The sequence below is a fragment of the Thermobia domestica genome, chromosome 7 (assembly GCF_964235325.1).
Source record: "Thermobia domestica chromosome 7, izTheDome1.hap1.1, whole genome shotgun sequence".
NCBI lineage: Eukaryota > Metazoa > Arthropoda > Insecta > Zygentoma > Lepismatidae > Thermobia > Thermobia domestica.
This window is the reverse complement of record NC_137460.1, coordinates 280,338,720-280,410,808: the sequence shown is the minus strand read 5'-3', so window position 1 is coordinate 280,410,808 and position 72,089 is coordinate 280,338,720. Positions and strand designations below refer to the sequence as shown.

The 72,089-nt window shown below is 35.4% G+C and overlaps 1 protein-coding gene across 1 annotated transcript; it reads right to left on the bottom strand.

Moving 5' to 3' along the window:
• Nucleotides 1–22,325: 22,325 nt before the first annotated feature.
• LOC145690965 (uncharacterized) lies at nt 22,326–71,339 on the bottom strand. Its single transcript, XM_081766434.1, has 2 exons — nt 70,738–71,339; nt 22,326–22,764 (listed from the first exon to the last, which is right to left on the bottom strand). The coding sequence occupies exons 1-2, from the start codon at nt 71,100–71,102 to the stop codon at nt 22,326–22,328; spliced, it is 804 nt and encodes a 267-aa protein (XP_081622560.1). The 5' UTR covers nt 71,103–71,339.
• Between the last annotated feature and the right edge of the window lie 750 nt (nt 71,340–72,089).

The following is a 72,089-nucleotide window of genomic DNA, read 5'->3' as shown; positions in this document are numbered from 1 at the left end:
TGATCAAGTCCTTGTACATTTACATGAGAAGGAAACAAATTCTTTTTAATTGTTGGAATTGTGCCAATGCACTAGGTCCAGAGAATTTTCAATTGATTATTATTATTATTATTATTATTATTATTATTATTATTATTATTATTATTATTATTATTATTATTGACTTAGGTTTTCTTGAATATTAAGCAATATTTCACAAAAAGCTGGTATTTTAAAACAAATGTGTTCGATATCAAGTTTTGATGAAGTAGTCATCTCTCCTATAAATAATTTCAGAGGGGCCGCGGTGGCTCAGTGATAAAGCGTTCATCTTTGGTGCATTTGATCCTTGGTTCGACCCCAGCTCGCACCAAGTGAATTTTGTGGTGGAGAAACACCATGAACAAGAATTTTCTCGGGGTTCTCCCGTTTTCTCCCACTTTCTTCATTCCACCATTTCATTCATTTCTCATCATCACCGTGTCCTTTATCCTAGCCGGTATAACCGTAGATCGTAAAATTTAAAGATTTGATTTCAAATAATTCCAACCCAAACAGTTGCAGGAAGTATGTCATTTCGAATAAAACAAACTACTGTATATAATTCTGAGTATTATTACTTTTATATATACAATTCTAGTGGACCTTACTTTCAAATCGAAGGATAGGAAGACTAAATTCACTCTCTTATTATTATAGATTCATTTCCATTGAAGCAGTTAAAATAGCTGGGAAAAATATAAAGCCATACCCTATATTCCAGTGTGCCACAACCGGATAACAAGGCACACTGGCGTGCCCAGCAAAATGAACAGTGTAACGCAAACTTTTACTTGTTATTTACAAGAATATTTGTCGAGTTTATTTTATTTATTATTATCAACGATTCTTCCACGGATTAGTTATCTGTATACAGTTATCACATTGAGGGAATGAGTGTAATTATTTACTTTAAAAATATAAGAAAGGTATATTTTCTTGTATATTCTACCGTGAATAACTCATCCGGTCCAAAAAATTTGACTAACAACAAGATTAGCCGATGTAACAAACACACACCACCCTATAGTCGTGAGTGCCACAAGTCCTTTCCTACGTCTTGGTACCCTAAGGGTTGTTGCCTTCAAAGAGAGAGAGAGAGAGAGAGAGAGAGAGAGAGAAACTTAAGTACATTGCACTTACATACTTAAATAAATAAATTATGTAAATAACTGTTTCGTTTTCTGTTTATTAATATTATTATTATTATAAATTTCTTAGAAAGTCGACTGCCAAAAATATGCACACTGCTCTCCCGTGCAGCGCCTCGTGTATGATTTTCTGTACACAAACTATATATTCCAAGTTTATTGTGTTCATTCTATACGTGTGTTTGTAATTAGATGCATATGAAGTAGAAGTCAAAATCTAATGCCCACGCTACGTATATGCAAAATCATAGACAAAGAAATTTATGAAAAAAAACATTTATGGCGCTAAAACAAAGGGCAAAACTGAAGAAGTACTAGCGGATTGTTGCCCGTAGTGCACAAGTGATAACGGTTATCAGTGTTAAATTTAAACAAATAGTTTTTAATTAAGCACGAATTTAACTTATAGTTTAGAGTGGGGAAGGCTCAGGAGTTCGCTAGGATCCTTACAATATCGAACTCCGTGAAATGCACTGCAAACCTGTCCACAAGCCTCCGTAATATTCAACAGATATTGTGTATTAATACTCATTTCAATGCAAACCTATATAGACCTACGCACTTCAATACTCAACGAAGGTGCAGACTATTCATGAGTTAAACTCTCTCACCCAATGTATTCTCCTAACATGTCTCCCAGCAATTACAACATTTTTTGGTATCTCAATCACTTCCTAGTAGGATACCTTTAACTAGAGACCACTGATTAACCTGATATTGGATGTTTCACTTTCTCACCTTTGGAGTTGACTGTCATCAGTGGGACATTTCACACGCAAATATCTAATGTTAACAACGTTTCTTCTATAATTTCGTAATATTATATTATTTCTTTGTATTATTCATTAGCTTGATTAGGCTTGTTTAAACACTTTTCTCTTTGCACCTATATCTTAACGTTCGATAAAAATACACTAGTTCTCACCGGGAATCAAATCCAGAACCAATGCAATTGAACCATTTGGCCACAACAAAGCACATTTAAAAAGAACCTTCGATTTTGTTAGGAAAATTGTGATTAGGTGTAACATTTAAAAATATATTTAAGAATGGGTACGGATGAAACGCACTGAATTTTCTCGAATTTCTTCGAATTTCTTAAACTGACTCGTGTTAGGCTGCAGCTATTACTGAAACATTTATTTGGGAAATGCGAAAAAATAATGTGTCTTAAAAAACTTTGTTGGAAGCAACTTAGTCCAAAATTAAAGTACCGAGTGGTCATATTTCTCTTAGAAATAACTTATGCCATATATTAGAATTCTTAAGGAAATAATTGTATGTGAACTATGAGCAAAAGCGTCTGAGTACTTTCTGAGAAAATCGTCAAAAAAGTCGTTTCCAAGAATAAAATATCCCCTGTGTATCTTTTCTGGACAAACGAGTTGTATCATATTATTACGTTATTAATGATACATTTATTTATGAAATGTGATTGAGAAGATTGTTCGAAAAAACGCATCCCATACAGTAAATTAGACCTTACGTATTTTTTTCAGAGCAATGATTCATACTATATTTCTAGAAAATAAGAAAATCTTTACAGCTGTTTTGAGACAATTTAAATATTTTAAATTTTCATCCTTCAGTAAACTGCCCTTATTTTTAGGTAGATATAGAATTCGAAACGATAAAGTGTTATTGAAACTTCATGTCTATAACTCGCTCAAGATACGTCGAACAGTATGACCTCTATTTGATTGCATGTAAAGACGTGACGAACAGATGGACATACATCAAAATCACTTTTTCGATATGTGGGGGCGTGAAACGTGAATTCATTGAAATCTCGAATTCGATTTTTATCACTATTACTACAATTTCTTTCGTCGCTCGAACGTGAAAACTAATAGGAATACAATGACACGTAAAGTGATAACTTGCAATTCCTAAAATTTAATGAGTTACGTTTAATGTGTTGCCATGCTAGAAAAAAAACTTATACCTGTTTGTTATTTAATTTTAATATCAGTTTTTCCCGCTACTATATAATGTTGAAATATGGTATGATTATCGTTCATTATCATTCTATCTTTTGGAAGTATTCGTGTTCAGCATACATAGATCTTTATAATTTAGTTTCGTTCAACAAAAACATTCCTTACACAGACTTTGATTGCATTTCTTGCACTTTTGGATATTAAAAAGGAAAGATAGAGAGAAAGTCAATACTCTAAAAAGAAAAAACACAAGCACACACACAAACGATAATTTGACATCAGCTTTTTTTCCTTTCAATCTTTTTTCATGACAACAAGCGTCATTCGATATAACGTCATGTCGATATAACAATGGGTAACACTGGAAAGACTGTCAAGGTCGCGTATGCTCTTTTTCCTGTTCCTGACACACAAATCCGAAGTGAGTTGTCTGCTGTTTAAGAACGGGTAGGGGAGGTGTAACATACAAGAACATAAAGTGAAAACAATAACTGTTTCCAATAGTACACGTATTCTAATACTGAATAAATACATCGATTAAAGGATATATCAATTATACACTTAATATAATGTTTTGTAAAAAAATATATGGGATGGGATGGGATTCGTTGTGATGTCAAAATAATAAAATAACAACGAGTCCGCCACTCTATCCACCTAACCACGGAGGCAACGCTGTGTTTGCTCTTTTTTCTTAAGAAATAATCTTAATAACCATGGTTCGTATCGCTTCGAACCTTAAGATAAGAGTTTTTCTGTTTAATTCTATATTTTCGAAAGACATCTTAGTTACAGAAGCTAATTTATATTTGGCAGCCAACCTACACACTAGGTTTTAACCAATGAATGCAACATTTTGCTACATTGTCCAGTTCCTTGATCCAACTCCTTGACTCCCCTACTGAATCCCCTCCGCAATCGTGCTCTTCTACTGAAAAATCCATAGAAATCATCGTTGCAAGTAAAGACAGAACCGAGCATAATTTTGCTTTTGCTCATATTTTTATTATTTTATTATATTTTTTTGAAAATATCTCCTTAGATAGATTGCTTTCTATTATTACCACAAACTAATAACTAAATATTACCCATAAACGTACGGAAAATGAAATAAACGCGGAAAATCGTGAGTGGCAGTATACGCGCAATTTTTTGCACATGTGGATACATATCCGTTCTACAAATAAGATTTCAATTTGGCATTCATATAATTTGAAACCAAGCTAAAGCGATCTGCCATACCTTGATATTATAAATTGACAAACAAGTCTTATTTCATTAAAATTATTGGTTTGCCGATTTTTCTTTCTATACCCCCTTCTTTTTACTTCATGAACTAGAGTTGCTGAAGTTGTACTAGAGAAATACATGAGCCGAACTTTTCGCCCCAAGCCCAATCCATCGCTAACGTAGCTAACTCCAGTCCAACTCGGACCCGCAAAGATTAGGAGGTTTTTGGCTCGAAACCAACCTAGCCATTAAGTTTTAAAAGGTCTTGGCCCGAGCCTGGTCATACAGCTAAGGATCACTAACTGTACAAATTGCATTGTTTGCAATGTCTTTCAGTACACGTGCAGCCGTGCAAACAGACTTCAACGCTTAGCTATATTCCAGATATCATTTAATAAGAAACATTATTAAAGAACTGCAATTAATCGTCTGGAGCCCGTCCTGCCCTGAAGAGAGCAGTATCGAACCCGCCCGAGCCAGACCCGATCCAAAGAAGGAAATGAGCTGCTCCTCCCAAGTGCGACCTGTAGGCCGAAGCGGATTGCGGGTCTCAGACTGAGCCTGGTCCATGCAGATCACTAAGTGTAAATGACTTTCCTCCAAAGCTAAAGCGATTTCTAACTTGATGGAAATGGCAAATGTACAATATTTGATGAAAGTCTTTCGAATTGGTAGTTCGCATGTACCTATAATTCCCTAATACAATGGGAATGGTTTATTATCATCTTGTGAATGGATTTTCCTACATTGACATCTAGTGGCTGAATCGCTTTGTGACCAGCCACTCAGTAATTAACATCATTCAGTTCACAAGAACTGTTTGTCTAAGAGTATAAAATGAAATATGTTTCGCTGTTTTCATTATTATGTTATATTGATTGATGGATGGACATTTAACGCCCCTCTTTAACACCGATCCTATGTGGCACGATATCTACAATTGACTGATTAATTCATTAAGGTTTAATGTGATGTCAGCATCGAAGCTATTAATTCCCGTTACGATAAGGCCAATGCCCAAAACATGCATCTTGTTCAAAGCAAAGACTTCTAGAGAAAATTGATGTTTAGATATAAGCTCGACAAAATAATAGAGTAAAAATAGATATATATATATAGATTAAATTAGAAAATATAAAACGCTTAACAACAAAGTAACTAAAAATAAACTCCAACGAGGGAACCTATCTAAGTGTATCTCTGACTTCGAGTCGAGACTATGGCCGTTGGATACCTTCTTCCAAAAGAACATAACATGAAAAGGAATACATCCTCTATCGCAACCTTTGTGAAGATATAAGCGTGAAAATTTAGAAATTGAGCTCCATACTATACATAACAAAGTCGGATTCCGGGTCAGATTTTTCGGAAACGGTCTGCTAAGGAAACTCCGCGAATACATATCAAATTAGTGTGGGGAGCCCAGCAAATTTTGAATGAAAAATTTGTGTCCCCGGGGCCCTTGCAGGGTCCCAGGTGAAGTCCAACTCAAAATTTGAAAATAGGTCAAGTAGCATACTGTATGAGAGCTAATTTTAATAAAATAAGATAGAACAAATCTCAACTCTCTAAGATAACCCTGTGCAAACGGGCAAGTGGTCAAAATGACAATACAACCTACATCAGAAAATCTATGGCCAAGCTTCTAAATCCGTTAAGTTGCGACAATAACAAAACAGAAAAACAAGTTTAAAAGTGCAAGGTATTGAAGTAAAGGAAATTTCTGCAGAGCCACTCTCTTAAAAGCATCCTCCGATATATTTTATTTCTGCACCATTATTCCAGTTTTCTCCAACCTTATAATAGAAATTCCACGGTGGAATCTGTGAATTTGGGGTCCCGATGTGCGACGCATATACCGTTGGCTTTTGACCTTCTCACCCTCCACGACGGTTGCGGTTAACAATGTAACCTTTCTCTTCTAGGACACGAAATCCAATGGCCATGGTCATTCTATGGTTCATTGGTCATTCGAAGTCACACTTATACCTGGATAAGGTCCGTTGTGCAACTCTGTGAGAGACTGCAGCAATTTGTTTGACTTCAATACCTTGCACTTTTAAACGTATTTTTCTGTTTTGTTATAGTCGCAACTTAACGGATTTAGAAGCTTGGCCACAGATTTTCTGATGTAGGTTGTATTGACATTTTGACCACTTGCCCGTTTGCACAGCGTTATCGTAGAGAGTTGAGATTTGTTCTATCTTATTTTATTTAACAATAGCTCTTATACAGTATGCTACTTGACCCCAGGTTCGATTTGCAAATTTTGAGTTGGACTTCGCCTGGGACCCTGCGAGTGCCCCGGGGACAGAAATTTTTCATTCAAAAGGTGCTGGGCTCCCCACACTAATTTGATATGTATAGGCTACGTTTCCTTACGGGACCGTTCCCGAAAAATTTGACCCGGAATCCGACTTTGTTATGTATAGTATGGAGCTCAATATCTAACTTTTCACGTTTTATCTCCGCAATGGTTGCGATCGAGGATATCCCTTTTCGTGTTATGTTATTTTGGGACAAGGTATCCAACGGCCATAGTCTCGACTCGAAGTCAGAGTTTCACTTGGATAGGTTCTCTCGTAAGAGGTAACACCGCAAAGAATTTTAACTAGTCTGATCTCGCGAATATAAACGAGAATTCGGACACTAAAGAGCACGTTATCCCTCACCAGGTAAGATTTTCAGTCACTTCGAAAAGCTAGTCGCTAATTATTATGAATCTACCATGGAGCTACGCGCTTTAGCCACCTGAAAATATTAAATTGGAGTTTTTCTATTAATAGAGTGAGATTAAATATGGCGATGAATCGCGAAATACAGAGAGTAGATAGTTAACTAAGCGTATCAAATATTGATTGATACTGTTTCTGTATATAACATAATCGAGTCGTTCATATTGAAGTATTATAATTACTAAGGGATGAAACTGAACAAGGACGGAAGTCCAACTATGTATATACAAACATCATGGATATCTAATATTCAGTCACGTGCGCAGGAACTTATTTCGGAAGGAATCCAAAGCTTTTGAGGGTCCAAACTAAACATACGAATAAGTTATTTTAACATTTGTAAAATCTATTCAAAAATTAGACTAAAGGCTAATTAAAACTTTGGATTTATTGAAGGATTAAGGTTCGTGATTTTGCTTTTTTGTTACATCACGCACTATACTTAGTGATACGCACGAGATGATACGGAATTTTCGTTACAAGATTCGTGACGAGAAAGATCTATTTCAATAGAATATACATACGGTTTTCGAGACGAGAGAGAACTTTCGAAAAAAAAAATCGAGACGAGACACCCTCAAATCTTGTCTCGTGGGCATCACTAACTATATTTCAGCATTATTATAATATGTTGTGAGTGACTTAGTTTTTGCAGAGTTCTACTTGCGTTTTTCATTAATATTCAACGCTGTAAACATTAATATTGAACATTGTAACATGAATAGATAAACTATTCAAACCTCTTAATCACATTTGCTTCCAGATAGCCCGTAGTCATAGTACTTGTTCATATGTTTAGACACCGATACTATAATTGCGAGCCTGTTTTCTTTTCAGATGTTTAGATTGCTTTATACATTTTCTCTCAATGGGGCAGAAACACGGACTTAAGCAAAAGGGACGATAAAAGATTGCAGGCTTTTGAAATGTGGATGTGGAGAAGAATATGGATAATTAGAATGTACATTTGATTTCACATAATATGAAGTATGTGTACTTTCTTTAGGGTTTTTGATAACTCTCGGTGCTTTGGATGCAATTCGGGATAAGATATGGAGTAGAAAGAATTACGTTCATTTCCAACATGAATGTTACCGGTTCTCGAAGTGGCTCAGTAGTAGACCGATCAGTTCTGATATGTAGGATTCCTGTTTTGATCCTAGCTCTCGTTAAGTGGGCATTTAGGTAGATAAACATCCTATCCGCGTTACTTCTCAGGGTTGTCCCGAACCCGATTCATCTCACGTTCTTCAGTCTACTATGTCGTCCATCATCACCATCACCTACTCGCATAAACTCAGAGCAGAATTAGATACATCGAACTATAATAATAATAATAATCTCTATCAAACTAATAATGCTGTGCAGCGCAGAGTTGAGCTATTTCTTATTTTTTTATTAAGTTTACAATTACATCGCCTGACATATTAATAATTTCAACAATATACATAATAACTTCCACTTAATAATTATTTACATTTCAAGAAAACACACTACTCACTTCATGAAAAGAAATTCGGAAGTTACTCTGAAACATATTATTTAATTTGAAAAGAAGAAGTAACCATTACCATTGAGTGATCTAAACCATTAGTAATTGGTCTGGAAAACCTGGCAGAAACTGTACGCATTATTGATGTAAAATTTAAGAAGTATAATATTACTGTTTTCAACATTGACATTAGTGTTTTCCCATCCTATTTCGTTCATTGATAAACCTAAATCACTAACAGAACTACTAAAGGATATATCAAAACACTGTTCTTGAGAGAAAATACTGTCTTCGATTGAGGACTCTGAGTTGATCAACCTTCCTCTTACTTGTTGTAAATGAATTCTAATACCGACATCTCTTTCGCTTTTGCTGTGCAAAGCCTTCTTCTTTGGTTTCATCTTTCCTAGAGTTGCTGTTAGTATTCTTGTTCGACCACTCCTCTTTTTCTCACGGTTGGTTTTATTAAGAGGGGTAGGCATCCTTCGGATAAGGACGGATATTCTGAGTGAATACTAACGCAGTAGAAGATATTGCTGCAAAATATAATATGTAGTTTCTTGGATAGCTAATATAAGCGAGCTTTGAGGCAGAAGCTCTGATGAACCATGGTCCATACCCTCAAATATGACAGCCACATTCTGCGTGGTAAGGTTGCCTATAGATTTTGCTGGTGAAACGGTGCGTTTCTGTTCAACGAGGGATTTGGACGGTCATTTACTAAAGATATCAGAAATTAGTCTTCTGTAAAAGAAGCACTGTTGAAAGGGTATATTACAGTCTTTTTAAATCGAGATATGATATTCTATTGTGTCATATTGTGGATACCCGTCCTATATACTCATCAATAGAATGAGGAGAAATAGTTTCTCCTTGGTTATTAATCAGCCAGTCATTGCACACACGATTGTAATAGGTCTTCAGAGGTCCATAAAGTGAAACATCCACCAGTTGCAGTTTGACTGCAATGCGGGTTAAAATGTTCATAACACGCCATTTTGGTAAGCATTCTCTACCACAATGATGTTTACGAGGTTTTCGTGGTGTTCGAGGAGCAATATGATTGGATTTTCTTTCGAATATTTTGAAATTCGGTTAATGTGTTCTAAACAAACACCAAATACCTCAGCAATATTCCATCCAGTGATCCTTGTTAATACCAAGCTATGAGGTGGTATTTTCTTCAGAAAGAAATTCTTGTACCCTACGCTCGAATATAGAAAAACTGGAGGAATGCTATTCCTAACTGCATTGAAGGTACATAGGACTGTCACTTGTTCAGCACGTTCCGCTCAAGTTACCTGTCCGAATTGATTCTGTCCTCGTGAAGCTATCACAAGTGGCGTTGTGTTTATGGTACTAAATCCAGTTTGATCACAGTTGAAAGTACCTCAGCAATATTCCATCCAGTGATCCTTGTTAATACCAAGCTATGAGGTGGTATTTTCGTCAGAAAGAAATTCTTGTACCCTACGTTCGAATATAGAAAAACTGGAGGAATGCTATTCCTAACTGCATTGAAGGTACATAGGACTGTCACTTGTTCAGCACGTTCCGCTCAAGTTACGTGTCCGAATTGATTCTGTCCTCGTGAAGCTATCACAGGTGGCGTTGTGTGTATGGTACTAAATCCAGTTTGATCACAGTTGAAAGTAGACTTCAGAGTGAAGTTTCATTTCTCATATGCTGATTTCAAATTGTTGAAAAAGTCGTGCACGTTCTGCTTATTGAAGCTGGTACTTTTTGATAAACTTTTGATTCAAGGGATCGTAGAGATAACTGAGGGAGATGCTCCATAAAACCATTAAGCCAGCCATATCCCGCACTTAACACAAATCACCAGAGAGGTATATCACTGTCCCACATCTCCAACTGTCCTAAACCTCACACTTATTCCCTATATTTGTGTTGACTCCCTGATACGGAATTTTTTAAAAAAAATGCATTATCTGAAAGTGCCAACGGGGTACATATTTGGACAAAATTTTACTGACGGTCTTACAGCGACTTCAGTCTTGTGATAAAGTTATAAACAAAGAAATTTACTTTGCTTCAAGACATAAATTACCTATAAGACACCCTTTAGAAATAACATAATAATTGAAATTATAATGTAAAGGTATGGCGCACGTTTGTTTTAGATAACCACCTGCTCAAGGGTTATGCCCTCCATGGGGGAAAGAGAAGTGAAGGGTATTTCGAGAAAGGAGTTAAAGATGTTCTAAGGGATTTTCAAAATTTTGTAATTTTATGTCATAAACAACGTGAGTAAATAGGGCATTACGATCTTTACAATCGTAATTATAATGATGGTGGAGAAAGGAAATTGTACAATGAATTATGGACATCATGATGAACATATTTGGATTAACATTTCATCATATTACGTTGTTGAGTGAAATCTATGAGACGAGGTGCGTTTGGACGAGAGAAACTATAATATATTGTAAAATGACGAATATAGGATATTCTTATCCCTCGGGGACTTCTTCAAGCATTATTCAAAGGGATGGGTAGCTCTGTTAGTGACAAAGGAATTATTGTGTAGAATATGATTGTATGATATTGTGCGGAGGGTGATAGAGAAGAAACTTTCTGATGAGGGGAAGATCTTGATGATTCGGTGGTAAGGAATAATGATACATTGTAAAGAGGAGGAAGAAGTAGAATGACTGATGCTGTGAACGATATAAAAATAAATATGAGCGTTGATGGTATCACAGAGGAGTGGACGATGAGGATGGAGCGTTCCGGAAGTATTTGAGGCAAAGCTTTTCTACATGGAAACATATGTATGGAAAAGTCACGCGAGCATAGAGCTCAGGAGATTGATGTATAGAATTATGAGTGTGCGATGTTCGAGAACCTTAAGTTTTTGATAAAAAAAAAGGGGTAGCTGCCGAGACCTAACGGTATGGCCGTAACTAATCACAGGTCGAAGGAAGACTACATAAGTGTTTAAGAGTAGGTTTGTAGAACTACTCCAGATTGTGCCAGGAAGTCGTTTTAATAGATTGAGTCAAATGTATGCCTTTCTATTGATGCCCTGGACATAAGTCTTCCATCTGAGGTGTCTATCTATGGTGAGTCTTACGTATTAACAGTTTTGGAGATTGTAAAACAGTTGTCATTAACAGTGATGAAAGTGAATTACTGTGAAATCTGGAGCGTTTCTTAGGGGCCAGAAATGCTGTAGTTTGGGTTTTAGCAGCATTGGATTTTAGTAGCCATTTATTGCACCACAGACCAAACGTCTGTATTATTGGTTGTAAGGCGTTGTTTACTTAGTGTATAATACTGCAAATTGCAAAAAAAGCTGTATCATCAGCGTATGGAAATAACTGAATATTTTGTGGGAGTTATTTTACGATGATGAGGTGATATATATGCGGTTTGAGGGATGAAAACTCAATTGCGAGTTGAATGATTGGTGGTAGAGATTAGAGTGGATTAACCCTTAGAGAACCAAACCTAAAATGTTAGGTAAAGTACTAAGCGTGGGTTATTTTGACACATTCGTGCTTCTTACAGTAAATTTCATACGCTGTATACACTGTCAGTGGCGGCTTTTGATTCTTTCAAACAATACCTGAATTATAGTACTGTAACATTAGAGATTTATACATAGAAATACGCTTTGTTAGGAATAAATTCTGTCACACACTGTATTTTGATTACACCTGACAGTCCTTACAGAGCGGTTTGCTGGTGCAATGCGCTTTGCAGACAAGCTTGTGACAGATTACATACAAGGGATGGATAAAAAGTAATGACACAATTGTTATAATTTACAAATGACTGTATTAGAAGGGAAAATACGTTCTACATTCCTTCAATGTAATCACTCCCATGTCCACAACCTTCTGCCACACGTATGGAAGGCGCCGTACTCCGTCAGCACGTTGTACTCTGGCTATGTCTCGCAGCGACCGCCCTACGGCATTGAGGATGGCCTGTCTGGTGTTGTATCGTTGTCCGCGAAGTGGTTGCTTCATCTTGGAAAACAGGTCATAGTCGCACGGACTCATATCCGGCGAATATGGTGGAAATTCCAGAATCTCCCAGTTCCAGGCACGTAAAAGGTCCGTCACGGCAGTAGCTGTGTGACAGCGTGCATTGTCGTGCAAAATGATTGATGTCCATGCCAAAAGACCAGGTCTCTTTTTCCGAAGTGTGGGACGCAGATGGTGTTGCAAGAACGTACAGTAATATGGCGCATTCACAGTCTGCCCTGCTGGTACAGCATGGTGCAGGATAACCCCTTGGACATCATACGCCACTATCAACATCACCTTCACTAGTCCCTGACTAGGGCACACAGTCTTTGGCCGAGGGGGACCGGGATGCTTCCATTCGTTGGATTGGCGCTTCAAATATGGTTCCTAGGATCGAACCCAGGTTTCATCAATGGTAACGATCCTGCCCAAGCAATTGTCACCCTCCCTCTGGTGGCGGTCGAGCAATTCTTGTGCCAGTGCATATCGGTACCATTTCTGCACCTCGGTAATGACATGTCGAACCCAATATGCTGCAAATTTGCGAAAACCAAGGATGTCGTTCAAAATGTGAAGCACAGTTTTATGGCACACCCCAACCTCTGCCGATAACTCACGCGCAGTACACCGTCTATCCACGTCCAGCAAGGATGCAAGGAGCTGAATTGTCATGTTGTCCACTGGAGGTCGTCCAGAACATTGTCGGTCTTACACGTTCTGCCTGCCTTCGCGAAACACTTTAACCCATCGAGCTACGGTGAGGTATGTCAACGCTGTATCACCACAGGCTTTCCGCAGTCCCTGAAAACATTCTCGTGCACTACGACCACGTGCCACTTCAATTTTGATCCACGAACGCTGTTCACGTTTAGTGAACATTGTGTTTAGAGCGCTTCCACTCGCGATACCAATTTGACGCCACTGCTCTCGTTGACTGACTGACTCAACAGCGTTCCCACTCACCTAAGTTCCTCAACTGAGATTGTCTTCTCCGGTGCTACCACCTCGTGGTTCTCCGTCACTAGACTGGCGCGTGCCGGCAGGGTTGCCAGTACTTTTTATCCAACCTATGTACTTTTAAGGGGTGAAGAATCACGTGTCTTGCTAAAAATAAAACCAGATATTTTAGGGAACTGAACCAAAATATAACAATTGCTGAGAAGGAAATATGTAGTAACGTGTGGACGTGGGAAAGAGTGGGGAAAAAAGGAGTTTCATAAAATATTATTTACTATTACTCTTACCCGAATCAAAGCTCGGTAGAACGGAGAAGTGATTATTCCAGGTTTCATTAAATTGGCAAAATAATAATAATAATAATAATAATAATAATAATAATAATAATAATAATAATAATAATAAAACGATATATTTTTGTGGGCCGTGCCGCGGGGTATCCAAAACTGGGTGAAAATGACCCAGCTACACTTTCTGCCATTTTTGGGGGTATTTTTTTATATATGAATTCTACTGAAATGATTTCCAAATGTAAAAATGGTTGCTAATGGAAGAATACCAAAAATATTAGCCCACTATCTCTTTTTGATATTCTTTATAAAAGATCATCTGGGCCAAATTGACCCAGTTTTTGTATTCAAAGGGTTGAATTCACTTTAGTAAAAGGAGGATAGGTCGCTGACAGTGTATGAGTTTAGTAAGTTTAGTAGCGAAATATTAGCAGAGGACGTGCTCAGACGGAAGAAGAAGTAGTGGAAACTTTTTGAGTGAGTGTAATGGGCACATGTTAACTCTTCAGAGGATCTAGAATGTAGATGAAAATACTGTGGGCGAGAGACCATGTGATCACTATGTCAGGAGTAGTGTTAGATCAGGAACGGATTGGTTTTAGTAATGGGTGAATGAAGCATGTAGTGGAGGCAGGGATAAAATTGTTAAAAGCTGTTTTTTCTCGGTCTGAGCGGCTATGGATGTTAATATTGGAAGAGATCAGGTAATGTCGGAAATTATTTGAAATATATTGGAATGGGAGGGGAACAGGACGACCTGGTCGAACGTAGATGACTGTCATTGTGACACATAAAGATCTGTAATAAATAGTTATGATTAGATGTTCTGTAATATTAGATGGAGAGTCAATACTATACCATGTGTAAGGATAAAATACTATTATCACGGCGCTGGTGGCGCGTCGAGTCGGAAGCTTCTTACCGTGTCGAATGAGTTGATAGCCGGTAAATTTGCAATTAAATTTGGAAGTGTGATGCGTTTTACTGATAAGCAATGTGTGAAATTTTTCCTCGTATAATAATTGTTCAAATATGAGTTTATGAAGTAAGTAGAAGAGAATGTTGAGAAATAGAAATAAAAGTCATAGTCAAATACCTAGGTATATATGATCACTATGAAGTTAAATATATATATTTCGAGTGAAGATACATGAAATTGCACGTACGAACCATTGTAAGTGGCGTGAAAATCGAAGTGAAGAATGTTGCGAGCTGCGTGCTAACGTATAATATTCATGGTTGTGCAAAAGATGAACGTTTTGAAGAGTGTGGTTGCCAAATGCTAATAGTTTATGAATATAAAGAAATTGATTAGTTTCTCGTGACGTCTCGCCTATTCGATATGGAATATAATGAGGTAACAGTGAACATAATGAGTTTACTTATGTGTAATACACCCCTATTAGGAGAAATCCTTGTTTACGTCTTTCTAGTTAATAAATATTTTATTTTGAGTGCTGGTATTTAAGCAATAAAATAGTCACATAGGTATCGAACTTAATTATAACAAGAAAGATATTGCTTCAATAAAGTGAATGTACAGTTTCGCTTAAAGCGTATCCACTATCTGGTGTTTGTATTTAATATTGTAAATATAATAGAAATTTAAATCCTAGTTCATATCTTATCAAGTAAAAATGGTCCTGGGTCCAGAAAGCAAAGTGTTACCATTCATGAAATTTTCTTTCACGTTACCACTGTAGGGTTAAGAACAATGAATGTCACGAGGGTAAAATGTACTAACAGGGCGTAAACATTAGGGACAAGGGGTATGCTGATAGCGATTTCGTCTAGGATCTAAAGTGAGGTAATAGATATTGTATGAATAAAGGGTGCTGAGTTTGGAAGCGTTTGCTGATATAGGTGAGATTTAGTTTTTCGATATCGTACTGTAATATGGGGAAAGTTATGCACTGGTATAGCTCCAGAGTAGGACTAGGTAATCGAAAAAGGAAAGCTCTTTGGAAAACTTTTGGTTAGAGGATCAAAAGATTTTGATAAATTATGGATCATGCGGCTATCCGCACCGTAAATCTGTGTATTAAATTTTGCAATACGAAATCTTTGTATGTACTTAGGATAGTCTATGCATAAAGTTAAAAAAAATGGCATCAAACCGTAGAAAAGTTAAAGTTCGTGCTCCTGCTTCGGGAAAAATATTTGTGCTATTTCTGTGCTTTTTCATTTCCATTGTGAACCCAGTAGTAAGGTTACGGCTAGAGTCTGCGTTTGACAATATCTCCAGCTGGCAATGCAGTGATATACCGTTTTCACTTATTGCTACAGGACACTGAAATAATATAATTTACAATGTTCAACCCAGATGGCAAGAAAAGAATGAGAGTGACTAGAACAACGTGATCCCACGCTAGAGAAGTGTGCCGTCAGGTGCTCCATATTCTGCGTTTAATGTGGTGATGTACAGAAGAATGCTGATCAAAAGTGCAGTGAACAAAACCACGTTTAAACTATACTATCTAAATGTACAATGCATTATAATCAATTTTACGGACTGTGGTATGAATATTAGTTAGTTGCTGGAATATGGCTGTCTAGTGGTAATTGAAACGTGTCTGAAAGTATTGGTAAGGAACAGTGGAATGCCTTTTCTCAACCAATTCTCTACATAGATAAACGACCGCAAGACCACAGGGGCGGATTGTTTGTAGTATTAAAATAAATAGGGCAACAGAGCACAGAATGATCTCGTACGTGAGTGTGAAATTATTTGAGCCCAAGTAAGTCTATCCAAAACAAACTCCGTCCGGTGTTTCTGCAGACAATATACGAACAGTCCTCAAGTTTAATTGAAACATGCCACGAATCATTTCCAAATGTTGTCACAGGGTGACAAAATTCTTCATTTTGGTGAATATATCTTGGGCTTACATATGGAACTACAGTAAACATGGGATAACATCACACAAATGACATTCCTTTGTTGAACATTCTACTCAAGTACTCGACTTGGGATTGTACGATTTTCATAACGCGCGTAAAAATAGCAGCTTAAATTATGTCATGTCTATTTTTCTGATATAATCTGTCATCTCATATAAAGAGTTCCTTCTCCGAGACCGCGAGTTGCCCGTTCCCTATCTTACCCCAATCCCGGAAGCCAGCAATCCAACTCAAAAAGAAAGATTGTACCTGATTGAAGGAAGGCCCCTTTGGGTGAAATTTGTAAAGTGCAATAGGTGATACAGTGGACACTTTTACTAAATTGAACTATAGACGAGGCACTGGATTCTTTCCCTCATGTTTTTAATGGAACAATAAATACCTTCTACTGTTCAAAAAAGTAAAAACAATGAAATTTCCAATGAGGCACGGCGAACAGAGTCGCTACACATTACCAAATAAAAAAAAAAACTTTGGGAATTGTGGTGTGCATTTCCAAATGAATACATATCTTAAAATAATTTCTAATATACCACTTAATACAAAAAAGCTATTGAGATGCAGCAAACACCTAGATTATATCTTAAAAAAAAAGACACCAGCATCAGCAACACTAAACAACTTTGGTTTCTTATCAGACCTAGATCTAAAACTTCTAGCATAAGTCTTTTATAGTACAATGTTATATCAGGTGCACAAATTGAGGGAAGAACAGAACATTTTAATAAACTCTCAACTGCATAATCGACGTACCTCCCTGTTCAATCCGTTTACTCGTCCACCTTATCTCATTTATCTATCACTCCCCCAGAGTATGAGTTACTCTTATTTTCACTCCGGCCTGAAAGCCTCTGGCCAGGACAATATAAGCTGGACCTTTCTGTATTCGAAAACATACATTATTTCTTTTCCACTTTCGCTCATTTTTAATAGATGTTTCAGGGAAACCTGTTTTCCCTGTTCTTGGAAAACAGCCCGATTCTCTTCCATTTGTAAATGTGGATTAGAAAGTAATGTGTCATGCAAAAGCAATATCTCGCTACTCTAAACATATCAATCCCCTGCGAGAAAATTATCAAATGCATTACTTCCCGTTCAGTACAATCCCAAAGTTGGTAGTGGAGGGTGGACGGCCAATCTGCCGTCAGAGGGAGCCAAAACGTGATTCTTTGTTTCTCATTTACATAAAATTGTAATTAAAAGTTTCATTATTTTTCATCCGCTGTTTCATTTTTAACTGCCCTAACCTAAAAAATATTACAAACCCATATCTATACGTGTTAGCATTAGAATTAATAAACGAAAACCTGAAAGCTCATCGTAAAATATCAACTTTGAAAAAAAAATTGCTGGTGTGCTTAGCATAATACAGAAAACTAACTACTGATGATGAAGCAGTGTAACCAATCCGAAGAGATATTTGCTACACCTGCAGGTCAAGGGAAAGCAACAGAACTCGCCTTGAATGTAATGATTGTGGAAAATACATGTTCAGATTGCAGTCAACAATTATCACTACTTGCAATACATGCAAGCAACCTCAGAAAGAGAGCAGTGAAGTGGATGTTGATTAACTTTGAACCCGCCTTGAGTCTACATATTGTGGAAAAACATATGCAAAAAGCATTCAATCATTACTGCTCTCTGCAATAAATATCAGCATTAGCACAACAAGCTCACTGACATGGATATTGGTTAGGTTCGAATCTGTTATTTTGTGTTTTGTACAGTGTTTTCACTCATATTTAACAGTATTATAGTTTAATTAAACTTATACGTTTGGTCAACAATGATTTGTCTTGATTTACTAAACCTAAATGCTCCAAAACATACTTTTTGCATCATGCACAATGCTGAAAAATGTGAATAATCAATCACGGCCGAATTACCGTCGTCGCGAGCGGAAACCTGAATTGGCAGTACGTGAGATTGATACGTAATATTGAACGAATTTTATCGCACTTTTGATAACTAAGATGTTTCGCATTTGTATATTTTATCACGTGTGTAAATTGAATATACTTTTTATGTACAAACATGATGTTTTAGTAATTAGTTTCACATATCTTACAATGTCTTTCCACTAACAAAATATAAACTTCATGTAAACGCTTTTCACAATTATGCACAGACATCTTTGACCTGTATGAGATAGCATGTTTCCTCAAAATTGAACTTCGATTATACCGTTATTCATAGTCTTGACTGAGCAGTTACTCCCCATCTGTATTAATAATCTGTTGGGAAATAGAAACTTTAATTAAGCCCTTTCTACTCACGTAGAACGCTTTAGTTTTTTCCTTAGTATTTAATAGTATGTTTTCTCTTGTGCATTGTAAAACGTGAGCTCCATATAAATCTTCTTTTCGCCTGTGTGTTGTCATATGTGTGAGAGTTTCATCTGTGTATTAAAATATCCTTCCAGAACTTGAGTATAGACCAAGTAGTATTCCAAACTCTTCGTATATGTGAAGTTTTCCACTTGTGTATATTAAAATTTGTCTTGCAAGCTTGAACGCGAACTATATGAAGCACTCAAATCAGAAGTTGCTAACTCATTATTGCTTGATTTTACAGGATCACGCTTTAAAATTTATAGAAAAGTGTTGAAATACCGATATATTAATACAATGGTGTAAAACTTTCTATGCTGGTTCGTTTTGATAGGTGTGACGTTGTCTTACAGTACCAGATTTTTATAAGGTAAACTGAACGTTTTTGAATAAAATTTAAAACCTGATTAACAACTTTTCTTATAAAACGAGTGAAAAGTTGGTTAGTCAGTATACTCAAAAACTTCTAAGTATACAAGAGAATAAGTAAGGAATGCGAAACATAGCTTCGAACTTCATTTTTATCAACCCACATGCACATTCACCTTATATCATCATCCCGCGCTTGAGAAACGACTGTGGACGGAAAAGAGTAGAAGATATTTGCGTCGAAATTTTGGTACAGACCCTCTTTTCGCAAAACACCACGAATTCCGGTAAAGTCATTAACACTTTGGATAAAAATGCTATTAATCTCGCTTTGAAATCAAAGACGACAACAAATGGAATGTAATCGTTTTCAATATTATTAGTTAGTCATTTTTTGACACATACAACCTTAATACGATTTTAACGCAAAATTTAACCCCTGTAAAAGGGACAAAGACTTGAGTTTATGATCGCGTCTTATCTTCAAATTGCATAAAACTTTCTGCCAAGTGCATGAAAAATTGTCGTAAAAGCGGGAACTGCGCAACCATGTATCGACAAGCAAGATGCAGCAAAATGCAGATGGTCCAGAAAGTCCTAGTGTTCAGAAGTAGTCCAGTAGTCCAGAAAGGATCTACACTTGTAGCTGATGAGGAAGGTGCGCCCACACTATGGATGTCGCTTAAACTTGTTGCCTTTAACTCCCTGACATACAAGAACTCTCATGGACTATATTTGGAATTCTTATCTCTACATGAATGTTCCTTTGCGAAATCGTCATTTGAATCTTCGTCGGCGTCAGGCACCTTTACACTATGCAGCAATCACTGTGGCGGCAAAGCAGAAGAGCTATTCGTGGAGTAGAGGCGGAACCAATTTCCTTTAACATCTGTCCCCAGAATACGGACTTAACAATTTGTCCTTCACAACTTACATTCCATTCCAAAGGGCAGGTACATTTGAAGGGCTTAATGTGGTCTGACTCCTTTAATATTTAATTCTGTTGTAGACCTCTTTAGCAGTGTATTTATCGTGCATATAATATTTCTGCCAAATTTTTTTCTATATGCCATGTCTATTTACATGTCTTGCCAAAGCTGATTCTAAACTAAATCATATTGAACTTCCTTCGCATATCTGTCGTTAGTGAACTGTGTGTTTTAAGATACGATTAGCCAGTAAATGTATTTCTACACTCCGCGCGTGTGAGTCTCTTGTTTTTTGTGGATTAACAATTTCTTGCTCAATGTGAACCTTGAGTAAATAGGAGGCTACGTTCTATGCATCTCTTTGGTTTGTCACTTGTGTATTGAAATGCCTTGCAAGGATTGAGCGTAGACTAAATCATCTACAACATTTTCCATGTGTGAGATTTACGTCCTATTTGGCTTAACACGTATGAACGTTGAATAAATACCATTCCAGGGTTTTGGCACGTGTGAGATTTTGGATCGGGTGTGAATTAAAATGCGTGTAGCCAACTCTGAATTTCATTTAAATACTTAACCACACTTTGGCAAGTGTGAGCTTTATATCTTTTGTGAATTAACGTGTGTAACAAAAGTTGCACGATGTTTAAATCCCTCACCACACTCTTGGTACGTGTGATGCTTTACTACTGTGTGAGGCCAAACTGGAACGTCGATTAAATGACTTACCACACTCGCTGCATGTGTAAGGTTTTTCTCATGTGTGGATTAACATGTGTCTAGCCAAATGTGAACGTACACAAAAGCCCTTAACACACTCTTGGCACGTGTGTGGTCTTTCTCCAGTGTGGATTAATATGTGTGAAGCCAAACTGGAACGTCGATTAAATGATTTACAACACTCGTTGCATGTCTAAGGTTTTTCTCCTGCGTGTATTAACATGTGTCTAGCCATATGTGAACGTACACTAAATCGCTTACCACACTCTCTGCACGTGTGAGGTCTTTCTCCTGTGTGGATTGACAGGTGTGTAGACAAACTGGAGCGTTGATTAAATGATTTACCACACTCGTTACATGTGTAAGGTTTTTCCCCAGTGTGGATTAACGTGTGTGTAGCCAAACGTGAACGTACACTAAATCCCTTACCACACTCTTGGCACGTGTATGGTCTTTCTCCTGTGTGGATTAACATGTGTCTAGCCAAACTGCAACGTCGAGTAAATGATTTACCACACTCGTTGCATGTGTAAGCTTTTTCTCCTGCGTGTATTAAGGTGTGTGTAGCCAAACGTGAACGTACACTAAATCCCTTACCACACTCTTGGCACTTGTATGGTCTTTCTCCTGTGTGGATTAACATGTGTATACCCAAAAGTGAACGTACACTAAATCCCTTACCACACTCTTGGCACGTGTATGGTCTTTCCCCTGTGTGGATTAACATGTGTCTAGTCAAATGTGAACGTACACTAAATCCCTTACCACACTCGTAGCACGTGTGAGGTTTTTCTCCTGTGTGGATTGACAGGTGTGTAGCCAAATTTGCACGTATACTAAATCCCTTACCACACTCGTGGCACGTGTGAGGTTTTACTCCTGTGTGGGAGGACAGGTGTGTAGCCAAATGTGAACGTACAGTAAATCCCTTACCACACTCCTGGCACGTGTGAGGTTTTTCTCCTGTGTGGATTGACAGGTGTGAAGACAAATTGGAACGATGATAAAATGCCTTACCACACTCTTGGCAGGTGTGAGGTTTTTCTCCTGAGTGAATCAACAGGTGTGAAGACAAAGTAGAACGTTGTTTAAATGATTTACCACACTTTTCGCACGTGTGAGGTTTTTCTCCTGTGTGGATTAACGTGTGTTTTGCCAAATCAGAACGTCGTTTAAATCCCTTACCACACTCTTGGCACGCGTGAGGAGTTTGTCCCGAGTGGATCGACAGGTGAGAAGACAAATTGGAACGTTGTTTAAATGCCTTACCACACTCTTCGCACGTGTGAGGTTTTTCTCCTGTGTGGATTAACATGTCTGAACATATCTGAACGTCGAGTAAATGACTTACCACACTCTTGGCATGTGTGTAACCTTACTCCTGTACGATTTAACATGTGCGTAGCCAAACATGAACATACACTAAATTCCATTCCACATACGCGGCAGATGTGGAATTTTTGACCTGTGTGCACTAAGTTATTGCTTGACAAAGTTGAACTTTGACTAAAATGTTTTTCACTCTCTCGGTAGGTATGACGCTTTTCACTCTCCTGTGCTAGAATATGCCTTGACAAAAGTGATGGATGAAACCCCTTGCCAAACTGCATCGAAGTATGAGATTCCTCATCTGAATGAGAAATGGTTTCCTTTATAGTAATACACGTATCGTCTTCTCCGTGGAATGGTAATACGTTATCGCGCCTGTAACAAATTCAACAAATAAGGAAATGTGAATGGAGATAATGATTAAGTAGCAACAAAAAAAATAATCATTCTCTTTATTTCATGATAAAATTACACTCAAATTTTTTTATTACATGAAATATTGTACAAATATGAAATGGAGTACCACTGAGTAGTTTCCATATCTTTCTATTCTTAAAATAAGAGGCTGTAGTTTGTTACAATATATCAAATTGAGCCATCGTTTATACCGTGGCTGTCATAACTCCTTGACCGTGGCTGCTTTGAAACAAATACACAGTACGAGAATTAAATCTGTCTTATCTGTAGTTTCATGTGGAGAAAAAACAAACTTGCGAATCAAAGGTTTAAGAACAACTGAACTTATTAAAATAAATCCTACCGAAAATCATTCACTTATATCATCATAAGAGGAATACGAAAGAAATTTTGAAACGAAGAAAAAAAATAATATACAACTTTCCAAGGTGAGGCAGAGAAACTTAAAGTAACCAGACTAAAGACGAATCATTTACAGCGTAGTGATTGTAGTTCAGTGGTCTAGGCGATTGGCCAGTAATCTGGAACATTTCGATCGAATACACGTCGAGCATTTTTTTTTTCTTTTTTTTTTGTAGTTTAGGAATGTTGATGCTGGTTGACCAGCGATAACACACGCATTATCACATTCAAATATTTGAATACTTCTATAATAATTCTTTAATAATAAATTTCTATGATAGACACGCCCCTGTAGTTAAGAAACGTGTTTCGCAACACCCATCACCATGCTAAACCGATGACTTACGTTCGTTAATGGTGCGGAGATAAAGCTTATAGAGCATACAGGAGATATGTTAAAAATAGTGATCCTTCCAGTGATAGCACCATAAATCCTAATACGAAATTCGAAAACAATAGGAGGTTAAGAAACCGTTGCACTCAAGAAGTAAGGAAGGCAAAACGGCGCTTTGCCTATTAAATACTTGAATTCCAAAATAATGGAGCAGTTCTTTGGAAATGGCTAAAATATTAGGTGTTGGGAGAAACATAGCCAAGAACGCTGTTAACTATACGCCAGATGAATTGAACACTTTTTTTCTGTCAAACCTGTATGGTACCAGCCTCCACGAAACTGCAAACAATGAATAATATTGTAGCTTCGGAAATTAACTCTCTGTTCTCGTCTTCTCATGTACAGACTGCACATGTATTAAAAGCGATCCAAAGAATTAAATCTAAAGCCACTGGTATAGATATTTCAATAACCACGGTCAGGAAAATTCTACTGCATGTACTTAATCCTATCACTGACATTTTTAATTACTCTCTTGCAACAGTACTTTTCCCACAGTATGGAAACTTGCTAAGGTCCCCCCACTTCCAAAAAAGAACAACGCTGATAATATTGCAGACTATCGTCCAATCAGTGTCCTTCCCGAGCTTTCAACCGTTTTTGAATATATTGTAAATGATCAAATTCGGGAATACTTAACAACAAATAATTTATTGGATACAATTCAATCTGGTTTTCGAAGTAATCATAGCACATGCACTGTACTAGTAAACATAACGGAGGATATAAGATCGGCTATTTATAACAGAAAACTGACGCTCCTTACTCTACTTGACTATAGTAAGGCATTTCAAACCTTTGATTTTGACATATTACTTAAAAAATTTTCATTATTGTTTAATTTTTCTGAATCAGTGCTTAAATGGTTTCATTCTTACCTTCACGAACGTAAACAAAGAGTAGTGATCAATCAGGATCACATATCGGCATGGCATTGTATCAACAGTAGAGTGTCGCAGGGTAGCGTACTATGTCCCCTTCTCTTTGCCCTTTACATTAATGATCTCCCAGAAATTCTCACCTATTGTAAATACCATATTTACGCTGATGATTTTCAGTTATATGCTTCTTTTCTCCAACAAGATATTAATAATGCGATTGAGAAAATAAATACTGAGCTAAACAAAATCAGCGACTGGTCTACGGCTCATGGGTTAAAATTAAATGCAACAAAATCGCAGTGCATCTTAATTGGCTCCCCAAGAATTCTTTCTTCTATTAATATCTATCAGCTCCCAAATATAATATTGTCCAATACTGCTATTCCATTCTCTACAGCTGCCAAAAATTTCGGAGTCATAATAAATCAAAATCTCTCCTGGTCAGATCAAATAAATGGAGTTTGTAAGAGAGCGTTTGGTGCCCTACATACGTTAAATCGACTAAGAATTTTCTTACCAATATCTTTGAAGATCAAACTTGTCAAGGTACTGGTGTTCCTACATCTTGACTATTGCGACTCAGTCTATTCTGATCTAACAGAAAATCAATCAAAGCGCTTGCAAAGAGTGCAAAATGCCTGCAATAGATTTATTTTCAATATAACTTACAGGGAACATCTCACATCTTTTTATAAAAAACTGTCATGGCTGACGTTAGTCGGAAGAAGAAATTTACATAATCTTACCCTATTGTACAAAATACTTACTACGTCAGAACGATCGTATCTAGCCCGTAGATTTTTATATTTATGAGATTTTCATACTAGAAGCACAAGATCACAAGATAATTTCTTGCTCTTCATCCCCAGTCACAATTCTGATTCATACTCAAAATCCTTCACAGTAAGTACTACACGCCTCTGGAACAGTTTACCTCAATTAATACACAAGGTTTCCACAGTCGCCAAATTAAAAAAAAAAAAAAAAAAAAATCGGTATATTCCCTTCTCTTAAGTAAAGATAAGGACACTGGTAGCACATGAGGCATCTTCGTTTTACCAGATTATTAATAACACACATATGAACACACAACCAATAGGTAACCTATGTTAATTTGTACAGCTTATTCATACCTCTAGTACTGCTATATGCAATATGCAATTTTTGGTTTCTCCATGTTATTTTTGTTTCCCCTATTGAATATTATTTTTCAATTTTTGTTTTTTGAAGTGCTTAACCATTTTTTTAAATTAAGTTGTATATTGTTTTTTTATGTGATTCAATACTTTTCTTTTGTAATTGTTAATATTTTCTATATATTTGTGTTTTTTTAAATATATATAATGTATTAACGTGGTTAAGTGCTGGGAGAAGGCTGCAGATCCTTAACTTCGCCACGTAAAAGAAGTCATAAATACATAAATAAATAAATAAATAAATACTCGTTTGTTTCCACACTTCAACTATCAAATTTTCAGGAATAATAATAGTGATAATATATATTATCCTGAAAAATATTTAAAAATTAAAAATTTATTATCGCTCAGGTCATACCATTACAAGCAGAAATCAAAAAAAAAAATTGGTTTTGTGTAACGTTGCCCATGAAAAGATGAATTTCTCATCTCGATTCTAAAAACAAACGAAACAAATTCGAGGTGAGACTTAACATTTTAATTCCAGACGGGACAAGGCTAACTCTCTCTATCGTCATGCTTTGGAGATGAGAATCGAGACGAGACGAAAAGTATCGTAAACATTTCTCGTCTTATCTCGATTCTAGAAATAGTATATGGCACTCTTTAAGCAACAATTGCTATGTAGACTGAATCTTATATATTATTTTGCTACTTTGTACTTCAGAGCTCACTGATTTATGGTCTGTGTATATATTTTTGTAGCAAGGCTTTTATAATTACATCTGCAAACTCCACACGTTAGTTTATTGCAAGCTTTAGTGTTCAATTATATTCAGGTCTTTCTATTACAGTTATTTTCCTGGAAACGTAAAGTAGAATATTTTCTACACGAAATATTAGCAGAAAGCTTTCGTTTAAATTAGAGTAGCTGTACCCTTCCTCGAAACCCCTACGTTTAAGTAAGTTTTGTCGAATTTTAGTGCAACTATAAACTTTTAATAGCATTATTATTATTATTATTATTATTGAAGTGTTGTAAATTTAATGGTACAACCTGTTCCACCTAGCTCCCGCCTAGTATGCATTGTGCTGAACAAACAACGTGTGTATAGGTTTCCTCCGTGTTCTGCTTCCTCGAACTTTCTTTATTTCAATATTTCTTTCATTCTCATCATCGACGTGTTCTGTAGCTTAGCCGGCATAACCATTACTTAAAAACAAATTTTCTTACGGCTCTTGTGAGTTCAGAATCCATACTTTCTAAACGAAATTTGCCTCGAAACTTTCCGTTATAACGTTTAACTAGTACTAGGGAAACTTTCCGTTATAACATTTAGCTAGTTGTAGGGACGTTTGGGAGGGTATGTCCTGTTGATCCTGACACTTCTCTCTAATCCCGACTATTTTGTAACTTCTGGCTAACGCTAAGGGCGATTTTACAGATTTTAATACAATGTGTCCTCATACGGAAATTGTTACCTATATTATTATTATTATTATTATTATTATTATTATTATTATTATTATTATTATTATTATTATTATTATTGAATATTTCAGACCTCAATATTACGTCCTACAGCAATGTAAATAAACATACTGAAGTTACGGAAATGAAAATAAATTCTTTTAACCCTATATAAGGACGAATTGAGTTATGAGATACTATGCAAAGAAAAGATAGGAAAAAGGTGTCAGCTACTGGATAATGTGAAAATCGAACAGAACCTAAGTAGAGTGTGTCTTTATCACAACACCCTTTCGAAGTTACACCCTTTCTTTGAGTAAAGAACAGTAGTGTAATAACCTAACCCCTGGGCCAAACTCTACGCCAACCCATTTTGGAAATATCTTTGACCAGCACAGATTCAGTAGGGTGAGATTGGGCAGGGTGCTTTGCGCATAGGCTTTCATGACATTTAAAATCATAAAATACTTACATCTAAAACTTACACCTAACATTAAAAGTAAAAAAGAAGTTTTTACGTCAAATTATACATCCTGGGTTGATTTTAAGAATAAATGATTGGTTAATGTATCTAATGCTATCGATAAACAAGATCTTGTAACATTAGAGCAGCTTGAATAAGCAAACGAAGAGTTTACACAAAAAGAAACTGTAGAATTACCATGTCGATTGGCAAAAGATGATGTTGAGAAACCAGTCATTTGTGTATATAATTTAGCTGCTGCCTACAAATTTCTTTATAGAAGTAGTTAATACATACAGAATCAAGTTTCAATTCATAACTTATAGACACATTTTTAAATGACATTCTATTTGAAATTTTTCCATTACACTTTAATATCAATGATCAGTTAACAATTAGACCATCCAAAAATTCTGATTTGAAACAAGGCAAATCATTAATGCTTATTATGTATGTAGAAAGAGAGGATGAAGATGAATACGAAAACGAATCAAGTGATAATGATAATGTTAGGAGGGTAGTATTAGGTAATGATGAATTTTAAATTTCTATATAATAAACCGGATGTATTGTGTTAAGTGTAAGAAATCAACAGATACGAAGAAAAACACTATTAGAATAGAAAAAAAACAGAATGGAAGATATAGTAAGAAAGGTATTGGTTCAGTATGTGGTGTTACTAAATCGTAATTCGTTAAAAAGAAAGATTGACTCGAACAAGGTAAAGGTATTAGAGAAGACATTATAGAAGAAATTCACAAACGTTCCGGAAAGAATTATCCTAGGTTAAATGTTATTGTTAAAGGTATAGATGATTTATGGCAAGCAGATCTTGTGGAAATGCATAGTGGCATGTGAAAAGGTATCTCCAAGTTAAACAAAGGGTATAAGTATTTGCTAACGATTATAGATGTGTTTACGAAATATGCTTTTGCTGTTCCTGTTAAAGATAAGAGCGGTAAAAATGTTACACAAGCATTTGAATCCATATTAAGAACGGGAAAACCTAGTAACTTACAAACTGATCAAGGCAAAGAGTTTTACAATAAAGAATTTAAGAAGGTGATGGAGGAAAATAAGATTAATCATTACTCAACCTATTGGGGTAAGAAAGCTTCTGTTGTTGAGAGATTCAATAGAACTCTTAAACAAAACATGTGGAAAAATTTACAACACAAGGAGATTATAAATGGATAGAAATATTACCAACACTAGTTAACAAGTATAATAATCGTATGCATAGAACCATTGGTTTAAAGCCTATAGAAGTGAATAAAAAGAATAAGCAAATAAGTAAATCGTAAGGGTTATTTGAAAAAGGATATACACCTAATTGGTCAACAGAAGTATTTGTTATTAGCAGTGTTGGGCAAATTTCAATTGAATTAACAATTAACAATTAATCTGTAAATTTAATTGTTAGTTGCAATTAACAATTGAAATAAGTAATGGTTAATTGTTAATTGCAGTTGGCCATTAAAAAAGGAGAATCAACGGCAATTGATCAATTGATTGAAAGTAATTGCAGTGGAAAGTAATTGCAATTGAATTCTGTAATTCAATTGCAATTGAAATTAATTGGCAATTGATTCAATTGCAATTGATTTCCACAGCAATTACTTTCAATTGATTGATCAATTGCAATTGATTTTTACTGATTAATTTTCAACACTGTAGTTCAGAGAGGGCGTGGGGCAATGAAAACTTTAGCCATGACCAATTGACTCACCACCCGTCGTGACCCACGACCCACCGTGACCCACACTGACCCACCACCCACCATAAACCACTCTTACCCACTGTGACCCACAGACCCACCAAAACCCATTGTCATCAACTCTGACCCATGATTCACGCCCTCTTCTCTACTGACTAAAGAGTTTAAACTTGTAATAAAACAAGCATATAAAATTATCACTCATCGGAGTTTGAATTTTTACGATCAATAGCTCAAGCACCGCACTAATACAATAACGGCAGATCTGACCTTTCTAATATAAATAGAGTTTGTTCGGGTGTCTATCTTTGTGCGACCTGTGGACGAGACGAGTGGACCGAAACTTTTCAAAATTTGGTCACGGGTAGATTGGTCTAGGCCCAAGACCAAGACGAAGAGTTTTTTTTTAATTCCTTACTAGGGGGTCTCCAGGGGACGTTTACCGGGACCGGCCTGGGGACCAGACAAGTAGACCGAGAGTTACCAAATTTTGGTCAAAGATACTTTGGTCCAGGTCCCACACCAAGGCAAAGCTTTTTCGAAAAAAATCGAACCAGGGGTCTCAGGGGGGCGTTTACCGGGACATGTAAAAGTAGAACGATATCAGTGTCGATTTCATAGTTTTCGCGGTCGCTGAGATCAATGGTGAAACTCCGATCGCATTAACTTCCAAATTCACCGTATTCGGCTACGGGCCGTGGGTCAACGGGGGAAGGGGGGGAATGCCGAAACGTACAAGTAATCCAAAATGCCGATATTAGTGTCAAATCCATAGTTTTCGCGGTTGCTGATATCAATGGTGACACTACCATTAGCAATAACTTTCAAATTCATCCATTGTTGTATGCGGGCCTTGGGTCACCAGAGGGGGGAATTCCGAGACATGTAAAAAAATAATCGAAAATGACCGATATTAATGTCAAATTCATAGTTTTCGGGGTAGCTGAGCTCATTGGTGAAACTCAAGACCGCGTTTACTTTCACATTTAGCCCCCATCAGATAAGAAACGGGGGCATTATAACGGGGATCATGAGACATGTAAAAATAATCCACAATGACCGATGTCAAATCCGTAGTTTTCGCGGAGGCTGAGATCAATGGTGATACTTTCGTTAGCGATGATTTTCAAATTTAGCTACCATTCTATGCGGGCCGGGAGTCACCGGGGCTGGGGAATTGCGAGACATGTAAAAATAATGGAAAGTTACCGATATTAGTGTCAAATCCATAGTTTTCGCTGTCGCTGAGATGAATGGTGATACTTCCACAGGCGTTGACTTCCAAATACAGCCCCAATCGGCTGCGGGCCAGAGGCATTGTTTTTTTTTCAAAATTGGAACCAGAGGATTATAGGGACTTTTACCGGCATATGTAAAAAATAGTAGAAAATGGCAGATGTTAGTGTCACATTCATAGTTTTCGCGGTATTAGTTGGGGGTTAGTGGGGGCCAGAGGAGATTTTTTCACAATACGAACCAAGGGGGTCTGAGGGGGCGTTCACCGGGACATGTAAAAGTACTAGAATTTGTGTCGAATCCATATTTATCGGGGTTGCTCAGACCTATAGTGAAACCCCCGATAGTGTTTACGTTCAAATTCAGCCCCCATCGGCCTTCCCAATGAAAACACATATATGTTGTTGGATATGTATTCACACAAAATATATCCAATGTTAGAAATGTTTCTTAATTGTTCTCCCGTTGTTCAGTTTGTTTATAAATACATTGATATTTTATCTGATCCGTTCGAAGAACGGGTATAACAGCTAGTACGAAATGGTAAAGTGTTTGTTATGGACCAAATTACAATGAATTCAATTATATAGATAATTATTATAATTATAACTAATAATTATTTCGTTGTTGAATTATAGAGCTCCTCCGTGGCTAGGCGGTTAGCGTACGCGCCTTTGGCGTGGAAGACCCGGGTTCGATTCCCGGCGGGAGCTCATGTGGTTCGGATTCCACGTTAATCAGTAGGTCCATGTCTCATATAGCCTCGCTGCTGACCGGGACATTAAACCCCCAAATCAACTCAAAATCAAATCAACTTGTTGAATTATACATACTTTTCAGTGGAAAAATGAATAAAATTTAAAAGTCCCAAATCAACGTAAAGTAGACCAACATAAAGGAAAAATGTATAAAATTTTCCAAATAATTAGGCTTACAAACTTAAAATTTCCATATAATTAAGCTAAATTTCCATTTTTGTGTCGTTTTGTGCGCCTATTTCCTCGTTTTCTGCGTCACCGGAAATGGGTCAATGTTATCCTACAAATATGGCGGAACAAGTTAATGCTGTTCCGTCAGGAACGATTTCGAGGTCGTTTCCTTCACATAGTCTTGTGCGTATTTTCTACCGTTTTGTAAGCCTATTTCCACGTTTTCTGATTCAATGGTAGTGGGTCAAAATGGGCATTCAATGTGGGAAGAAAACTGATCCACTCTCCCACCAGTATCGAATTTCAAGGCCGCTTTTTTCGCATTGTTTAGTGCATATTTATACCGTTTCTGCACATACTTTCACGTTTTGGAGGCCAATGAAAGTGGGTCAAAGGCGACCTACAAATATGGCAGAGAAAGACTTATTCATTCCACTTTCAAGGTCCATTTTGACCCTCTCCCACTGATGCACAAAGCGACACAAATCATTTATAAAAAATGTGAAGGAAACGACCTCATTTGATGGTGACGGAACAGCATTAAGTTATTCCGCTATACTTGTAGGCCATTTTGACCCATTTTTGTTGTCGCACTAAAGTGGAAATAGGAGCACAAAACGGTACAAAGCAGGCACTGTACGATGCGAAAGAAACGACCCCCCAAATTCGATAGTGGCGGAACAATGGCTCTATTTTCTCACACATTGATGGACCATTTTGACGCATTTCTGGTGATGCTCAAAACGTGGAAGTAGGCGAACAGAACGGTACAAAATACACACTAAATGATGCGAAAGAACCAACTCCGAATAGTGGTGGCGGAATAGTGAGCCATTTAACTCCCACTTTAAAGGCCCGTTTAACTCATTTCCGGTGACGCACAAGACGAGGAAGTAGACACAGAAAACTTTTTAAAAAATAATCACTAAACGATGCGAAAGAAACGACCTAGAAATTCAACAGTGTCGGAACAATGGGTCATTTTGGTCACACTTTGGAGGTCCATTTTCACACACTTCTGGAGACGCGCAAAACGTGAAAATAAAGGGCACGAAACATTCACTAGTCGACGCGAAAGGAAGGACCACGAAATTCGGTAGGTATAGTGGCGGAGCAGTGGGTCATTTTCGTCCCACCTTCGAGGCCCATTTTGACCGTCTTCCAGTGACGCACAAAACGTCGAAATACGCGCACAAAACGGTATGCAATGTGAAATTAACGACGCTGAAATTCGATAGTAGCGGAACTCTTGGTCATTTTCGTCCCATCTTGGAAGACCATTTTGACCCACTTCAGGTGACGCATAAAACGTGGAAATAAGGGCACGAAACGGCACGAAAATCAACTAGTCGATGCAAAAGGAAGGATTCGAAATTCAGTAGTGGCGGAACTCTTGGTCATTTTCATCCCACTTTCGAGGCCCATTTTGACCGTCTTCCAGTGACGCACAAAATGTCGAAATAGGCGCACAAAAGGGTACGCGATGTGAAATTAACGACCTCGAAATTCGATAGTGGCGGAACAGTGGGTCATTTTCGTCCTATCTTGGAAGCCCATTTTGACCCACTTCTGGTGACGCACGAAACGTGGAAATGGGGGCACGAAACAACACGAAAATTCAGTAGTCGATACGAAAGGAAGGACCTCGAAATTCGGTAGTGGCGGAGCAGTGGGTCATTTTCGTCCCACCTTCGAGGCCCATTTTGACCATCTTCCAGTGACGCACAAAACGTCGAAATAGACGTACAAAAGGGTACGCGATGTGAAATTAACGACCTCGAGATTTAATAGTGGCGGAACTCTTGATCGTTTTCGTCCCACCTTGGGGACTCATTTTAACCCACATCCCACGACGTACAAAACGGAAGTAGACGCACAAAACGGCACAAAACGATGTCAAGGAAACGATCTCGAAATTAATTGGTGGCGGAAGAGCAATAATGTGTTCCGCCATATTTGTAGGCCCATTTTGATCCACTTCCGGTGATGCACAAAATGTGGGAATAGGCACACAAAGCGACACAAAAGATGCAAAACAAAGTACCTCGAAATTCGTTGGTGGTGGAACAAGTTAATGATGCCGTGAGCACCAATATAAGTATATACTGTAGTTCTTACCAGGGGGCGCGGTGGGTCAGTGGTACAGTGTTCACCTCCGGTCTTGAGGTACCTGTTTAGATCCCAGCTCGCGCAGTTTGGACTTTGTGGTGGACAAACACCGTGCTCGTGGATTTTCTCGGGGTTCTCCCGCTTCCTCCCAGTTTCTTCATTTCATTCATTTCCCATCATCACTGTCTCCTTTAGCCTAACCGGCATAAGCGTGGGACGTAAAACTAAAGACTTCATATCATTTTTTGCAGTTCTTACCATCAAGGCTGAGAACTGCACGGTCCAATTTTTTAGCCAAAGTAGAAGCCCAACCGAAATAGTGATGTCAACCGGCCTGGTTCGGTTCAACTGAGCGTACAGCTTGAGCTGGCTTGGTTGGGATTATCCATCGACTGGGCTCAATTGAGCCAATGGCTTGAACCGGCTCGGTAAAGACGAGTTACCGACTGGGCTCAATTGAGCCAATGGCTTCAACCGGCTCCGTTGAAACGAGTCCATAGGCTGGGTTCGAGTCAGCTTAACTGAGCCGATGGCTCGAACCGGCTCGGTTGGGGTAAGCAATCAGCTCGGTTCGGCTCGGCTCGTGTGAGCCATCGGCTCGAGCTGGCTCGGTTGGATGAGCTGTTGGTTCGGCTCACTTCTCGGTTCGGCTCGATAAGTGAATAAGCTGTGAGCGAGCCGCTTGAACTGTTGAGAACCCTAAACCCGGGTCGAGCAGTTTTGAACGTGTTTGGCTGGAGTCCCATAACTTTTAATAATTTTTGGCTTGAGCCCGAATACTTGCTCCTCCTGAACTCAAACTAAGAACTTCGTGACCGATGTCCTTGCCTCCTGAAGATTTCTTGACGACCGAGATCAACAGTCAACTAATTTTTAGTATTCCGATACAAACCGCCTATATTCCATGTTTATACAGGTACACGGTGTTATAATGATAATTAATTATAGTAGTAGTAGTAGTATCATTGATAATTATATTGTCTATATAGGATACTTGAAGATAGTAGTACTTGGAACTACACAAAGAATTTAGCTCGAATTGGCTCGACTCGACTGGAAACTCGATCCGAATTCGAGTCGAGTTGGGGGAATTTTTTCGAGCCGAGATCTCAAGTCGAGCTCAAAGATGTCTTGTTCGAGTCGAGTCGAGTTTTAAAGAAAACTCGCTCGAACTCGTTGGTGCCCATTCCTATTGTATGTATGACGGGCATATAGAGTTCTTTCGAGGGGGATAGAACCATAAATATAATATATTTTAAAAAAATACTTAGTTTCCCGGCTTTCTTCCCATGGGGGGGGGGAAGGGATGGTAGGTATCCAGCATTTCTTATAAGTACCTTATTTGAAATATGTAAAACAGTAACAAGTGGACAACACAATACACACACATCTTCTTATCTTCAGTTTTAATTGCTGATTTCAATTGCAATTAACAATTACAATTAACAATTACAAGTTTCAATTGTCAATTGCAATTAACAATTAAATGTTTCAATTGCACCATTTGCAATTGACAATTAACAATTAAAAGTTTCAATTGCCTGGTTACCAATTAACAATTAACAATTGACGAAAATTTAATTGCAAATTTTATGATTGAATTCAATTGCAATTGAAATTAATTGTCAATTACAAATTGAAATCAATTGCAATTGAAATCAATTGCAATTGATTTTCAGAGCAATTACTTTCAATTGATTGATCAATTGCAATTGATTTCAATTGATTTTGCCCAACACTGGTTATTAGCGAAGTTATACCATCTAATGCACCTACGTATAGAATTAAAGCTTTAGAAGAAGAGGATGTGCAAGGTAGATTTTACGAACCAGAACTATTAAAGACGAAACATAAAGATGAATACTTAGTGGAGGTGTTGAGAAAGAAAGGTGACAAAGCATACGTTAAATGGTTAGTATTTGATGATTCACATAATAGCTGGATAGATAAAAGTAATGTTGTAGTATAAATTTAAATATTATTTTTATGGAATAATAACCATAATAGGTTAGTATGGATCAAAGTTTGAATGAGATATGTTAGGAACAGACTAAAGATATTGGTATGGTATCTTTGGTGATTTTAAACTGATTATAGATAAGAACACAGGTTACTTCAATGCTACTAAATTGTGTGCAATGGGAGGTAGAAGATTTTTAAAAAGTTAGAAAATAAAGGTTCAAATGAAATATTAGAATATTACAATAACAAACTAAGTGGACCGAATTCGGGCCACTTCAAAAACTCACCTTATACAGTAAAACTAGCTAGTAACGTAATAATGTTAAAAAATATTTTCTAAACAATAAATACGAGTACTATGGATAGTTTAAACGTTATTTGTTACGAACAGATTAAAGACATTTATTGGTATGCTATTTTTGGAGATTTTAAATTGATTGTGGATAAGAGTACAAGATACTTCATTGCTACTAAGTTGTGTCAAGATGGGGGTAAGACGTTTGATAATTGGTTAAAAAATAAAGTCACAAGAATTAATAAGATACTATGAGCTAGAATTAACCAACTCCTCTAATTATAGGAATTGCTCTTCCACATACCTAATAAAAGGAGGAGACAAAGAAGCAACCTTAATCATATGTGGAACTTATGTACACAAGAAATATTTCTAGCTGTTGCCTTTTTGTTATCTAAATATTTTTACAATAAGTGTTATGATATTATCGAAGACTATTTCATCCAAGACTTTAAGCAATATAGAGTTAACAACGAATTACTCCAAACACGAATGCAAGATATAGAAATACAGACGGAAAAGTTAAGTCTTAAGAACAAGGGCTTAAAAAAATAGCAGCACCATATACAGACGATGATTCAAAAGATAATTGCCTAATCATATACAAGAAGAACAAACTTAATTATCCTTTCCCTTATTATGCTATCAGATGCCAAAAGAGAAGTCTATATAAGCCTCTTAATGAGGCACAAGAAAAATATCCAGATCATGAGATAATATACGAAAAGTTTCGAGATCTTAACAGTATTAAGATATTCAACGTAGTGCAAAAAGAATTAGATATTCGTAAAGGTATGGGTAATGAGTTTTGGACGTCCCTATCAGATGAAAATTTGGTTAAAGAAATTAAAAAAATTGATTGTTTCTATTTTCGGTTAACATCGAGTCCTATGTAAAAACTTTCGATATAACTTTTGTGATTATCATTTCATAAAAACTTGACATCAATATTCGATGTTATTATTTCCAATCTTCCACAGAAAAAAAAACGGATTATCAAAATCAGGATTTTCTACAGGATATTCATTGTTGTTGTTGTTAAGTATAATAACTGTTCTACAGAAAGGACAAATGTTTTTAATTCTTAACTAGGTAAGCATATATTCAACACAGAACACAAGCTTACACGTCATTTTACATAATTCAGTTTTTGTTTCTTTGCATATTGAGCATTCTTCTGAGTTCTCTATTAAATGTAAACCTGTTAAGAGTAGCATTAGTTTGTTTCTGAGGGACTCGTGACATGCTTATTTACTCTTAACAATTTAAACATATCGATCTTTCCTGTGATTTTCATTAGAAAGTTTTCTGAGAACTTCCTATCGCAACAAGTGCGTATTATGCTGTTTTTACTCTAAATCTTTGCTTTCGAACTCGAGAACGAATTTTTCGCTTTTATCGTGTAAACAAACATTTGACCAGTAAACTTTATTTTGTTATTTCTCACATGTGCTTCATCTAGCAGTGGTGTAATATCGTGCAAATCGATAATAGAATCAAATTCTCTCAAGAAGGCTGTTAGTTCTTTTTCTGAGATGCGACAATTTTTAGAAACTATATCCCAACAGAGTTTGTCTTTAAAGGTTTTTAGGAATGTAAGTTTAAGCAAATCTGTTTTGCAAGAGAGTATGCTCCAAAGTAAGTATTCTTGGAATTGTGTGCAAACCTCAATAGCTTGTTTTTGCGAATATTTCTCCAGTTATTTTCTTCACCAAACACGAGCCAATCAACTTTTTCTTTAAATTCATTAACATAATCTTCACTCATTTCCCAATGAATATGTCGTCTTGTGTGTTCTTTATGGTTTCGTACAAAATCTGGTTTTAAATTATGATAACAACATGAACCATACCTTCGTTCACACAATTTGTCTCAGAAAAGTTTATCACTATACTTATTAATAATGTTTTCGTATCTAACTCTCTCCTGTTTGATAATCTGACCCAATTGATGTGTTCTTCATAACGTTCTATAAAAGAAAGTGACAGTTTATGGGTTGATGTAACGGAACACCAATGTATCTTGTTTTTGAAGATATGTAGAAAATTATCGGGTAAGTTCTTTATTTCTAAAATTTGTTTCCATTCTTTGAATTTTCGACTACTAAGTGCATTTATAACTATATTTCTACAAACCGGATTCTGAAAGTAGTTTACAATATGCTCACGGTTTAACCTTTGAATCGTGTCTTTTATAAGCTCATCTTTATTCATCATTGTTTTATCTTGTTCACTTGGTTGTTGTGAATTTGCAGCAGTTATTGCTAGAGACTTATTTCTGTGCTCGTTGATTAAGGCTATTATTTCTGCATTTCTAAGTTTTGAATAACCATGTGCTCCGTTCTCTCTACATTATGGCTTAAGTTGGGGGATAGTTTTCCTTTCCATAACCTCCTTTTTTATAATAATGAGAAAGTAGGTATTCATTTTTTTTTCATTTCTGTATTTAATAAATATGGGTAAGCAGTATGAATGGATACAGAATAAACTTAACCTTATTCATCAAGATCTTCAACTCATAACAGTACTACTAGAAAAACAAATATTAAAAGAACAAGAAATGCTATTAAAAGAAAAAGAGAATGGAGTATTAGAAAGATATACACCAGAATCAAATTGGGATAGCGACAAAAAACTTTAGCCCACAAATGATAGTGACAAAGAACTTGAGCCTACAAATGATAGTGATGAACATGATGAGGTAGATTTGAAAAAATAATAATAAAAATGAATTAGCTTTCATTAGATCATTAGTAACTTTCATGGGTTATTTCCATAAAAGCCATCTTCTAATACAATATGCTAATAGACATCGAGATTTCCTACGTCACATGAATATCAGCTGTTGTATTAGATAACGAAAATGATTAAAAATTATTTTTTATAACAAAAACAAGAGAGTAATTATGAATTTAATTAAGCGCACAGTAGTGAAATTAAAAAAAAACTTATGTAAAGGAAAGGGGATCAAAAGTTATTCCCGATTAAGGAAAAACAGAACTCATAGACCGTATTAAAGTATATGAAGATGAACAAAACAGATTAAACTTTAACAAAACTTTTCCATTTAAAAAAGGCATATTGGAAAAACAAAAACCTAAGAGATTAGGTACGAAGAGAGCTTTAAAACTGTTTCCATTTAAAAAAGAAGTATTTGAAGAACCAAAAATGAAATCTAAATCAATACCAATCGATGTAAATCGTCAAAATACTACATTTAAATCAAAATTAGAAACATGGAGATTCACAACACAATACAAACCAGAAGGTCCATTAGAACATAATATTAAAACAACATCTAAAGCTATATTAAACAGATTACAACTCAGCTTAGAAAAACATGGCTCATTGGAAATTAATAATTCAACGCAGCTTACAAAAACATGGCTCATTGAAAATTAATCTATGTTTGTCCTAAATAAAAGAAAGGAAAAGAAATGCAAGACTATTATTTTAATACTGAGAACCGAGTAATATATCAAAAACCAATGTCAAGGAACCACTAACTAATATGAAACAAGCATTAAGAACAAGAATGGATGAGTTTCAAGCTTGAAGTTCTGGCTGGGCTCTTATAAACATTAACTTTTTTGAACTAGCAATTGTTAAATATATACCATACAGAGGATCATCATACATAGAATTACCTAAACAGATTCAAACAAAAAGGCAGTAATTAATGTAAAACTGAAGACGAAAAATGCTTCTTATACTCATTATACAGTGCCTTATATCCTACAAATTCACATCCTGAACGAGTACCAAAAGATGATGTACTATTGTCAAACTTAGAATCCATACTAAAAAAATATTCATTTTCCTGTAAAACTAAGCGATATTCCAAAAGTCGAAATATTACTTAATATTTCTATAAATGTATATGCGAATGATAAAGACTCTCTCTCTCTCTATGTATAGCTTATGGAACCCGGAGGTTCAATGCCGCGTTCACAAAAGCTCTCCACTGTCTTCTATCCTTAGCTAATTGCATCCAGTTTCTACTCTGTATTACAATCTCTGCGAGATCCATCCTAATATTGTCCTCCCACCTGCGCCTAGCTTTTCCTAATGGTCGTTTTCCGATTGGTCTTCCAGTCAAGACTTTGAAAGCGTCTCTACTTTCTTCCATTCTAGCTGCATGACCCGCCCATCTAAGGCTCCTAGACTTGACAACCCTCACAATGTTGGGTGAACCATATAAATTATGTAGTTTCACGTTATGAAGTTTCCGCCATTCCCATTCTCGTTCCCTTGGGTCCGAATATTCGTCTCAGGATCTTGTTCTCAAATACTTTCGGACTATGTTCTTCCCTCAGAGTAAGCGAACATGTTTTGCAGCCATACAGAACAACAGCCAATATTATCTTTTGTATATTTTAAGTTTCAAATTCCTCGACAGAATTCGCGACGACAAGAGATTTTGAACCGAATAGTAACACGAATTCCCTGCGTTTAGTCGACATTTAAATTCTCCGTGAATATGATTTTCCTCTGTTAATATTGATCCTAGATATTTGAAACTATCCACTTTATCAAAAGTATTATTTAATATTTTAACGCATCCATAATTTGCTGTATTTCGGTCCCGACGCACTTGCATGTATTAAGTTTTCTCTCAATTTACTTCTAAAGTATCATAAAGACTATTCAATCTATATAATACATCACACACAGACCAAAAAAGAAAAACATGTGAATTTGTCAGATATATAAAAACTTGTTGAAGAAAATGTTAAAACACATTATTGTTGGATTAAAGACCTAAGTAAATTAATTAGTACTCAAATAAGTAAATGGAGAGCTCGAAAATTTGTGTGATCGATGTTTGTTATACTTTTAATAACAAAGTGCATTAGATAAACATGAGCAAGATTGTTCGTCTAATAAACCAGTAAAACTAATAATGCCTGAAGAAAACACACATACTAAATTTAAGAATTATCAGTATAAAATGAGAATGGCCTTTGTAATCTATGCCGATTTTGAATGCTTATTGCATAAGGTTTTGGGATGTGAAGAATGTTATCTAGAAAATAAACCATATACAAAAAAATATCAACAACATAAACCTTCTGGATTTTGTATTACATTGTAAAAAGCGATGGAACTAAAACCGAACCTATTTGTTTAGAGGTAAAAATGCAGATAAAAGGTACATAAATAAATTACAGAAAGAAGCTAAAATGATATCTAACATTTATAAGCAAAATAATGAGTTACCTTTAAGAAAGAAACAGAGAAGAGAGTTTAATAGATCCGAATTTGGTTATTACTGTAAAGAAAAATACACTAAAAAGAATTATAAAGTTAAACATCATGATCATGTAACAGGAGAGTTTATAGCTCCTTTCTGTAATAATTGTAATTTAAAGTTATAATTCAAAAAGTTTGTGCCAATCATTATACATAACAGGATACGACTCACATTTATTCATTAAAGAACTTGGATGTAATAAAGAAACAATTGATTTATACCTGATAAAAGAGAACGCTACATTTCATTCAGAAAAAGGTTGGAACTATCAAATAAAAATTCATATATTCGTTTAGATTTATGAAGTGTTTAGACAAATTATCATCAAACCTAACAAGAGAACAAATGACTCACACACAACACTTCTACCCTAATGAAGAACAATTTAACCTTGTAACAAGAAAAGGTGTTTACCCGTACGATTATGTTAGTGACTGGAAAAAGTTTAAACAGAGACAATTAAGCCCAAAGAAAGCATTCTTAAACAAGCTTACCAACACACATATAAGTTATGAGAATTATACGCATGCGAAGAAAGTGTGGAAAACATTTAAAATTAATAATCTCGGACAGTACCATGACCTATATGGAAAACTGATGTGTTGTTATTAGCAGATGTGTTTGAGAACTTTAGAGAAACATGTCATAAAGCTTATGGTCTTGATACAGCTTGGTATATGACAGCACCAGGTTTAGCTTGGGATGCAATGTTAAAGATGACAAATACAGAATTAGAATTATTAACAGATAATGATATGGCGCTGATGATAGAGAAAGGTATAAGAGGAGGAATTTGACAATGTAGTAAAAGATATGTAAAAGCAAACAATAACTTTAATTATGAGTTATAGACGCAATGTACAGTATTTAGCTCTAAACTCAAAGCACTTTAGCATTCTAATTATTAAATACTTCACGCTATTCTTATATACTGATCAAAGCATTGCGATAACGGGTGTGCTGAAAGTTATAGAAACTCAAAAAATAGTCTAGAAGTTATAAACAATCAGGAGGACATTATGCGATAGAGTAAAAATGTAATTATGTATAGTGTAATGCAGTTTAAGATGTAAGTTTTTTATGATTTTAAATGGCATAAAAGCCTATGCGCAAAGCAACCTGCTCAATCTCACCCTACTCAATCTGTGCTGGTAAAAGATATTTCCAAAATGGGTTGGCCAGAGTTTTGGCCCAGAAGTTAGGTTATTACAATACTAAAGACATTGGATTATGTATGCGCAATATTGCTATATCATCAAAATATATAAAAAGGAATAATTATAATTTATCAATTTTTCTTGAAGGAATATACGGAACTTTTTGTAAATGCCGAACGAAAATATTATTATTATTTCTAGTAAAAGTACAAGAACACTTAGTAACAATTACACAATGACGTTCCAGGAAAATTTATGACTCAAACTAGGCCTGAAAAATGACCTGTTTCTATTCATGAATTGTTTGCGAAACAAGCGAAGTTTTCAGACAGTAGAAATCGAGATTGTAGGCTGTGACGTCATGTAATTACTTTTTCCCTGTGAAGGAAGTCGTTTCAACTTTAATTTGTAAGAACGAGAGAAATCGACAATTCTGCATTTTATTACAAATCAGAAATATGATGATTCTAAATTATATTTTCTTTTCTGAATATCCACGGAGAATCGAACCGCGGATCCCTAATACACAAAACGAATACTCAAGCCACTACCATAATAATGCTCTTTTCAGTAAGAGTGAAGACTCACTCGTCTATGTAGGAAATGCAAACGTTTACAAATGCAATGTTTTATTAACCATGAGTCACTGATTTTGGTCATGATAAAATAGTGCAGTCCAGAGAATTCAAGATTAAATTTTAAAAAGACTGGAAGCATCTCTGAAATTTGTCTCTATTCTGTTCGGTTATTCTCCTTCTACAGGTAATTTCAATAACCTGGAAATGCAGGGATACAACAAGGGCATCGTATATTTCAAAGGTTTTCCCATCGAGAATCGAAAGTGAGACCCCGCCTACTAATCAATCAGATGGGTGGGGTGCCTGGTTCCTTTCCAAGGCAAGTAAGGTTGAGACGGACAAAATAGTGGTCGTGGGTTTTCTCGGGACACTCGCAATGCCTCATTCCACCAATTCATCCATCATCACCTGCTTCAATCATAGTTTTCCTTAGCCTAACAGGCATAAGCGTTGGACATTAAGTGATTTCATTTTCAAGCTGTTAACCCAAACCAATCCGAATCGAAAAACAGTTCTATTTTCTATTGCTCATTAAGGTTTTCTCACAAAATGAATATGTAGAAAAGTCATGGCGATTCGTAATTCCATTCAAAAATAAAACAGCAGACTAGCAATACCTTAAATTAAAATGTAACAATTACATATCCTTTAGAACTTTTCCAAAATCTGACGGATATTCTGGAAAGTGCCACAGCTAGAGTTGGTCATTGAGTAGGTGGGGCAGTCGATACTGGGTCAACAGCACGCGACCCTTAACAACTCACCACTCACCATGACCCACTGCGATAATGACCCAGAAGTATGTATCTTCTGCACACGAAACTACAGACATGGCAGATTTAATTCTCACGATCTGCATTTATTTCAAAGCAGTCGCCATTACCTGGTCAATGACTTATGAACGACACGACACATACGATATCAGAGTTAACTCAGGTACATACAAAATACTTATTTTGTGCTATATGGAATAAACATTTATTATAAGTGAAAATAGAGATCCGTTGTCACTAGCATTATTACTTTTTGTGTCAGAAAATTTAAAAATCGGAAGAGGTTTTTGCCATTGCCGCTACAAGAAACTGTCACTATGATTACAAAGAAACAAAGAAACGATATAACAACTTCTCAAATTTTTGCACAAGATACGTGATTTCATTAAGCATACCAATTTAAGGTTGCGCTTTATATAATCTGATACCTTGAGATAGTAAAATTTTGTTTATATTGATATGTAGCGACGTAGTTACATCTCATACATTCTAAATAAACAAATACATTTGAGAAGCATAGAGTTTGTAAATTATTGTTATTATTATGTACTTATTTGAAATACATGATATAATGATTCCAGAATCCAACGTTAAGGTAATATGGACACCCAACAGCTAATTCGTTACTCTTACATTATTACTAGTGCTTTTATGTTTGTGCTCTCAACATAGAATTTATCACAATCTGCTGCAATGCCATTAGCAAAAATCGAAATATATAATAGGTTTGAAATTCTGCTGTTACAGGACTTTTGCAAACAATGTCCTCGAGTGTTATTAGCATCGTGAAATACTCTAGTCATTATTGCTTTTTATGCTAAAAGTAAAAAGGGAGTGCCAAGATAAATGCTAGACTCTGAATACCGAAAAATTGAAGAAATATGTTATACATCACATTATAAAATACAGGGAGCTGAACTGTTTGAAATAAATATTTAATATGTTGACCGTGTTCTTTTAAGTGGCATTTTAAGTTACGTTCATTCAAATGGGTATCATAAAGACGGGAACAGAATTAAAACTGTACGTCAAATATTATAATCTGAGTGGTTTCTCTTGTTAGAGAAAGGACAGATGGCACACTAGCTGTTTTACTTTTAAAAAAGTGTCACGTGCAGCAGTTTTCGGAAATAAATATTCAAGAGACAGAAGACGAACAATCTGCATACTACACCTAAGTACAAAAAATTTGACATCAACCTTATCTGCTATTAGCTACAGAAATAGCTGAACCGTTTGAAATTAAATTTTACATGTCTGCAGTTAGCCACACATGTAACTCATTTAGAATTTTTTTTATCTTTTCTTACGTTACTGTCACTAGAATGAAGATCCTACGAGTAAAACAACAGATTTAAATTTTACGCTAAAAATGGTGAGTGGATTATGCTTGAGAGGTGTCTTTATGCTATACCAGTGAGCAAGTGATCTAAGACTTACAAGAAGAAAACGGGCAATTTCCGCAGGTTTCATAATACATAAATTTACCATATAACATTAATATGCAATGTACAGAACTTCATCACTCATTGGTTGATGCACTCAAGTGATCACAAATTTGCTAGCATAAAAAGAATTATAGAAGAACTACGTTTTCAAGAAGATATTGTTAAATTAAGCTGTAAACCTCAAATAAACTTATATACTTCTTTAGATGTTTTAACAAGAGCAACGTCAAAAACAGCAAAAAGGCTTGTAGTATACGACTTAAAAATTGTTTACTAGGAAACAAAGTATTTTCGTCATTTCTCTTTCAAACTACGCATTTATTCCTTCCGAATGTGCTTCTTTACTTATGTGGAGCAATCTACTTATACGGGGAAGTATATCTACATACTTCTAGGGAAAAATATTGAACCTGGGACAATAAGCATAAGCATATCCTGAACCTGGGACAATAAGCATTGGTCCTGGTTGTATTTACTGTAGTATGTGTGAAATTTAAAAGTTGAGATTAAGCATTGGTTTTCTGCACATTCTTTTGCAGAGGTAGCACCCTCGTGATCAGATGTTTGTTTCGCTGGTTACAAGAAAGTACAACGCACTGAGCATACGTTCGAGAAATTATGAATGAAGGCCGAAAGAGTCAATTGATTGCAACAAACATGACCTTCATTCGAAGTTTTCATAGTAATTTTCCTTGTGTAATTTTAGCAGTAAAAATTAAAATCTTAAGAATAAAATATTAACTTCACTTTAAAGTTTCGTATACATTCAAAAATATACGGAACTCATTCACTCAGTAATTAACCATAACCGAAGTCCCACATCTCATACATTTAACTTCTCAACTGGATATCATACTATACTAAACCATGCGAACTTTTATTATTATAGCCCATTCTTAGTTTATCGTATTGTATAATATTATCTTATCGTTTTTGATACACCAACCTTTCACGAAAGTTTTACAGTTCACATGCATATTACTGACGCAAGCGACGCGACCCGTCTATAGTAGACATATCGGTTTCTACTGTAAGTGTTAACTATATATATATAACATGTAAACTTTCTTTCCTTCATCTCACGCTAAGTAAGTTATTGAAGATGTAACGTCTTTTTGCTGATTGCTAATAACCATTTCTACCCTTTCAGCCTGACCTACACAACTGTGCAGGTAGATAGAATCAGCAATATATACAATACCAGCCGAACATGCATCATTGTGCAGGTTAATTTTTTCCGAAAGTTAATAGTTTAAAAAAAAAATCATGTTTAGGAGGATTAGTAGATCAAACTAGATTATCGAAACCACTATCCTTTCTTTCTATTTTTTGAGATAAAGAAATGATCATCCATTTCTCAATCTGGTCTTTCTGTAGAATTGTTCACAGTTCAGATGAAATTTTGTAAAGCAGGTCAACAGATATTTTCTCCTTCCTGATCGATTGAAAGTGAAACTGTAGCTGCGTGATACGTTTATTCTAACAGCTAAATTTATTCCATTGATTAGAGCACTCTGAGGAACTGACGTAGAAGCGTTTCACTTCAGATCACGCCATCGCTATCCGATGAGTGAAATAATTATTTCCTACAATCTAGGAAATGATAAGAATATCGTAGGTAAGAGCTATAAAAATATGCTCAATCGTTTTATTTGTAACATGTTTTGAATTTGGATCTATTAATGATGTGCGTTCAGCTTTTCAACATAGGAGTTATAATTTGAAATCACACCATTTAAAAGACAAGTGAAATGACCTAAAATTTTCGAGGATCTTACAAAACGAATGGGACTAGATATGAATCACAGACAATTTCTTAGCTTTTTATTTATTTGAGACGTATTTCCAAACTGTAGTGATTATTAATTCCATTTTCGATTTCGAGTGGTGAATCTTTCAAAGATTGTTATAAATATTTTTACACATTATTGGAATCACTATGTATTGTCCTCGATTACTCAACAGGTACTGATTATTAATATATATTTTTCTGTTATATCTTTTGTATGCTATATTAAACAAATGATACACAATACGATTTTTTTGCGCAGTATTAGGTAAAAATTCTTATTATAATAATGTACAAACTTGTATTTTACCGGTGCCTGGCGAAATAGCACTAGCTTTAGGAAAAAAACGCATATAGAAAGAATTTTGAAATAAGAAACTGATGAGAATAAAAAAACACATTCTTGCGATCTCAATGTCCATTACTGGTACATTTGCAATTCCTTATCGTAATTATAATAATAACTATTATTATAAAAATTAAGCAAAATAAATACCAAGGAGCAACATTTACTGTGCCAGAAGACTATGGATTCGATACTGATAGTGGCCCAATTTGATCATTTTCTCATCTCTACTCTTCATAATATTTTGGGGTCTTTCACATCTATAGTGCTCTTCTCCATAATGTTAGTTATAAATGTATATTAACTTGCTATTATAAATTAGTATACGAATCGAGTTTTATATTCCTAACGTGATGACAGAGAGAGAGAGAAAAAATAAATTAATAACATCATCATAGGAATTCCTTTTCCCCAGTTAAGCTAAACCAAATAATGATATATAACCTACTCTTTATTGAAAACTATGATGTCTTGCATAAAACTGCTTTGAAGTACCATAAGACGGGGTTACTTGGCACATCGGCCGTTACTTTGCACAAAATTCGAAAAGAGTTTCACAGTTTTCTGTCGGGAAAACCATGAGCAGTAAACCGGAAGTTTCAACTTCCACCGTAAGATAGAACATGTAACTGTATTTTGGCTGTAATGTTGGTGGTTAAATTCAGTTCTACTTACCGGCAAAGTTTATTTTTGTAGAGGTACTGAAAGCAGTCACTGTAAAGGATGATAAAATTTGAAAGATATCATCTATAAGAATTTCCGTCAAGGTTACATTACTTTCGTAGACTACCATGTATAGTGGAACTTTGATGCAGTAGTTGAAATTGAAATGTCTAACGTATTAGTCATAAAAAACGTAAAACTGAGAGAAGGGGTTTCAGCCTATACTCGCGGTTATTTTGAACTGGTCCAAAATAATGCTTAGATAGAAAATTATTACCACTGGAGCCTCCTGTGTTTTAACGTTAGGTAAATTTCCTATTTAGGTAGATGCCGGAATGAATTTCTTGTTAAAAAAAAATTATGAACAGCGGCGAATCCAGAAAACTAGTTTGACAGGACCTTCATTCAAAAAGCATTTTTTTTTTATTTTAGAAATCACTAGATTTTTGTGAGGAGGTTTGTAGCTTATACATGTTGGAATCACTAATAATAGATTTTTCGGCAAATCTTCACTTTCGGTCAAACAGTGACTGCAAGCAATTCATCTGATCCGGTTACCAGAGCAGTTTAGGAATCATTCCTCAATTGCTCCCGGAACCAGATCAGATGAATCGGTTACAGTCACTTTCCGAGTCAAAGTAATGTACAATGTAAAGAATGTTGCTATAAGTACAAGGGCCCAAATGTTACTAAACACTATACCTAATCAATCCAGGTGAAGCGATGACTATCAATATTGATATCTAAATGAGGATTACCGCTCCTTAAACCCCCCACTCAAGTATCGTAAAAATATCCCAAAAACAATATTTATTCAAACCAGTACTATAAAGCTGACGTAAGAACGAAAAATTTAGAAAATAGAATCATCGCTAATTATAAGTTAGTGCAGCATGACGAGGAAAAATAAATTACATCTCACCAAGATAATGGAACCACCAGCAGCCAAACAAATACTTTGCTAAAAACTCAAATTCAAAGCAAATCAAGAATAAAATTAATATCAATTAATAACGAAAGCACTCACCGTTTCGACATACAAGAACATTCATGAATAATGAACTCACAAGTGATGATTCACGAAAAAATAAGATAGCAAGAACACATGCGCAATACTCAATTTCACATTACTGAAAAATGTTCCTTTCCGCACAGACGTCGATTCACTAAAGCGAGGACACTTGTTATTATTACAAACAAGACTAACCAATAAACGCCAACTTTTACCATACGTCGGAAATATCTTCAGCCTTCGACCACAACCATATTAGGATTTCTCTAACTCAATGAAACCACACAATTACTGCTGCTGCAAAGCGATGAGTTAATATCCGAATCTAATTCAAACTTATTTAAAAACAACAAGTTCAGATTCTTTGTATTAAATTCATGTTATGGTTTCTCATTCGCACTTGCTAACTCGATTGTCACTATGATACGAAAATTTAATTACCCGCTCACCGCATTCCACACATACAAACAGAAAGAACATGTGACGTCACAGTAACAAACTACCATATGACTGTACAGATACATATAGTGAGAAAAATATGAACTACCACCAATCTTTCAAAAAGGACATCACTCAAAAGGCACGAACACTTCCAGCAAGTGACTCACGCAGAAACTGTTCCGAGAAGTGATTGAAACAATAAGAACCGTCTAAAGTCACTGTTTGAGTATAATTATTTTCCCTTTTTTTTTAAAAAAAAAAAGAAGAAATCATGCAATTTTGGGTGGCCTTCAGCCTGAAAATTACAAACCCCATAAATCTCTCACTGATTACGGTTCGAATGATTCACGCAACAGTAATACTATGTAGCGGATTTTAAATTGAATTGGAGAATTCTGATATTAAAAAAAACGACATAAGAATTTTTTTTTTTTTTTTTTGATTCGTTGAGGAATCTAGTGATTGGTAGGTCCCGTTGTTCATGGTATGTTGAGGGAGTAATGCATGACCCAACTAAGCACGTGAAAATTGATAACGTTTGTCAAGCGAACAAAATGATTGCATATAAAGTGTTTTAGAGCTGTCCACGTTTGAGTTCAACTAAATGGCAATTGAGCATTATAAATGATTTAGGGCTATTTTCAAGATGCCAAAAGGCTGATTTAGAGTGGCATCCTTACATGAATTTACAGTTATAATGAATGCGTATTTTAACGTGATGCCAATGGCCATTATAGGGCGGATCACTCCGTAGATAGTTACTCCTTCTTGCTTCCCGAATGCCTAGCTTGTGAATGATAGATGAGTAGGAACCGTTTGCTGTGCATGTGCTAGTAGAGTTTTACTTTGCCGTAGCCAATAAGATGTTTGTTGAAAATAAGATTAAGTAATGATTCTATCAGCTAAAAATCGCGTGCTCGCTAATGTTGTAAAGATCCGTGCATTAGTATTGATGCCTATGTACCTGTTATAGTTGATGATTTGGTAAAAATAGAAGTTTGTTTGCGAGTACTACTGATAATTAAAAAAAAAATGTAAGTTTTCATATATATGTATTTAAATAACAGCAAGACAAGAGGGATTGTTTTGTGAGTTGACCTGCTATTCTAAATTTATTTGAAACATTTTAATGAGTCTTTCGTTTTGCCGTATGAGTAATATGATTATTGAAACTTGAGACTTTAAATGTTTTTGCATTCCTTTAGAATTTTTGTTATTTAGTAAGTTGTGATACAGTATTTTAAATAATCAATATACAAGTAATGTTATAACTATTTTGCGAAATGCTTGTTTTGAAAATTGTCTTGTTTTATTAATGTTTTTTGTGTATGAATATATACATTAATTTATATTATAATTTTAATGCTACATTATGTGTTTATATTTAGTAGTTGAATATTACAAAATATTTTTGAATAAAAAGGTTTGAGTATTGAACAAGTTTGTTGTAAAAAAAAAAAAAAAAAAAAAAAAAAAAGGTGCATATACACACATTACACTACACTAAATACACATATTAGGAATTTCGCCTTTAGCGTTTGCACCGTTGTTAGGCAACACTTCCGAAATATACACATTTTCTATTATGGTTTAGTAATTAAGTATTTTTGTGTTAATGTCTACCAGTATATTCATTTAGTTTCAGGTGTTTACTATGATTTCAAATATATTATATGTTCAGTGAAAAAGATTGGAAAATCAATTGAAACATCCACTCATGTTAAGAAACCTACAGTTGAAAAAATAAATAGATAAATAAATAAATAAGTGAATGAAAGAAAAGGACTTATAAACTGCAAATTTAAATGAATAATATGTACATTTTTATTAATGGTGGTATAATGGTGGCTTAAATGAGGGATTATAAATATAACAGGTGGCTTTAACAACAGGTGGCTTATCGTCTTATAGGTTGAATAACCTTATAGTTAACAAGCGAAAAGTGATCCATTATGTACAGTGATGTACCAACATACCGATTTCCATGGTGAACTTCCAGTGAATTGAACCTATATACAGGATGTTCCACAATATAGTAATTTCTTCAGTGATACTTAACAAAAGACCATTAACCCTCTGGCAGCCGCGGTTCTCTTCACAATTGAATCACTTACAGATTCATCTATTTTTGTCCTAGACGTCCAATATTCAATTCCATTTTCTGAGCAATGGTTTCTAATTGTTTCTATAATTCCTCTGTCAGCATTGCTTCAAATTGTTCTAAAACACTAGCCTCCATATTGATATGAGTTAAAAGCAACTATTTCAAAGTACAAAAATATAAATGTATCAGTTTGTGACGAAAATAAGAAACATGCACTTAAAACACGAAACACTAAGAATTTTGATATTACGACCATTAGCAACCAATCCTTGTTTTATTCACAGCTCAGATTACACTTTGCGAAGTGCTTCAATATAAAATAACCACAGATATAAACTAGTACCATATAGAAAACATTGTCTGTTATTCATAAATGCATAGTAAGGCGGAATCTGCGGAATTTGCCCGTTTTCATCTCGTAAGTCGTAGATCACTTGCTCACTGGTATAGCGTAAAGAAACCTCCTAAGCATAATCCACTCACCATTTTTAGCATAAAATTTAAATCTGTTCTTTTACTCGTAGGGTCTTCATTCTAGTGAGAGTAACGTAAGAAAAAATAAAAAGTTTTCTAAATGAGTTACATGTCTGGCTAACTGCTGACACGAAAAATTTAATATCAATCGATTCAGCCATTTCTCGAGCTAATACCAGATTAGGTTGATGTCAATTTTTTTCCACTGAAGTATACTATGCAGATTGTTCGTCTTCTCTCTCTTGAATGTTTATTTCCGAAAACACTGCTGCACTGCTGCTACTTTAAAAGTAAAAAAGGCTAGTGTGCCAACTGTCCTTTCTCTAACAAGAGAGACCACTCACATTATAATATTTGACGTACAGTTTTAATCCTGTTCCCGTCTTTATGATACCCATTTGAATGAACGTAACGCAATAAAATGCCACTTAAATGAACACGCTAAACATATTAAATATTTATTTCAAACAGTTCAGCTCCCTGTATTTTAGAATGTGATGCATAACATATTTCTTCAATTTTTCGATACTCAGATTGTAGTATTTATCTTCGCATGCCCTTTTTACTTTTAGCGTAAAAAACAATAATGAAGAGTGTTTCACGATGCTAATAACACACGAAAGGCATTGTTTGCAAAAATTCTGTAAAAGCAAAATTCCAAACCTAGTAGGCTATATATTTCGATTTTTGCGATTAGCATTAGAGCAGGTTATGATAAGCTCTATGTTGAGAGCACAAACATAGGAGCACTAGCAATAATCAGAAAGTAACGAAGGTGCAAGTGGTTGACCATATTACCTTACCATATATTCTTATCCTTTAATGGATTGTAGAAAATAACTAATTATTTCACTCATCGAATAGCGATAACGTGATTTGAAGTGAAACACTTCCACGTCAGTTCCTTAGAGAGCGTAAATGAGGGGCCAAAATTTAGAGTACGTAAAGAATAGAAGAAACGGATAATTTTAGTTTGTTATCTACGGACATAGTTGTATATTTTATATTGTATCACATAGTAACAAATGTGTTTCCCTCACTTATTACGGATAAGACAAATTCAATTTATATCCTTTGTGTTGAGAAGCGGAAAAACAGTTATTACCAACCACAAGTTTGATAATATTTCAACAATAAGGATTGGAAATATTTTCCTAACTTGTATCGGATTTGTACCCTTTACTTGCAACTATTCTACAACATACACTACGGAATAAATAACTTATTTCTTTTCATTTTTAGTAGTTAAGTTTAACAAATAACGAGTTTGTGCTTTATACAATTTAGAAATTTGTAAGAATATCCCTAGCTTGAAACTACAAAGAAAGTTTCAATTCGTTCTATTTTAAGCCCTTTCGAATTCGAATATTTGTTTACGCTGCTCTGAGCCTATCGTAAGAGAATGCATATTTGACATCCTGCTATTCCTGGTAGAAGAGGCAAGTAACTCGTAAGTATTTTTTTTATGAAGAAGGAAGTATTAATGACCGTGCTGACAAACAATGAAAGAAATTTTGGTCGTAGTATTAAACTTGATTCAAACTTCGTGATCAGAACATCTCCTACTCTGCGGATGGTATAATTTGAGACCGTTTCATTTCTTTTAGGCAAGTGAAATGAATTGAGATCATATTTGAGAATATAAAAGAATGAAAGAATATCCCGGGTACAAACCATGAAAAATTTGCCAACCATTCTATTTGAAACATGTTTGGAACTTTAAGAGCTATTACCAGTTACTTTGATTCTAGCTGGAGAGAATGTAATTTGAGATCACGTCTTTTTTATTAGGTGAGTGAAATAAATTTTGTTACTCTGCTTTCAGATTTTAGACATAAGTGAGAATGGCCATAGATACAAGTCCTGCAGAATTTTTGTATTTTTTATTTAAGAACAGCTTTAGGATAGAAGATTAAGAATAGATTTATCAATACAAAATAACTATGCAAAGTATCTTTTTTGACAAAATAGAATCTTAATATATTTAAAAAAATGTGCCCGACGGTTTCTTCCTTTTGGGTTCCCTTTAAAGGGGGGTGGTTATTATGACTACAAATCGATTTCTAAGTAACGTTAGTTTCAGTTTCTGTTATGGGGCAGCATCATTTTATCAGATAATGTTCTCGTTGTACTTTTAGAAAGGGTATTTTATAAGCGACTTTTCGTTCTTCTATATAGAACTCCTGTAGATCATCATTATTAATTAAGTTCATTTCAGAGCGATGTTAAGTCAAATTTCTTTGTGGGTTACTGAGATGTACGCATATAATGCCAGCCAAGTGTTATTTATTTATTTATAAATTAGCCCTGTAAAGTCAACATTAAGAATATTATCTTAAATACGAATTTATTAAGTACATCCCGATTTTCGAACAAAATTTCTTAGTAGGATAGAAAACTGCACCGTCTAAGCTGCATTTCATTCTTGAATGTAGGTTTACATTAGTAGAGCACGATGATGGGTGAATCCAAGTTTTTATGAGACAAAGATTTAAACTGCTTTAAGAAAAATTATATTCCACTTTTATTATATTTCTTACACGGGGGAATATATTCTATGATCCGATCGAAAGTGCAGGAACGTGAGAGTACAACGAACCAAGACAGACGAAAAGGTTATGGAACTAATGGTTTATAGTTTACTTGTGTATCAGTTTTCTGATATATTTTGTGTTCCCACGTATTTTTCCCTTTCTTTAATTTGCACTTTTCTCAATTTTTAAGACACTATGTTCGATTGAATTCCAACAAAATATGAGTTTTCTATCATTTTGCCAGTACTTGTGTGTGTTGATAGATTCTCAAATACTTCATACTGCCTTTTTGGACAGGTCCTTTTTTTTTTTTTTTTTTTTTTTTTTTTTGCATTTGAAGCTGTAAACGCGGAGTTATTCCATACAAAATCAGGAAGTCCACGAGAGAAGCCTTAAAAATTAAAGTTAGATTTTCATTTCAAGTGAAATTGACGTTTGAGTAGAACTGGCTGATGACTCAAAGCTTAGAGAATACAAGCTTGGGTGTCGTTTCCAAGCTTATGAATTACACTTCACAACAATTTCCATTATCAAACATAGATTTCTTTAATTTGTACTATTGTTTTCTTTTAAGATTATAGCCTGCATTCTCCGTTTTTTGTAGACTACTTACAGTCTTATCTAGGACACTTGTCTCATGCCTTTTTCTTCCTTGTAATTGTCTATTTTCGTTGCCTCTCTTTTCTCGTTGGTTGTAACTCAGTAGGTTACGATTATGCATTTTAAATATTGCATCGTCTCTGAAGTTTAAACTTAATCCTTTTCTCCTTCGTTTCGTTCTGCTTTTTAAAATATTTTCTGAATTTAAAAATTACTCTAATAGCATATACCTTACAAAAATAGAAATCCTAAAAGAGCAGGGAGTGAATCAAAAAGGTACTTTCTCTTCTTTGTATTCAGTTAAATATGATGTTACTATTTGGGTGAATCCTTCCCGATTAATTCTCATCAGTATTGTCATAAAATCGATAGGATAAAGCGCGAGTAAAATGGAATTGAAACAAGAAGAAACTGCTGGCAATCAACAGCGATATCATCTAAAAGTTTGTTCTTGGCTTTCTTTTCATTCTTCCGAGTATCATTTTGTTATGGTTTGTTTACCTTTTCTATTTTGTCTATTGCCAAACAATATCTGGAATTACAAACATGTATTACAACGAACATTAACAAAACGGAAGTGATGTTCGCCTGTTTCAGGTTATTTCGAGAGAAATTAATTTTGTTTATAACAAGTTTTCGGCTTCGTTTGTAAATATTTATAATTTGTGCTAAAGTAACGTATGATTTTTCTCTTGTTTTCGTTGTTCTTTCTTCTCGCGATATTCTTTACTATATATTGAGCTAAGTTCTCAAATTAATTTTCTATTTTACCACTTGATGTTATCCCATGCCTCTGGATTAGTCTGGCCTCTGGATTTTTCTAATATCAATAGTGTTCTTATTTCTACCAGGGTCATATTGAGAAGCTGTGAGGGGTGTAGACTTAAAATCATTAACAAGGCGCACTGAATGTAAAATATGGACGTTATAACATATGCGTATTTTTTATTTAACTTGCTGATAAACAGTTGTATGTGGAGTATTATTACAAACTATCCTCGCACACCGTTTAAACGCCCAAAATTGTAAGTTTCAAAACCACATAATGTTATTCCTTTACACTCAATAATACATCTACATCAAACATAAGGTGAAGACCTTGGAGGGCAAGGGAAGTGACTTTTGAAGTAGATAAATTTATGCCTAGGAAATTGACTCCATAGTGAAATACAGATGGTGATCAGAAAAATGGAAACACAAGAACGAAATTGCAACTTACCAGATTAGTATGGTGTCGGGCCACCTTTCGCCTTCAGTACAGCCTTGATGCGACGTGGGATGGAGGCATAGAGGTCGTGAATGGTAGCAAGTGGAATTTTACACCACTCCTCGTGCAGGGCATCGGCCAGTTCTGTGAGAGAGGATGGAGGTGGAAATCGTCGCCGGAATCTTGTTTCCAAGACGGACCACAGATGTTCGATTATGTTGAAATCTGGTGATTGGGCGGGCCAGGGAAGGTGTTGAACGTCATCCCGATGTTCCTCAAACCACTCTGCAACAACTCCAGTTGTGTGAATGGGTGTATTATCAACCTGGAAGACGGCGTCATTGTCCGGGAACAACATCCGGACCATAGGATGCAAGTGGTCTCCTACATTGCGACATAATCGTTGGCAGTTATTCGTCCGCTAAGTTTGACCATAGGCCCACAACATCACCAAGCCGCCGACATGTTTCACAGTTGGGCGGAGACACTGCAGATCATAAGCTTCTTTGGGTGTTCTCCACACATAAACACGGCCCGTGGTTGCGAGTAGGGTGAAGGATGACTCATTTGACCATATCACACGTTTCCAGTCTTCAACGGTCCAAGCTGCATGGTCGCGGCACCATTTGCGGCGTGTGAAAGCGTAATGGTCCCTGATGAGCGGTTTGGCACGTGCAACACGACCCTTTAAATTCAAGTCACGTATTTCGCAGCGGATTGTGATTGTCGAAACACGGTGGGGGGTGCTGGTTGAGTTCCTCCGCCACTTGCTCCGCAGTGGCACGACGGTTCTGGGTGACAATGCGCTTTAATACCCGGCGTGACCTGTCAATCATGATTTTATTCCGCTTCCCCGATGTGGTTTTTCCCGTGTGTCGTGTAGGCCGTCATCACCTTCGACACTGTCCCACGGGGCACACCTAACATAGTGGCCACTGCCGTCACACTCACTCCAAATAACCGCGCACCAACAATTTGCCCTCTTTGAAAATCTGATAGGTGTCCCATTTTACACTACCTCCGTCTGAGGCAGCCACTGGACACTGCTGTTCCACTGCGCCTGACGTAGTATGGAGACCGACCTAACACACCACCACCATCGATCCGGCGCTGCACGTGCCACATCACTGCCAACCCATACATCTGACGTGTTGCCTACAACAGGATTTTTCATTTTTCTTATCACCATCTGTATATAAGCTGGGAGGATAACCACGACACAATTCACTCATTGGTATACCCTCGAGTGGAGTGCGATGAGGTTTTTAAAGTTTGCATATTGTGATCCGGAGAGTGGTTTTCCGATTATAAATAAAACTTATTGGAAACGTCATGTATAACTTGGTTCCCTTTTATGATGGGGACCTCAATTGAGCTGTCTGAAACAGTGAACACAGTGAAAACAGTGAACTAAATGCATTTTCAAACTATCAGCAACCAGGTTAAACTTTGTAGTTTTTCATAATTTGTGATAAATTATCACTTTTGGAAACAGTGGTAGATAAACTCACATGAAAAGGTGATGTAAAAATGTGGCAATGTACCTTTCTTGTGGTATTTGACATCCCGTGTTTCCAGTTTTACACATACTTGTTGACAGCTCGAAAATGGAGTTATGATAGTTCACTTTGGTTTCAGACAGTTTAATTACTATTGATGCACTGTCACTATATATATATATATATATATATATATATATATATATATATATATATAGTGGCAGTGCATCATATACATATATAGCATTTAACTTTTATTACTTTGATCTGTTTACATGACAAGAAGGAAGGACATCCTTACCTTATATCAGAGATTTTTCAATTCTGCATTATCATGACATCATTTATTACTTAAGACATCTTTATTCACTTTATTTAGTATATCCCTTTCATACTGCATTAACATAAACGATTGAAGGTTGTCTTTCCGAGGTTCGCTCTTAATCCTTATTTTATAATATTGAGTTTCAAGAAAAGCTTATTTACAACTTCCTCTCTACATGTGTAAGAGGGATAGTAAGGAGGAACTTGTACATTTTAAAGAGGTATGTATAACATAAGGCACACATGTGATATTCATATATAATTTTGAACGCACAAGTAAGGCAGGACTTGCAAGTTTACTCTGATTTCCTACATCCCTGGTTCAATATCGCTTTAACATGCTTCCTCTTCATAATCACTACTTATATATTCAATATCATATTCACTCACAACATCTCCTTGTGATGTCTTGGACTAAATATCTGCATAAAATTTTAGTTCTTCGATAGTTTTCCCTTTATCTATGCCACAGATTTGGTCATTGCATTTGAGGGTAGTACGTCTTTTAAATCAGAAATCCGCCTAGGATCGAAACACACAAAGTCTTGGTAAATGTTTTCGTGTTTCGAAATCCGGTTAGTCACACTTTGAATGATTTTGTTAAGGACATCACTGAAAACGCACGGGCTGAAACTTTTCTCTTCTGTATTCTTTGATTTCATGACATGCCAATTCAGATCATGCAACGATATTATATATTTGTGAATTACTTCCATTTTTCTTGTAGCTATCTTGGGGAAAGGTACTACTTAAAAGTGCAGATTCTGTTGTTAAGAAGAAGAAGAAAAAACATATAGAATATATGTTGATTTTAGATAGATAATCTCTATTTGTGGTTACAGTAATAAAATAGAATTTTTGTTTCGGTTTGCTATGGCAACTGGTATTTATTAATGGAGATTACATAATAAAAAGTAGTTGTGGTGAATGTGATGTGTCTAATTTGAAAGTTATGCAATCACTAGTTATTGCAAATATACGTATAAATTAAAGGTGCCTGATAGTGGTGACTTATCTTAGTATTCGAACTGGGCTAATGTGACGAAAAATACGTTAAATTTAATTATAACGATACAATCGAACGAATACATTCTATGGTTTGTTATTATTTGATCACAGCAAAACGCATGCCTCCTGCTGGTTTCTTCGGAACCTACCCCTCTCCAACTCCCTACTACCCGTACAAATTCCCGCTTAAGCGACACCCAATCTGCTACGCTCCTTGTGGATTACAAGGACATTCTTTTTGTTAACCAGAGTTACCTTATTGTCAACACCTGGTGTGAAATGCCACGTAAATTCCGCGTGGTCAACAACTCAGTTTCAGAACCAGAGCGCACTAACGGATGCAACATACATATTTTGAGTTTTGTATCTAAGTACTATGAGAATCGTCAAAGTAATTTAAATGATGTTTTTATTACTTGTTTATGGTAATGAACAATTTGTTAAACCATTAATTTTTATTTTAACAGAGTGTGACGTGAAAAGTCACGAAATATCAAAACTGTATGCGAGGTGGCAATAATACCATCACATGCCAGAACATGATTCGGGTTCTACTTTCCTAGTGTAATCATTAGCAAAAAGAATTCACACCTGCGGAACTATTTCCAAACAAGCAAACGGAGTGAAATGAATAGTATATACCCAATCAGGAAAGTCCAGAGGATTAGTAAAATGTATTCGCATTAATAGTAATTGTATTTAAGCGCAGATCTCAACGTTAACAAACTTAAAAACAGAAACGTAATGAAACGACATAATGATCTTACTTTTCTCCAGACACTATTATGTTTTCACCTTGAATATACCATGAAACCATTGCCTTCAGCAATCTTAAAAACACACAAATCTTAAAAGATATGGTTGGTAAATACTCTTTACATCTCTTATACGGTACAGCTTCTATACAGTATTCATACAGTATACGGCACAACTTCTACACAGTATTCATCTTAACTTCTTTCTCCATAACTAAACGCAGCGAAATGATAGCTATTCCATATTAAGTTACTAGGTTTGGACACACACCTGCTCGAATCACAGATAGCGTAGTGAGTTATCAAAATTGCCAGAAGGCCATTTTATAACTTTTACGTTTGTAAAGAAAAGTTTAATCGAATATTTCTGATTCAGGCCTACACATCTGGGATAACAATGCTACCAACTTGAAATGTACAAAATATAGCTAGAGGACCAAATATTTAAACATGTACAAATTTTGCCCTGAAATCCAAATTGAAAGGTTGAATATAATAAAAATTCAAAGATAGAGTAGTCACACAGATAGATTATTTGATCTCTGTGGGTTCAAACTTCAGAAAAACGATCATATGGCATTTCATATATTTGGCTTAAAAGCCGTTGCTTGTAGGAAGCGCAAACCGTTGGCCGCTAAGTTAGTCCGACGCTGATTTCTTCCGGCGTTTGGTCTACCATGCAGTGACATGTTTAATTATATTCGGTATTTAATCTTCTAGTATAAGAATTATAGGAACCATGAACTATAAACATTTCCATCGTTTCTTTGTTTAAATCTCTTTTCCCTTTCCTAATTTTAAGTTCGGTATATATTATTCCAATTTGTCCTTTTATAATTATTTTTTACCATCATATGCATTTTCTTTTGATAATTGCGTTTAGCTACATAATAGGAATTGTTCCAAATATTTCTTAAACGTTCACTTATTTCTCTTTAATCCAATTTTTTATTACTTCTCTTAGTCAGCTAACCACTAACATTTAAGGAGACTGGCGTTCTAAGAATTAGTAGCTCCTTCCTTCAATTGAATCCTTTCAGTTTATGTCTGATAGCTGGACATCGTACATGGCAACACGCATGCCCCGAAATATGACATGCCAGTATATTTCTCCAATAGGAGCAAGAAAGAATGAATATTTCGCCATCACTTATAGACGCACTAGATAGATTTGATAAACTACATTCACGTTGAATTCTAAGAGAGAAAAATTAATACAAACAAAATTAATATAATAATATGCATCATGCTGAGACAGAGAAAGCATGGCGGGAATGACTTTTCTTAGTTTTGTTATGTAATGTTTTGACAGCGTAAATAAATCTTCGAAAATAATATTTACAAGCTCTCGCATGAACACGCGTTCAAGTATCGGCTGGTACAAGCTATATTTTGCTCTGAAAACACATTATTTTTTAAATAATAATTTGTTTTCTACTTTTCTTGTAGATATCTTAAATTTTATTGGCCAGTGCTTAGTGGAGGCTAGTGTTGGTCAAATATCATTAACTTCTATTTCTTTCTTTTAACTGCGTGGGTTATTCCTGTGGCAATAAAATCGTGGTTTATGTCGTTGTTAGAACCTTGTAAATATAATCGTAACGTTCATAATGATTTTCGCTGTTTTTCCAAAAGTTTACACATCCTTTCTCTCTCTCATTTGTGTGTTGCGTTTATCCCAGCTTTGCTACGGCAAATCACGATTTCTTCCGTACATACGTTGTATCATAAACCGAAGCTGGGGAGAACGGTAGACAAAGCATAGATACCGTAAAAAGGGAAAAGTGAGCAAATGATCAAATTAACCTCAGATATTAACAAACTAAAATTATCTTCTGGTGCAAATCATAAAACCTGGTTAAACTGTGCAGAAAATGTGATAATACTGAATGTAATTTACACAATTTAAAAGAACATCGAAAAGTTACAATGAAAAAGTAGCTTTTACTGTATATATTTTCGGCCGTGTTAACTTTTTTTATTTCCACTTTTATCTTATTTTATTTTCTTTTAATACTGTACTGTGTGGCACAATTGATAAATTAAGATTTCACTTAATCAGAATAATCTTCGACCGGTCAACTCCTTCAGAGGCGTTGCAGTTAATAGGATCTCAGGCGTTCCACGTCGGATTATCCCAAGGGTCCGCTGGAGTCTTCTGCAGACAGTAATAAGCGATCGTTCAAGCAGGCACAATTACTCCTTCCTTTTCAATGATATGGAGCCAGAATTTGTCACAAAACTGAGATTACAAACGAATGTTAGGGTGCTAAAACATATGTACTAGTCACTTCACTGCTGATTTCTGCACAATATTAGAAAAAAATATTTTACACGGAGGCGTATGAAAATATCGTACAACCACTGATGATAAACAAACAAAAAATTGGATCTCACGTATTCAAACGGTGATTTAGCTTTCGAAGCTCAATCCGTACAATTGGAGCTCTCGTAAAAGTATAACATGAGTTTACTTTAGAACAATGCACTCCACTGTTTAATCCTACCAATCGTTTCTAATCTCAGTTTTGTGTGACAAACCCGAAAAAAATAACAAGATATTTCGATAATACCGAAAACAATAAAAGATAAAAGGGGAAATAAAACAAGTTAAAACGGCGGAAAATATATACCGTAAAAGCTACTTTATCATTTGTAACCTTTTGATGTTCTTTAATTTGTATGAATTATATTTGCTATTATCATATTTTCTGTAAAGTTTAACCAGGTTTTGTGATTTGCACATGATAATTTTAGTTTGTTAACACCTGAGCTTAATTTTATCATTTGTTCACTTTTCCATTTTTACGGTATCTATGTTTTGTCTACCGTTCTTCCCAGCTTCGGTTTATGACACAATGTAGGTACGAAAGAAATCGTGATTTGCCGTAGCAAAGTTGGGATAAACGCAATAAACAAGTGACAGAGAGAGAGAAGGATGTGTGAACTTTTGGGAAAAAAGCGAAAATCTATATGAACTTCCCGAATATATTTACAAAATTCTAACAACGACAGGAAACAGGATTTCATGGCCACAGGAATAATCCACGCAGTTAAAAGAAAGAAATAGAAGTGTGAAGATATTTCGCCAACACTAGCCTACACTAACCACTGGCCAATAAAATTTAAGATATCTACAAGAAACGCAAGCAGAAATATAGCTTGTACCAGCCGATATTTGAACGCGGTTTATTTCAAAAAATAACGTTCCGACGTATTCATGCGAGAGGTTGCGAATATTATTTTCGAAGTTTTATTTACGCTGCCCGAACATTACATAACAAAGCTAAGAAATGTCATTCCCGCATGGATTATTGGTGAGTACACCTCCTTCAAGAGGTACAACTGACTTCGTAGATTTATGAAATCAACGTTCTAATTATCCTTAAAGAACTAGTGTGAATACAGTAAATTAGGGAAACCAATCTTTAAATCGTCGATTCCATCCTGTTCACCCCAACCATAGATAGGTGGGCAACATGGAAATTTTGAAATTCTTCTCTACCGTGAGAGATATGTTTTAAAACTTGATAACGTCTCTTCTTCGTAACTGTCTATATATTGTATCCTTGGTATTCTTCTTCCTGGTATTTCTATTGCATTTCCCGCTATCAGCATGGTGATCACATCGGAGTGCCGAATAAGATGGCAAAGCATAGTATTTCTTCATTTTCCTATTATTTTCATGATCTGTTGTCCTTCATTAGCAACCCTTAGTGCTTGTTCATTTCCTTTTCTTTCGGTCCATGATATACGCAACATTGTGCGCGAAGACTACATTCAAAGTGCTTCTAGCTTAGATATTTTAGCTTTTCTCAATGGAAATCCTCGATTGATCCTACATATATTTAGACTTAACAGTAACTTCTGAAGATAGTGGATTAAATTTGCCTGACCTTGATGTAGAAATACAATGTTTTTTTTTTTCTGAGGCCAGATGTTAACCCATAAACATTTAAAAACCGTAAATAAACTAAAAATTGAAATGGAACCGGGGACAACTATATGGCAGTGTGGAGTTTTATGGCTGATTTGAGCATACGCCTTAGATTGTGCACCCAATTCGACAGCGTCTAAGACTCGTTCTAATTAATCTTCGTTCGAATGGCAGCCTGGAACTACAGTTTGCTTTTCAGGGAGTTAAGCATGGTAAGCTATGTTCGCTATTGAAACTAAAAGCGTTATATTCCTTAAAGGAAAGAGAAAAACCAAAAACAAAAAGATGGGAAATGCAGACTTTCTATTCTTAAAAGTTAAAATTTCGTTGTCCTGTCCATGCTTTCTGTCTTAGCATGATGCATATTGTTATATTCATTTTGTTTGCATTAATTTTCATACCTTAGAATTCAAAGTGAATGTAGTTTATCAAATCTATCTAGTGCGTCTCTAAGTGATGGCGAAATATTCACTCTTTCTTGCTCCTATTGGAGAAATATACTGGCATGTCATATTTCGGGGCATGCGTGTTGCCATGTACGATGTCCAGCTATCAGACATAAACTGAAAGAATTAAACTGGAGGAAGGAGCTACTATTTCTTAGAACGCCAGTCCCCTTAAATATTACTGGTTAGCTGACATGGAAAAGTGATAAAAAATTGGATTAAAGAGAAATAAGTGAACATTTAAGAAATATTTGGAACAATTCCTATTATGTAGCAAAAAGCAATCATCAACAGAAAATGCATATCACGGTAAAAATAAACCAAGAGATGACAAATTGAAAAAAAAATATACCGACTATTAAAACTAAAAAAAAAGAAAAGGGAATTAAACAAAGAGACAATGAAAATGTTTACAGGTCAGGGTTCCTGTAATTCTTATTCTAGAAGATTAAATACCTAATGTGATTAAACATGTTACTGCATGGTAAACAAAACGACGGAAGAAATCACCGTCGGACTAACCTAGCGGTCAACGGTTTGCGCTGCCTACAAGCAACGGCTTTTGGGTCAAATATAGTGAAATGTCATATGATTGTTTTTCTGAAGTTTGAATCCACAGAGATCAAATAATCAATCTATGTGACTACCATATCTTTGAGTTGTATTATATTCAATTTTTCAATTTGGATTTCAGGGCAAAATTTGTACATGTTTAAATATTTGGTCCTCTAACAATATTTTGTACATTTCAAGTTGGTAGCATTGTTATCCCGGATGTGTAGGCCTGAATCAGAAATATTCGATTAAACTTTTTTATACAAACGAGAAAGTTATAAAATGTTATAAAATGGCCTTCTGGCAATTTTGATGACTCACTACGGTACCTGTGTGTCGAGCAGGTGTTTCTAAACCTAGTAACTTATTATGAAATAGTTATCATTTCGCTGCGTTTTACTTATTTACAATTTTGACCGTTTAAACGGTCTGCGAGGATAGTTTGTAATAATACTGAATATACAACTGTTGATAAGCCTGTTTAATAAAAAATACGCATATGAAATAACGTCCCTATGTTACAGTCAGTGCGCCTTATTTATGATTTTACGTCTACGCCCCTCACAGCTTCTCATTATGACCCTGGCAGAAACGAGAACAATATTGTTATTAGAAAAAGCTAATTGAGATACATGGGATAACATCAAATGGTAAGATAGAAAATTAATTTAAGAACTTAGCTCAATATATGGTAAAGAACGTCGGGAGAAGATAAAAACAAGGAAAGCAAGAAAAAATCATACATTCCTTCAGCACAAATTATAAATCTTTATAAACGAAGACGAAAACTTGTTATAAACAAAATTATCTTCTCTCGAAATAACGTGGAACAGGTGAACATCACTTCCGTTTTGTTAATGTTCGTTATAATACATGTTTGTAATTCCAGATGTTGTTTTGCAATAGACAAAATGGAAAAGAGGTATTCGGAAGAATGAAAAGAAAGCCATGAACAAACTTTAAGATTATATCCTTGTTGATTGCCAGCTGTTTCTTCTTGTTTTAATTCCATTTTACTTGCCCTTTATCTTATCGATTTTAGGAAAATACTGATTGGAATTAATCGCGAAGGATTCATCCAAATAGTAACATTATATTTAACTGAAGACAAAGAAGAGAGAGTAGTTTTTTGATTCACTCCCAGCTCTTTTAGGATCTCCATTTTTGTAAAATGTATGCTATTAGAGTAATTTTTAAAGTCAGAAAATATCTTAACCCTTAATAGGGAACGTTATTTTTGTTCGCTTACAGGAAATGCGTGTCTCTGGGACACGGACATGTATAAAGTAATATCTTTTTTTAAAAACGTATGTGTAATGTAGAATAATGAAACTTTATATGTTGTACTTCGAGCAAAATATGATAAACAAGAATTACATATATTAATTCGGTTTTATTGGAATATAAATTCGGAAAATATTTCAATATCTAAATAAAAATAGTACATAAATTTAAAAACTGAAAATTTTAAGTTAGTATAATTCTACATATTACTACCCTGCAAATATGCTATTTGTCCACATGTAGCTGCCCTGTTCAAATGTTCTATTAGTCCAAGAGCTTGGAAACGTTTAACGAACATGGTAGCTATAAATAGAGGTCGTCCGAAAGTGTCTTGAAAATGGTTAATACATGTCTTCGTTGCCTGATTTACAAATAGAACACAATATTAGGAGAGCAATAGGGGTTTTACTTTCAGATAGGTCAGTAGATCTGGAGTTTGACTTTGCTCTAATTTACTTCAAATTTGTTTCGATTTTCTTCCAACTTCATATTGAAATCTCCTGAATTATATCATCATTACATAAGTTAGACAGGATTTTTTCCCCAGATTTCTTACATGGGTGACTATACCAGGAATCCCTCTGACTATGTTTTGATGAGAACTCTTCGGTTTCTTAGAGGTTCATTTCAATTCCAAACAAACCTGTTCTTACCTCTGTATCTAAGGCCTTCGTTATCATATGAAACTTCACTAGGGCTGCTCACATTGACAGTTCTGTTATTACTTGAGCTGACACCTGGCACTGTATCAGAATTGGTATCGCCCTCACTGTCACTAGGTAATTCTTGACTTTGAGGAAAAAATTACGCGTCTCAGTCAGAATCTATTGAAGACAATAATATAAATTACTTCTGTACTTTCAACATTTTTGGAATTTTTACCGTGAAATAAGGATCTGCTGTACTTACGGTTTCATTCTTAAATTTCTTTCTCGAGGTACTAGGTCTATATTTTGCAAATACATAAAATCTCATACAAACAAAATAGTATGTTTCAAGAGCTTAATAGCTTCTATTTCATGGTAAATAAAAGTAAACCACAAAAATTTTTGAAAGCAAAACTCTCTTCAGGAAATATGGGTCAAATAATCACGCAAAAGTATAAACAATAATGGAAATGTGTGCCTCTTTCTAAAATCATCGATAAATGTTCACTCAGACATTACGCCAACAATGGACTACTGCGAAACACATACAACTAAATAATTGGAAGGTACTGAGAGAACCGATACATTGAGTGAATCAGTGTTGCCAATGTAATACAAAGAAAAAACATATGTGTCTGACATACAAATATTTCTTCTTAAAGGTTAAAAAGCAGAAGGAAACGAAGGAGAAAAAGATTGAGTTTAAAATTCAGGGACGATGCAAAATTTAAAATGCATTTTCGTAAACTACTGAGTTATAACTAACCAGAAAAAAAAACAAAGGAAATAGACACTTACAAGGATGAAAAAGGATTACGCAAGTGCCCGAGATAAAGCTGTAAGTAGTCAACAAAAAACGGAGAATGCAGGCTAAAATCTCAAAAGAAAACAATAGTACAAATTAAAGAAATCCAGGTTTGTCAATGGAAATTCTTGTAAAGGGTGATGCACAAGCTTAGAAACGACACCCAAGCCTGTATCCTATGAGCTTTGAGCCATCAGCAAGTGCAAAACAAACAAACGTCAATTTCATTTGAATCATAAACTCTAACTTTAATTTTTAAGGCTTCACTCGTGAACTTCCTGATTTTATATGGAATAGCTCAGTGTTTACGGCTTTAAGAGCAAAAATATAGACCTGTCCAAAAAGGCAGTATGAACTATGGGAAAAGCTATCAATACACACAAGTACTGACAAAATGATAGAAAACTCATATCTTGGTGGAATTTAGTCTAAAATGGTGTGAAAAAATCTTAAAAACTGAGAAAAGTGCAAATTAAAGAAAGGGAAAAATAAGTGGAAACACAAAATATATCAGAAAACTGATACACAAGTAAACTATAAACCATTAGCTCCATAACCTTTTCGTCTGTCTTGGTTAGTTTTACTCTCACGTTCCTGCACTTTCGATTGGATCATAGAATATATTCCCCCGTGTAAGAAATATAATAAAAGTGGAAAATAATTTTTCTTAAAGCAGTTTAAATCTTTGTCTCATAAAAACTTGGACTCAACCATCATCGTGCTTTACTAATGTAAACCTACATTCAAGAATGAAATGCAGCTTATACGATGTAGTTTTCTATCATACTAAGAAATTTTGTTCGAAAGGCGGGATGTACTTAATAATATCGTATTAATGATATTCTTAATCTGGACTCTAAAAAGGCTAATTTATAAATAAATAAATAACGCTTCCCTGGTATTTTATGAGTATAACTCAGTAACCCACAATGAAATTTGCTTTAACATCGTTCTGAAATGAATTTAAATAATAATGATGATCTATAGAGAAGTTCTACATCTCTATGTAGAAGAACGAAAAGTTGTTTATAAAATACCCTTTTCAACAGTACAACGACAACATTATCTGATAAAATGTTGCTGCCCCACAAAAAAAATTCAAACTAACGTTACTTAGAATTCGACTTGTAGTCATAATGACCACCCCCCTTTAAAGGGAACCCAAAAAAAAGAAACCGACGTCGGGCACATTTTTAAAACATATTAAGATTTTTTTTTGTCAAAATCGATACTTTGCATAGTTATTTTGTATTGATAAATCTATTCTTAATCTTCTATTCCAAAACTGTTCCTTAATAAAAAAAAAACACAAAATCCTGAGGGACTTGTATCTATGGCCATTCTCACTCCATCTAAAATCTAAAAGCAGAGTAACAAAATTTATTTAACTCACCTAATAAGAAAGACGTTATCTCAAATTACATTCACTGCAGTTAGAAGCGAAATAACTGGTAATAGCTGTTAAAGTTTGGAAGATGTTAAAAATAGAATGGTTGGGACATTTTTCATGGTTTGTACTTGAGATATTCTTACTTTCCTTTATATATTCAAATAAGATCTCAATTTATTTCACTCGGCTAAAAGAAATGAAACGTTCTCAAATTATACCATCCGCAGAGTAGGAGCAGTTCTGATCACGAAGTTTGGAACAATTTTAAAGCTTGTTTTTCATTGTTTGTCAGTACAAACATTAATACTTCCTTATTCATTAAAATAAAAAAAAAAAACTCGCGAGCTACTTGCCTCTTCTACTAGGAATAGCTAGATGTCAAAGACATACTTCTACGATAGGCTCAGAGCAGCGCAAACAAAAAAAAAATCGAATTGGAAAGCGCTTGAAATAGAATTCAAACTTTCTTTGTTGTCGCCACCTAGGGATGTTCTTATAAATTTCTAAATTGTAAAAAACACAAATCCAAATTTCTTAAACTACTAAAAATGAAAAGAACTAGGTTATTTATTCAGTAAAGTTGGTTGTAGAATAGTTGCCACGATCGTCGCCATGAAACCAAAATTCAAATACCCGCTCACCGCATTCCACACATACAAACAGACAGAATATGTGGCGCCACAGTAACATAGTACTATATGACTGTACAGAGACACCCAGTGAGAAAAATATGAACTACCACCAATCTGTTTACAGTTCAGGGTTTTACTAACAGATGACTGAATCTCTTTTCATATTTTGTGGGAAGTAATGCCTAATGTGCAAAGTAACCCGGTGTTACAGTAGCTAGTTACCACTGTAAGCGAAATGAAATATCAAAATTCAATGTGGCAAATCATGACACAAAACTAGAAAAACGTTTGGGAAGGAAGGGATTCATATAACTAAGGAATTACGTCCCTAATATATTGTGTTAATTTAGAACACAAATATACGAGCAAAGAAAGCATTTCAGGATGATACCTATAAAATACTTAGGAACGTAAAGAACACATTCAACACGTAAGACATCTAAGTTTATCCTAAATACAGAATTTTGCGCTGTCCTCGTTTACCAACATTCTGCGTAATGAACTAATCTGCATAGCAATCTTATTTTTACCGGCCATCTACCACATGCTGGTTAGCGTTGTTTGTACAATAATTCACCCATCATGTACGTTCACTAAGACACTAAAGTGATTATACATTGAGAAATTTAGGTCCATACTCTAGAAATGATTCCTGGGAATGTAAAAAGTCGACTTCATTGAAAGAAATGAGTGCAGCTATGAAATGGTTTGATGTATGGACCTCTACAATTAATGAACATCCATTGATGGTTAAAATATTCTTTCTCTTGTATTTTACTGTCTATCGAAGCCCTCCGGAAAAATGAGGCTAGACACATTTGAGCTAAATTCTAACTAAAAACACAAACGTCCATAGTTCTTGTTCCAATATAATACATTCCACGTTTAAATTTGCAAAATATTAGGATATATACCATTCTCACGATTTCTTATTTTACATAAGTCTCTATATAAATAAAACAATATTGTCGAACACCCATATATGTGCAACAATTAGTGAGAAGTGTGTGATCAATAATAAAGAAATAATTAGTTTATCAAGATCTACACTGCATAAGATTTGTATTAGTCGTATCGATCTTATTTTTATTTGGTATACAGCTTATCTATCTGTGCCTTGCAATTTCCTAATTGTAGGTTACTAACTTACGTTCGAGATATCTCCCATATCTAAATATTTCTCGTGAAGTATTGCTTTTAGCCAACAAACTTTCCGAATGCATGTAACCGTATTATCAATCTGAGCCAATTAGTATATGAAAAATTGAACATTACCTTTCTGGGCGAAGTGAATTTAAACTTTTTGTTGTTAATTGTTGGAAGTCATTAGAGTACGACGCGCAAGTCTCCTGAACCACTATTTTTCTAGGCGTTTCTATATTCCTTTCAAATTCAGGATCTTCTTCTACTGGTAATTCTGATTTCACCTTATCAACGTTTAGTTTCACATCCAAAGAACACATAGCTGTATCCTTGTCCATTGTTTCCTCTCCTTCCGTTGTGGATAATATTAACTCTTTCTTGTCAGTCATCAGTTCGTATGTCCACCCTTTCCCTTCGAGTGGATCTTTCTGAGGTAAATCAAAAGCAATTTCTTCTTTGCACATCAATTCCAGCTTAACAGACGCCTCACCAGCCATTGTGAATTGAAATATAATAAGAATATAAAGACTGTTCTTATACTTCCCTTATATTTTATGTTGCCAGTCTTAATGAAATGATTTACAAGAACGTTCACAAAAGCAACTTTATATTTAAAGTCATCTTCTTCTGCAGAACCTTATTTCCTTAGCCACGATCGCTCTTTAGGCAATTGTTTGTTTGTTTGTAGCAGCCGGAGGAAAGTGAAAAGGAACCCGGATGTATACATCTTTAGTTCATATTTCGTTCAAGTGAGACCTTTTGTCGCTAGTGAGGTTCACTCTTACATACCGCTATTCTCGTGTTTCAGAAGGTATCCATCTATCTTTATCGTTTTAGCGGGAATAGCAAATCTTGTATTTCTGTATGCCATTGCGGTTTCATTGACTGTCAATCTCCCGTTGCGTATAGCGGTACTAATTTTATTTAATATACGTGCTATTATTGCTTCAAATGCTACTTTTGATTGTGATTTGTGCCGCGACTTAAGATAGTTAGTGCGAACAATTTAATATTTTAACACAATTTTTTCATTTGAGAACAATAACTGGTTGTGGCTTTTGTGTGTATGTGTAAGCATCTCTTGGAATAAGACGTTGATTTTTCGGTGCCATTTGATAACAGTCACTACCATCACTCACGCACCTACTGTAACTATTGGAGATCTCTTGCCCCAAACACTACACATTTCCCCCCACACAACCCAGGGCTGATCTTAAGCAGCACATGCGCTGTCATTCTCTTCAATGTTGCCGTACTTCCGTAACCTTTCATAAACAACCAAATTCAGCATTAAAAAAAAGAAAAAAACAATGAATGGTAGATAAAAGAAAAGGACAATAGAGTTAAGTAGCAACGTTGATTTTCAGGTAACGGGGTCATAAATCTCTAACAAATATCTGAAGGAACAGAAGGGAAAGTTTTGAGGACTTTTCAGATTCCATGATAAAAGCATCTTTAACTGTGTATGCCAGTATTCCAGGTCA

Excerpts from the sequence above, each read along its gene's own strand:
- LOC145690965 (XM_081766434.1), bottom strand. The coding sequence starts at position 71,102 with ATGGCTGGTGAGGCGTCTGTTAAGCTGGAATTGATGTGCAAAGAAGAA. Across the intron at positions 22,765-70,737 it reads AATTCACTTCGCCCAGAAAG|GCGCGATAACGTATTACCAT; the intron begins GTAATGTTCAAT and ends AATTTGTTACAG.